This window comes from Chionomys nivalis, chromosome 9, assembly GCF_950005125.1.
Source record: "Chionomys nivalis chromosome 9, mChiNiv1.1, whole genome shotgun sequence".
Taxonomy (NCBI): Eukaryota; Metazoa; Chordata; class Mammalia; order Rodentia; family Cricetidae; genus Chionomys; species Chionomys nivalis.
In genome coordinates this window covers 87017-147964 of record NC_080094.1, presented here as the reverse complement: position 1 = coordinate 147964, position 60948 = coordinate 87017, and the positions used below count along the sequence as shown (strand labels likewise).

At 40.2% G+C, this 60948-nt stretch overlaps 3 protein-coding genes across 5 annotated transcripts; all 3 read left to right on the top strand.

The window, feature by feature from the left end:
* The first annotated feature begins 2630 nt into the window (after positions 1-2630).
* Pcmtd2 (protein-L-isoaspartate (D-aspartate) O-methyltransferase domain containing 2) lies at positions 2631-18337 on the top strand. 3 transcript variants are annotated; one of them, XM_057780632.1, is made up of 7 exons: positions 2631-2743; positions 7146-7476; positions 8212-8314; positions 9702-9873; positions 14165-14288; positions 17301-17722; positions 18092-18337. In XM_057780632.1, exons 2-6 carry the CDS (start codon positions 7170-7172, stop codon positions 17672-17674), a joined length of 1080 nt encoding a protein of 359 aa, XP_057636615.1. In that variant the 5' UTR covers positions 2631-2743; positions 7146-7169; the 3' UTR covers positions 17675-17722; positions 18092-18337. The 3 variants fall into 3 exon arrangements, with proteins under 3 accessions (XP_057636615.1, XP_057636614.1, XP_057636617.1); XM_057780631.1 differs by having other exon boundaries at positions 17301-18337; XM_057780634.1 differs by lacking the exon at positions 18092-18337 and having other exon boundaries at positions 14161-14288; positions 17301-17574.
* A 4724-nt stretch (positions 18338-23061) lies between these two features.
* Positions 23062-28724, top strand: Polr3k (RNA polymerase III subunit K). The gene is made up of 3 exons (XM_057781056.1): positions 23062-23315; positions 25062-25149; positions 27220-28724. The coding sequence occupies exons 1-3, from the start codon at positions 23205-23207 to the stop codon at positions 27345-27347; spliced, it is 327 nt and encodes a 108-aa protein (XP_057637039.1). The 5' UTR covers positions 23062-23204; the 3' UTR covers positions 27348-28724.
* A 5623-nt stretch (positions 28725-34347) lies between these two features.
* LOC130881724 (zinc finger protein 431-like) lies at positions 34348-54315 on the top strand. Its single transcript, XM_057781479.1, has 5 exons — positions 34348-34424; positions 47660-47715; positions 49287-49413; positions 50116-50176; positions 51329-54315. The coding sequence occupies exons 3-5, from the start codon at positions 49380-49382 to the stop codon at positions 52536-52538; spliced, it is 1305 nt and encodes a 434-aa protein (XP_057637462.1). The 5' UTR covers positions 34348-34424; positions 47660-47715; positions 49287-49379; the 3' UTR covers positions 52539-54315.
* Positions 54316-60948: the final 6633 nt, after the last annotated feature.

Sequence of the window (60948 nt, the reverse complement as noted above, 5' to 3'; positions counted from 1 at the left end):
AAATAGTTCCATGGACCCCCCACCTTCTGTACAGATTCTTTTGATCTTAATAGCTTACATTATTATACAATGTTAAAATTGATATCAATATATACTACTATGAACTAAAGCCTATAGTTTACCCTCAGTTTCACTCTTGAGACTGAACATTATGTGTTTTTTGTGGTGCTGGGGCCTTGATTAAGTTAGGGAAGTACTTGCTCTACCACTGACATACATCCATAATCTCCTGGGTTTTGACAAATGCTAATTACATGTTCCTACTATTACAATATAATACAGCATCATTCACAGTCCTAAAAGTCTTTCATGCTCTACCGTGTCCCTTGCAATCACTGAACTTTGTAGTATTTTTACAATTTTTACCTTTTCACAGTGTCATATCATTGGGATCCTATAATACATAATATAGCTTTTCCATAAGGTTTTCTTTCATTTAGAAGTAAGTACTTGGGAGTTGGACATATAGCTCAGTTGGTAAAGTGCCTGCCATGCAAACATGAGGACCTCAGGTCAGATTTCCCAGCATTCACATAGAAAGTTTGGCATGGTACAGAGCTGGGAATTGAAGACAGGAGGATCCCTGGGGCTTGCTAGGTTATGCTCCACGTTTAAGGGGAAATACTTGTTTCAAAAAATAAGGTAGAGAGAAATAAAATAAGATATTAAACATTGACTTCTTGTCTCTACATGTATGTAGACATATGCTCATGTGTACCTATTTACATATATGTGGACACACACAAGCACATATACATGAAAACACAACACAACACACACACATACACACGCACCAAATTAAAAAAAAGTAAAAAAAAATTGGTTGCTTCCAACGTTTGGGGATTACACATGAGGCCGTTATACTTCCTACATGCTGTTTCTTGTGTACAGTAGTAAGTATCTAGGAACTTAAATGCTGATTTTTTTTAAGTCTTATGTAGCCTTGAATAGTCTTATATAGTTCTAGCTAGTCTTCAACTTATTACATAGCCAAAGTATGACCTTGAACTCCTCATCCTCCTTTCTCTACCGCCAAGTGCTGGAATTACAGTTGTGTGCCATCACATAAGACTTTGTTTAGTTCAGTAAGAAACTGTCAAAGTATTCTCCAAAGTTGCTTTATTATTGTTCATTCCCACCAGCAATGAAGGAGATGTGCTGTTGCTCTATGTCTTCACCGCAGCTGGTGAATTTAAGTTTTATAAAGTTTGGCTTTTCTAATAGGCGTGTATTGATATCACATTATTTTATAAGCCTGCAATTACAGAATTACACATGATGTCGAGCATCTATTCATAATGCTCATTTGTCATCTGTATATTTTCTTTGCTGTTCATAGTTTTCACCTATTTCTATTTGTGCTGTTTGTTTTCTTATTGTTGATTTTTAAGGATTCTTTAAAATCCTTTATCAGACATGTGTTTTGAGACTATTGTTTTTCAGTCTGTGTCTTATCTTCTTATTCCCTTAACAGTATATTTTACATAGAAATGATGCCAGTTTTTAAAATATTTACTTTTAAGTGTGTGTGTATGTGTGTGCACACCTGACTGCAGGTGACGGCAGAGGCCAGATGCATTAGATCCCTGTTGAGGTGGTGTTACAAGCTGACTTGGGTGCTGGCAGCCAAAGTAGGGTGAGATCTGTCTCTATTAGCTTTATATGTGGATGTGTAATAATTCCACCATCTTTTGTTGAAAAGACCTTTCTTCCTCCATTGAATTGTGTTTATTCTTTTATCAAGGGTGAGTTTACTAGATTTGTGTGGGTCTATCCTGGGCTTTGTATTTGATACCATTAATTTACTTTGGCCCCATATGACATTTGATTACTGTAATTTTAATAGTAAGTCATGAAACCAGACAGTGTCTGGTCTATGCTTTTGTTCTTTTCCCTTATTATTGTGTTATCTATTTTGGAACTTTTGTCTTTCTACACAAACTTTAAAAAATAGTATAATCATTTATTTTTCATTCATAACACAACCCATGGCAGATTGAGTGACTCTCTTACAGATGCTGACTTAAAAATCCATGCTCCTTCTGTCTTGACGCCACTTTCTTCAACATGTGCCCTCCAGGCTGTGCGGAGGAGGTGTGCAATCATGATGATACAGAACAGGTTTCTGCTTCTCACTCAAAACTGGAAGAACAAGACTCAGAACAACCTTGACAGGTAGCCTTCAAGGGTCACTTAGACTGTGGTCTATTTTGTATGTTTCTCTGAAGTGGTCAGGAGAACTGCTCAAGGATTGTAAAGTGCAAGTGTGCAGGTGGCCCCTTGGCTCAGTGGTCTGGCAGCAGCAGGGCTGACAGTCATTTGTGTTGTAATGCTTGCAGGCGTGGGCACCCAATCTATCACTGTTTCTTTACTCAGGCTTTTTCTGCTGTGTGGGAGGTGTCCTTGAGTGGTCATAGGCAGACAAAAGACTTTCCCCACCGCCAACACGCCTGCATCCCCTCATATCACTAGGCCAGGGACCTACTCTGAGACTACGTAGTAGCCACTGATTCAGGGACCCACTAAGGAATTCAAACCAGGGAGTGAGAAAAAGAAGTGTTCTGGGGCAGCGCTGTTACCCCTTTAAGAGCTCCTCCAACTGCACATGCTCAGTTCCGCTATAGCGCGCGCAGGCGCAGACGCAGCAGCGGATGTTTACAGCGGCCGAGGTTGGTGCGAAAGCGAACGAAGAGTCCAAAGAACTGCTGTCGGAGTCTAAACCCGAGAGCCGCTAAGCGCCGAGGTAGAGCTGTTGCTGCCCCTCGGCCCTTCCCTCTGTACTGGTTCTCCACCTTTGGTTACCGGTTCACTAGCGTCTGCGTCTCTTAGCATCTTCTGAGAGTTTCTAGCCCCAGCGCCTGCCTCCCCCCCCATCTCCCTCCAGCACCCCCCCACACACACACCAAATCTTCCTTCAGCACCTCCCCTCCAGCGTATCCCCCTCCCCCCCACTGCCTGTTGCTAACTCTAGGATATGTTTGCTCTAGATCTACAGCCTATTTCTGATTAAGTAGAAAACGTTTGCAATTAGCTCAAGGGCAAGTCGGGCATTGCCAAGGTTTGAAACAAATTCCACCTTGAATGGTTATTTGAAAGAAGGCAGAGTGTCCTGCAAAGGAGAAAAGAATGGACCCGACTAGGGAAAGGTCTAAAATAGCTGGAGAAAATTTGCAGGGGCCTGGTTCCTTTGTTTGGTTTTTATTAGGCCTGTGCCTCAGTCACCAACTCAGTCATCTGCCTGCACTGTTCTCTGTTCTCGTTAGCGAAGACATGGCTAAAGTAGGCTCCATTCCGGTGTTTGTAGGCTGTCTTTCTAGAACGAGGTGTTTAAAGAGGCGTAGCACTGATTGTATGTAGAGAGAATTGAAGTGGGCCCTCTGAAGTGGTGGGGTTTGGCCTCTCCCTTGGCCCTGGCTTTTCTCCATCCTCCACTGAGACCTTGCTGGTAGTTCCAAGGCTTTTTTATGCATAAAACAGTAGGAATTTCCCCCAGTCTATTCAAGCTTTCATTCAGAATTAGGCAGCAAATCGTATGCACTTAATACATACCCTCCAAGAGTTCTGGGTTTCAAGGTAAGAAGCCTCAGTTATTCCCATCATTCTCTTGTCACGGTGATGGTTTGGGACTCATTTGCTCAGCAAGATATCCGCTTAAGAAGTGACATCCTGCTAGGTGGTGGTGGTGCACGCCTTTAATCTTAGTACTGGGGCGGGGGGCAGCAGTGGCACAGAGGTAGGCGGATCTCTGTGAGTTTGAGGCCAGCCTGGTCTACAGAGTGAGTTCCAGGACAGCCAAGGCTACAGTGAGAAACCCTGTCTTGAAAAACAAAACAAAAAACAAAAACAAACAGCAAGTCGTAAAGTATGTAGTGTAGTGAGGGAAGGACAGCCTCCTAAAAATGATTCTTCACCTTCAATGTATTGCATTCTGTTGCAACAATACTATTTGGTTTGGTGAGGGTGCGTCAAAGTTGTTTTTTTTTTTTTTTTTTTTTTTTTTTTTTTTTTTTTGAAATCGATGCTTCTATGCAAAGCAACTTTAGATGGTCAGACAAAGATAATATTAAGTATCAGACATCAGACTCTATCATTGTTTACCTGCTCTCCAACAATAGCGACAGATAGGGCTACCTTGGTGTTCTGTGTAGTCTAGAGAATTATCTGATCTGGAACATGGTCTACAATAGCTCCAGACAGCTTTCTGTTTTAAATGAGTAAATTTAATAAGTATATAGCAAGCAAAAGTAAGAGAAATAGTGAGTAGTGATAGAAGTAGAAGATAAATAACAAAACATCATCAGATTTAGTACACACATTTAATACAGATGACTCGAGTAGCCACTGAGGGAACAAACAAGAGATAATGGCAGAAATCATCTGGAAATTTCCTAATTGAAGCAGCCATTTGGAATTCTTGATTGAGAGACCCAGGTGAGGCTTTCCAGGTTTTTTTTGTTTGTTTTTTGTTTTTTTTTTTTTTAAAAAAGAATAGCAAGAAGCAGATGACTGGAGAAGTTGAAGCAGCCATCTGGATTCTCAAGCCAACTTTCGCTCTGTGGGTGAGGTTTCCATGGCTGAATTTCTGGCTTCCTGTTCCTACTGAGGTGTTTTTATACCATCTGATAAACAATAGTCTTGGAAATGGTTAGCGTTTTAGTCATTATCAAGGACACAGTATTTTATTCCTGGGCTGTTTTGCTCTTTCTTTCCTCCATTCATAGAATTAGGTGCCCACCCAGCCCCAGAAAAAGGTATTTTGGAGAACATTTGGAGACCTGGAAACAAATATGCTAGAGTTGGTACAAGAGAGACCTTGCTTTCATCATCCATTTTGAACAAGCTTAAACAGCACAGAACAGTTTACTCCACCTTTAGATGTTCAGTGTAGTGCTGACTGGATGGTGGTAACTGTTAGAAAGATGGCTGCTGTTCTTACTGAAATTGTTTGTTTATTTTGTTTGTTTGTTTTTTGTTTTTTTGAGACAGTTTCTCTGTAACTTTGGAGTCTGTCCTAGAATTCACTCTGTTGACCAGACTGGTCTCTGCCTCCCAAGTGCTGGGATTAAAGGCATGCACCACCACCGCCTGGCGAAATTCTGTTCTTTTAATATGGAATAAGCTTTCATGTGAGGAAAAGTTCAGTAAGATAAACATCTAGTACTAAATGAAACATATCTAACATGGTTTGTGGTACCTGCTAGAAACTGTTAAATATTGGAACTGTGGCAGAGTGACATATTCAGGGTGAAGAGGATGGCTTTCTTGATTCAGTAGTCTATGTGGTTTTTAAAGGTTCTCTCCTAGATTGGCTTGTAAGCATATAAACACGTTACTCTTATTTTCAACTGGTGTCCCAATTTTAAGGTGGCCCTGTTAGATTGATAGTGTAGCAGTAGAACTAAGTGACTTATCCAAGATTAAACCCAGCCGTATTAGCATTAAGGACTAGTTACAGCTGGGGGAAAGAGCTCCGAATCTACTTTGGAAGTAGATGAAATTTCAATAGTTGAATCATGATTTGAAAAATATTATTTGTCTTGATTATGAAGATGGACTATTTTGTCATAAAATAGAAACAAATATGTATCAAGACATAGTTTTTCACCTGTTTTAAGATGTCAGAGTGGTATCTTCATTCCTAGGCTTAGTTTTCCAGGCAGCGCTGTTACCAGTTGTGCACATGGATGTGTATAGTGGTTATCTCTAATGTTCCAGAAAGAAGACTGAGAGGGGAGGGGAACCATAGTAGTTTTGTTGTTATTGAGGTTCTTCTTTTTTTTTCTTTTCCTTTTTCTTTTTTTAGACAGGGCTTCTCTGTGTAGCCTTGGCTGTCCTGGAACTCACTCTGTAGACCAGACTGGCCTCAAACTCACAGAGCGCCTCCTGTCTCTGCCTCTTGAGTGCTGTGATTAAAGGCATGTGCCACCACCTGGTCTGAGACAGGTTCTTATGTAGTCCATGCTGGCCTGGAACTCACTGAAGATGACCTTGAACTCCTGAACAGGAGGCTGTTTTGATTCATAAAGTCTACAGATCTTCCTGTGACTCCATAGTCTTCAGCAGTTTATACCAGCATTACCACCTTGTAAGAAATAAAGTCATTAGTTTGGAAAAGTCACCCAAGGTCAGTATAAAACTGGGGAGGATATTATTTTTCTATGAAGAAAAAGACTTCTTCAGGGTAAAAAATATTCTCTGTGTACTTACCAGGGCATATTGTATTTTAGTAATTGGACCTAAAAGGAATGCTTTCTTTAGCAAGACACTGTGGGAAAAGATAAGAGGTATATTTTTTAGAGGCGAGGGGAAGCTGTGTTAGGGATGTAGGACACACAGTGCTGGCAGGGACAACTTCTCTGCTAAACGTTAGCCTTGAAACTGATTTTATGTTTGTTACAATAAGGTATTTGTCACAGTGTGTTCTATTTGGGAAGAAAGTTTTGTGGATATTTTTACCTACAGTTTAAACATCAGAGTAACCAAGTCAGATTGGATGGATTGCTTGTTGTGGATGAGTTTGTGTGTACGTTGAGATGTAATGCCCTAGTTAACATTGGGATACCATTAAATTTGAATTTCAGGATGACTCAAAGGGTAAAGGTACCCTAGGATCCCTAGAGATCACTCCTGCAAATTGTTCTCTGACCTCCACTTGTGTTTTGTGGTGCACATAGACTACTATACATATCCTCCAAATAATAAATGTAATTTTTTTAAAAAAAATTGAGTCAGTCAAACATCAAATGGCTTATTTGCTGTTGACTTAACTTTCTAGTGGTACTAGGATTTTTTTCCTAATTAAAAAAATTATGGTGTGTGTGGGCTCTCACATGCCATTGTCTGGGTGAGGAGATCAGAGGACAACCCAGTGGTGTTGGATTCTTTCCTTTCATCTTTATGTATGTTCTGGGGAATGCACTAATGTTATTGGCTCTGTGTCAAGTACTTTACCCACTGAACCATTCCTTTGGCCCTGTAATCCCCGCTCCCAATACCAGCATCCTTAGAGGATGAAGCAGTTATTGACAAAAGATACTTCTGTCTTTATTACATTCATACTTATTACTATATTCATGAAAATAATATGTGTTTAGAGGTTTTGCTCTTGACTTTAATGTAAATAGTTATTAATGTTTTAATTGTAGTCTTGCTTGATTGTAATCTTGAACATGGGCGGTGCTGTGAGTGCTGGTGAGGACAACGATGAGCTCATTGACAATTTGAAGGAAGCCCAGTACATCCGGACGGACTTAGTAGAGCAGGCTTTCCGAGCTATCGATCGAGCAGATTATTACCTTGAAGAATTTAAAGAAAATGCGTACAAAGACTTGGCATGGAAGCATGGAAACATTCACCTCTCAGCCCCTTGCATCTACTCAGAGGTGATGGAGGCTCTGGATCTGCAGCCTGGGCTCTCATTTCTCAATTTGGGCAGTGGTACTGGCTACCTCAGCTCCATGGTGGGCCTCATTCTAGGTGAGTGTGGATACGGAGCTTGAGTCCTCTCTGCATTAGAACAATGTCTATCGTTTGAGATAGAAAATGTAGTGGGCTGGTTGCATCCCCTGGTGAAGACCATGAACCTCCTATCAGTTGCCTGAAGCTTAGCTACTAGGTGGTGGATGACTGAATGAGTCGTAAGTGGGGGGTTTCCATATCTTTGTCTCTTCTTACCTGTGCTGCTGCATTCTGCTATGAATGATGGAAAAAAGCAAAAGTGTATAAATCTTGACTTTATGTGATTTCTTAATTCACACACACGTACGCACGCACGCACGCAGTGCGCCTTAATACCTATGAAGAGAGTAAGTCTGGAGACACTGCCACTCGATACCGCCAATAGTGATAATGAAAGTGCTGTGAGATTTAGATAAAGCCTAATATAAGTTTTATTTGTAAATATAGATTTCTTCTTAAATTTTTCAGTAAAATTCCTTTTTTCTTTTGCTTTTTTTTCAATTTGCAAATTTTTAAAAATTGTTCTTTTGATGTTTGAAAAGTCCAGGCATTAAAACAAATACTGTGTTAATGAATAGAAAGACTCCCTTGAGTGATTTAGAGCCACAAATGTGTTGAGACCTTAAAACCTCGTGAATTTCTGTAATTATACATTACATAATTATCTGTGTTGTAATTAGTAAAGTACAGAAAAACAAATGAACAAGGGTTCTTTTCCTATTCTAAGAGCTTTGTTATTCTCAATATTTTCAGGTCCTTTTGGTGTGAACCATGGGGTGGAGCTTCATTCAGATGTGACTGAGTATGCCAAGCAGAAACTGGATGTCTTCATCAGAACAAGTGATAGTTTTGACAAGTATGGTCAGATGCAACCCATTGGTTCAACTAAGGGTGTTAATGACAGATAGAAAAAGCCTGTTTAATATGCATTGGTCAATAAACAAAGTATGATGAGATGATCCCAGGTTATATGTGTATCTACCCTAGTTACTGTACTGTTTTAATATTCTCTAGTCTTAAGGGCTTTATGGTTTTTATTTTATTTTATTTCTTTGTTTCTTGAGACAAAGTATCCTCACATAGCCTTGGCTATCTTGGAACTCACTATGTAGACCAGGCTGGCCTTAAATTTATATAAACCCTCCTGCCTCTGTCTCTTGAGTTCTGGGATTAAAGGCATGCACCACCACACCTAGGCAGCTTTTTGTTTATTTGTTTTTTTTTTTTTTTTTATTTTTTGAGACATGGTTTTTCTGTTTGACAGCTCTGATACACTGGAAATCAGACCAGGCTGTCTTTGGATTTACAGAGATCCTCCTGCCTCTACCTCCCAAGTGCTGGGATTAAAGGTGTAGGCCACCATCTTCCAGCCAGCTTTGTGTTTTATAACTTATGACACTTATATTAATTTTTCATCAGTATAGTAAGAGAGGAAAACAAAAACTTTATTCAGTTTTCATGTTCCAGTATAGAAAACTTTTATCACCTAATGGTTTCTACAATAGAATAGTTACGTTTGTTTTTGAACAGTTTATGTAAGTAGCTCTTGGTGTTTAAAACATGCACTAAACTTCTTAAAGAATGGGAGTTTTATAGAATAAAAAGTGCTTTTTTTTTTGCTGATAGTTGTGGACAGAGGCAGGCAGATCTTTGTGTGTTTGAGCAAGTTGGTCTACGTGTCAATTTCTAGGCTAGACAGTAGAGAGTGCCTGTCCAAAAAGAGAAAGTGCTCTTTAAAACTTCCTGTTGGGATTAGCAAAATGGTCAGGGTAGGTAAAGGAACTTGCTGCCCAGAGTGATGATCTGAATTTGATCTCTGGGAACCACCTGGTGAAAGGAGAACTGACTTCTACAAGTTGTCCTCTGAAGTTTTCATGCATGCATGCGGTACATGCGTGCGCGCACACACACACACACACACACTGAAATAATCAAAATCTGGTAAAATCTCCAGTTGCTTGTCATGCAACTGAATGTGGTGTTGCACATTGTAAAAACAGTGAAAACTGATGGCTGGTGTTGCTTTATATTTAGATCATGTTGGAACATTCACTTTCATTTTATTTTGTTTGTAATTTCTAAGGATCTATTTATATAGTAATACAGCTTCTAGCTCCTGGATTCAGAAAGTGTTTCCTTGTCTGTGATTTTGTAATTAAAACATAACCTATGGTAAGCACAAGTTTGTTTTATGCACTTGTTGCAATGACATATATAGTTACAGAAAACTTCTTTCTTCGCAGATTTGACTTCTGTGAACCTTTGTTTGTAACTGGCAATTGCCTAGAGATTGCTCCAGATTGTTGTCAGTATGATCGTGTGTATTGTGGAGCAGGTGTGCAGAAAGAACACGAAGAGTACATGAAGAATCTTCTTAAAGTTGGAGGGATCCTTGTCATGCCCTTGGAAGAGAAGGTCAGATTCTCTACACAGCTGATATTGTGTATACTCTCCTTCACAGTCAGTTTATCTGTACTACTTTTGCAATAGCTTCTGCCGTTTTATTAATGGAGGGCAGGATGGATATGCCTAGGTCTTCCAAACCCTAGGTGCTATGTCTGAAACTTCCCTTACCTCCTTTTTCTCTTAGATTTGTTCTCTTTGTTCTTTTTTCCTTCTCACCACTAATTTTCTTCCTTCCCTCCTCTTCTTCCTTCTCTTCATCTTCATCCTAGCTCCCTTTGTTGTTTTTGTTCTTATAATGGTCTACTTGCTCAATACTTGATGGAAAGTATTTTACACATTTTCCCTTTTCCAAAATTTTCTTGTATAGATTGTCTTGTAACTTACAATGCTTTACTTAAAAGAGGTCATGAATGTAATTTTAAGTCATTTAATTTTGAATCTATATCATTTTGGTATTTAAAAGTTGCATTTGGTTGATGCATGTCTTAGGTGTGTGTGTTTATGTATGGGTATTCACATGTGTGTGGCCACGTATATCTGCCAGTGTGCAGGTATGCATGTCATGTTCATGTGGAGGCCAGAGAATTGACATCTGGTATTTTCTTTGATTGCTTTCCACCTTATGTATGGAGGCAGGATTTCTCACTTGAAACCAGAGTTCACCAGTTTGCCTAATCTAGCTAGCCAGCTTGCTCTGTGGATTCCTTGTCTCCACCTTTTGACTGTTGGGATTACAGGTGAACCACACCATCTGCCTAATGTTTAATTGAGTGCTGGGGTTTGGAACTCTGGTTCTCCTGTTTGCATGTCAAACACTTTACCAACTGAGCTATTTTCCTAGCTCAGTTTTCCTAGCTATTTTCCTTCTTATTTTTTAATCTATTGGTTTTCTTTTTCATATTTTCTTTTCAACTGATTTATTCAGGAGAGTAGGTTATTGGTCTCATAGTGTTTTCCTACACTCTGGACTTTTCAGTCCATAGATGCATGTTCTTTTGTCCTTTGTATTTTCTAAATATTGGTAATTATATCTAGAGGCTTGGTAGAGTTTACCTTTGTCATATTTTGATGGAGGAGAACAAAAGAATATAATCCATGTATTAAAAATAAACATTTGCCCTCAGTATACAAAGGATTCATTCTGAGATCACTTTCTTCCACTCATGATCACAAAATATGGAGATACCTCAGATCCTTTTATAAAATCATGTCATGTGATAGTGACATATGACCTACACACATCCTCCTGTGTGCTTCAGAATCCCTCTAGATTACTTGTAATGTCTGATAGAGTATCAGTTGTAACATGGGGGGCCAGGCTGCTTGTTTGTTGGGGTTTTTGTCCCGCCCAGTATCCCACAACTGTTTAGCCCCAAAGAAAGTCACACATAGGTCTCCATAAATTATAAGCTGATTGGCCCATTAGCTTTAGCCTCTCACTGGCTTACTGTCACATCTTGATTAACCCATTTTTCTGATCTATGTTAGCCATGTGGCTCAATACTTTTTTTCAGTGGGGCAGATCACATCCTGCTGCTTCAGTGGTCTAGGCAGGAGTGGGAGGAATCAATTTCCTCCTTCCCAGAATTCTCTTGTTCTCATTACATCATTTTTACTTCCTGTCTGGTTTTTCTGCCTATATTTCCTGCCTGGCCAATCAGCGTTTATTTATAACATGATTGACAGAATATAGACAATTCTCCCACACCAATCAGTACTATATAAATAGTTATTGTGTTGCCGGAATAATGACAAGCAGAAAATCTGTACATGTTCAGAAGTAGACAATTATTTCTGAATATTTTTATTTTTATTTTTTTTGGTTTTTTGAGACAGGGTTTCTCTGTGGTTTTGGAGCCTGTCCTGGAACTAGCTTTTGTAGACCAGGCTGGTCTCGAACTCACAGAGATCCGCCTGCCTCTTTTCTGAATATTTTTAGTATACAATTGCTTGGATGTTAAAAACCTTGGATCTCAAGGATAAATTCTACTTAAGTATGTAGGCACAAGCAGCTTCTCTGTTTACTCATCCTTGTAGAATGATAGTAGCCTGATCCATTGTTTCATTAAGAACTATAGAATAATACATTTAAATTCCTTCATTTTTTCTGTATTTAGGTGCTGGTTAACTTTGATAAAGAGAAAACTGCTTATTACTGATTTGGTCCCCCGAAGTATACATTATGTAAGACATACAGGATAAATTTTGGTTCTTAATGTTTGCTTATTAATTTTCTAAGTAATTTGCCTTTTTTTAATCAAAGGGAGGTGACTAATAAGGCTTTGTTTGTCTTTTAGTATCACTAATTTTGATTGAGATCATTTTAGCTCTAGTTAATTTGAAAAGGATGGGCGTCCTCATACTATCTCCATCTGTTTATCTAGATTATGAAATACAGGCTTATCGTTTTATTTAAGGTCTTACATATCATTTATGCATTATGTTTAAATGTTTGATGTTCATTCTAGCTAGAAACTATCCTTTAAAAATAAAGTTTTTGGGTAGTTGGGTGGTGGTGGTGCATGCCTTTTATCAGGTGGAACTCTGAGTTGGAGGCCAGCCTCATCTACAGAGCGAGTTCCAGGATAGCCACGGCAATACAAAAACAAAAACAAAAACAAAAAAACCCTCTGTCTTAAACAAACAAAACAAAAAAGATTCTAGGTGATGAAGAGATGGCCCAGCGTTTAAGAACATATTGTTCTTACAAAGGAACTGAGCTCACGAAGGTCTGTAACTCCAGCTTTAGGGATTCTGATGATCTGTACTGGACTCTGAGAGCACTGGCACTCATACACAGACCTTTGCACACACACACACACACACACACGCTTTTTTAATCTTCAAAGTTTTCTGAAAGAATGTTTTTGCTGTTATCCCTGAATATGATTAATCTTTAGATATTTCCCTATATATTGTGCTGCTTAATCCTTTTAGAGAATCTTAATTGTGGATGATTTTCTGAGTTAGATGTTTTTAGAAAAGATAAGCATATAAACTTATAAGTTCTATGACTTACTTGGCTCCTTACAGACTGTCCTAGTCATGTTATACAAATGTGACTTTGTTGTTAAATTGGATTCTTAGGTACTAATTGTATAATATAAAGTGTTTTGATGATCTACATTGCTGTGTATCCACTAACATATCCCACTGCACCTCTGAAGTGCAGTTAGTGAGAGTAAGGACAATTGCTTAGGTATCCAGAATGACACATTTATGTTGAATAAAGTCACATCAACATGGTGGTAGTGTCTGACCTCTCCTGCTCCCTTCCTGTTACAGGTGCAGATGACTTGCACCTTAGATGTTTTGTGCCTCAGATGCTATTGTAGCTATATTCCTGAAAGCAGCACACTGAAAGCAGAGACTGTACCTTTATAATCACACAGAAACTATATTAATTATAACACTCTTTGGCCAGTAGCTTAGGTGTATTCCTAGCTAGCTCTTACATCTTAAATTAACCCATTCCTATTCCTCTATGTATTACCACGAGGCTGTAGCCTACCCGTAAGGTTCTGGCGTCTGTCTCCTATATGGTGTCTCCTTGACTCTGCCTACTCTCTTTCAATATCTCTGTTTGAATATCCTCCCTGGCTTTACTCTGCTAAGCCATTGGTCCAAACAGCTTTATTCATTATCCAGTAAAAGTAACACATACACATAAGGACATCCCGTATCAGCACACAGAATTCAGGTTTTTTTATGGTTGAAATATTGTGGCCATGTGCATCTTTGATTATTTTTACTGAGGACAGACCCTTCCCAACTTATCCCCGATCACTCTTTTGAAGAACCCTAGAAAATTGTTTGGTAAAAATTTTTCTTCCTTGGGCTGGAGAGATGGCTCAGAGGTTAAGAGCATTGCCTGCTCTTCCAAAGGTCCTGAGTTCAATTCCCAGCAACCACATGGTGGCTCACAACCATCTGTAATGGGGTCTGGTGCCCTCTTCTGGCCTGCAGACATACACACAGACAGAATATTGTATACATAATAAATAAATAAAATTTTTTAAAAAAAAAGAATTTTTCTTCCTTATCTCATTCTCTTCTAGCCCTTTAACTGGCTTATCATTTGTATTTCTTGTAAACAGAAGGTAGGTTAAGGAGCTTGAGTATGTTCATACTAAGCATTTGCATAATAATATATTCCTGTTAGTTGTAATTCATATCACATTAGGTGTTAAATAGACAGGCTATTTCATATTTAGATTTCATATATTGAAACGATTATACTTAAATGTAAGTTGTCTAGTAGCCAAATCCTTTGGATATTCTTGTTTTGTCTTTGAGATAGTTGACCAAGATAACACGCACAGGCCCCTCTGCTTGGGAAACAAAAAAGATTCTGGCTGTTTCCTTCGCCCCTCTGGTCCAACCCTGCCGTTCGGAGTCAGGACAACCCAGACTTGTTCAGCTACGTGAGTATAAGCATCTACCTGTCTTTTATGTCTGATTAAAATCAGAATAGAAAAAAAGTACAAAAAAAACCCTTTGATATTAAAGAGTGTTAACCTCCCTTATTTCAGCCCACAAATTATACAAGATACTTTAGGCATTTAAAAAGTCTCTTTATTTAACCCATCTTAGATGATTTTAGTCTTCTTTTAAATCTATACAATGTTGTTGCTGATCATGCTTTTGAAAGTAGCAGACTCACAAAAGAGCTAATTTTGCCATGTGGGAATCTCAGGCAGTTTGCTTTGCCTGCTGGGAATGTGTAGTGGCACCTGCACACAGTTTTCTCTTCCTCACAGTACCTGTCTCATGCTGCTTTAAGCAATATGGATGAGGAGCCTGTTCTACTGTGCGACTGGGAAATTTGGTGTAGCTTTCTATGCTCTAAACCTTTGTGTTTTTATCTCTAAGATGTAGACTCAGCATGGAGCTAAAATAGGGTGATATTCATCCTGATGTTTTATATTTTAAACAGCTCTCACAGAAATAGGATTTCAAAGTTTTGAAGATTTAGGATTTCCAAGTGAAGACTATTCATCATGCTTTCTGATCACTTAAAACATTTAGAAAATGTGTGTGTGTGTGTGTGTGTATGTGTGTGTGCAAGAAAGAGAGGGAGAAAAATATAATAGAAATGTGAATTATTATAGATTGAAAACAAATACATTTTCGTGAATTTTTTACAAAACATTTCAATTTGAAATAGTCATTTAACAAATTGTCCTACTTTGTGTGTCATATGAAATTCAGTTAACAATTAACAGTGAAACATACCAAGGAGTTTATAAGGACTAGGGAAGGCATGTACAAGATGTTGTTATGTTGTGCTTGATTTTGAGGGTGAGAAGGAATTCGCTTAGGAGGAGTAAAAAGAGAACCAGGAGAACCAAGGCAATAGAGACACACACTCTGTGGTGTAGTCGTGGGATGTGTTGGAAAAACTTGACTTATGTGTAGTTTGGGTTTTAGTTCATTGTATGGCTGTGGAGAGCCTCAGATGTTATTGAAGATGCTGCAATGCCATCATTTGGAGGGTGAATTTGTCAAATTGGTGCTCTGAAATTTTATTCTTTCAACAAATGTGGCCTATGATCTTCTGGCATAGTGGCTGGATTTGGTGGAAGACAAGGACTCATGAGAGCATTTGGAAGACTTTGAAGATCTGTTTAGAAATGAGTGTTTCTGTATGAGGACTTGTCAAGCCTGGATATGTGTTGCCTTCTGAAATGCTCACTGTGAATGTTTAGTGATAAACATTCATGCGATTTGGTTAGCATTAACCAAAGTTGGGTAGGGTATTTGCAGTTTCTGTCTTCCCAGATTTTCCTAGATCACTGATTTTTATGAGACCAAGGAAGTAAGAGAAACCGTATAGCAAAGGCAGCCCACAATGATACTGAACAACTTGGACATGCACTGCCTGGGACCATCCTCCTAAGTGGCCTGTATGCAGGTTGGAGGCAGGCATCAGGCAGGAAGTTGATGGGGTTTTCCCCATCAGGCAAGAGACAAAGATTGAGACTACACTAGCCTCAGCAGGAAGGGTTCAGGGATACATGACCTTTCTGAGGAGGAACAGGAGAGGCCAAGGTATTGATATTATTGTCTATGCTAAGTGTGGGGTAGGATTGTCTTGACTGGTATGAAATTTCAGCTTAGGGAAATGGTCTGTTTTACTTAAAGTCATAGAATAGATATAAAACCAAGGATCATACTGAGAGAGAAACGGAGTGGATACTGGAGCCTTTGGGGGTGTCACAAGGCCCAAGGAAGAGAAGTCATAGAGAAGGGATATGAACTGAACCAGCTATTCCTGGTAGTCCTTAGAGAAAGCTCAGTAGGCCAGAGTTGATGCTTGGGAGCCCAGTAGCCAGTGAGGGACTGTTTTTAGTATCTCGGGGAAACAGCTGAATTGCAGAGGTTCTAGAACTAATCTTTCTTGAATTGAGTTAGTGAGAGCAGGATATACCACAGGTCATTTGTTGAGCTACATTGGAGGATGCGGGAAAGATACTGCAGAACCATCCCAAAGAGAGAGCACAGCCCCATGTTCTCAGGGACAGAGGAAAAGAGAGAAAGGTTGGTGCCTCTGAAAGAGGGAGGAGGTACTGTTTGCTGTTAGAACCTGGTCTACAGACTTGCATTTCTGCAGGGCAGAGGATACTGGTGGTCTGTAGGTTTATGATTTAGGTAGCAAATGCTGCAGGTTACACGAGAGTTCTCTCTATAGGGTTGCATCTTGTTTGGAGAAGGTTATGTGTACTGGAGGGTAAAAGGGTTTTAGATTTTCTGTTTAATATATTTAAACCCTTGGTCTCTAATTCCTTTTACTTTGAGAAAAACCCTTATTACTGCTATGTGTTTATTGTTAGCTTAAAGTTGTGTTTGGTTTCCATTTTTTTTTTCCTTTGGTGTGATTTGGAAATTTTGTTTTTTCTTAAAATGGTTTTAGATTTTCATTTGTCTACTTTAGCAGAAAAATAATATATAAATTACTATGAAACTATTAAAATAGATAAAAGGATGTTTGAAATATAGATTACTGTATTGTTGAGTGGATGTTATCATGTCATTGAGCAGAGTAAATTGAGTTATAAACTAGTCTGCAAGAACAAACCCTAAGGTTCCAAATTCTGCTGCTGACTGATGGATGGCTAGACAGTATTTCTTTCCTTTTCAGAGTTAAGAATTAGTATATGTGGATATGTCCTTGAGAAACACGCATGGTGCAGAGTAGACCACTAGTTCCTATTTTGTTAGAATTAGTATATGTGGATATGTCCTTGAGAAACACACATGCAGAGTAGACCACTAGTTAAGAATTAGTATATGTGGATATGTCTGAGAAACACGCGTGTAGAGTAGACCACTAGTTCCTATTTTGTTAGAATGTTCCCCTTCTTTGAAGTTCTTCCAGCAACTTAGGTGTAGGGTTGACCTTGCCCATGCCCATAGGCTCTACCCCTGTCCCACAGCACCACTGGCTGTGCGCAGCCTGCAGGACCTGGCCAGGCTTGCTATCCGTGGCAGCATCAAGAGGGCTATGCGCCAGGAAGCCACCAAAGGAGGTGGACTGAAGAGCACACCTATGTTTAAAAGAAGGCGACTTCGTCGCCGGCGAATGGAGACCATTGTCTTTTTGGACAAAGAAGTCTTTGCCAGTCGAATTTCCAACCCCTCTGATGACACCAGCTGTGAGGATGCAGAGGAGGATCGGCGGGAAGTGGCAGAGAGGACCTTACGGGAGGCCAAGCCTGAGCCACCAGTAAACTTCCTTCGCCAGAGGGTATTGCGCCTCCCATTGCCCGACCCCCTGAAGTACTACCTGCTGTATTACAGGGAAAAGTGAGCTTGTGGGAGAGTGGGACCAGGATACCCAGAACAAACCGCTGGCCAGGTACACTTGTCTTTTCCCTTCATTGGTTCCTGACTATCCTCTAAAGCTTTCATGCAATGTTGTGATTTATTTAAGCACAATCCAACAAGAAACTTCATTGAATTATTTTCCTCAGTGGTGGGGGTGGGGTGGGGTGCGCATCTTGTTGGCTTTGCTGTAATTTGAACTCATTGGGACCTGCATGATGTCTGCTCCTTATGCAGGCAAACCTATACATTGAGGCTGGAACTGAATTGTATTGGATCCTGTGTGAAGCAAGGGACATGTTTGTGAGGACATCTTTCGGTGTGACATACCACTATTCAGCTTGAATTTATGTCGTGATTCTATTGCTGGCACTGAGTTCATCTGACTTTTGTTGTTTTCTAGGTTGGGAAATGTTGGAAAGCCTCTCTTATTTTAATCAAATCTTATGTGAATATCAACTTGAAATTTTTAAAAGGAAAAGAAAATGAGATGCAGGAGGAAGAGGAATAAAATATAAAACTGCCAGACGTCTTTCTGGAATTTCCAAAGGCTTCTAAGTAGTTGACCCTCTCTCCCTTATGCCCTCTGTTACTTGATAGGAACCACCATCAAGTAATCTCTTACAGGATAGTCTAAAAAGAAAACAAATTTTCCTTACTTAAAAAAAAAAATGTGTGAGTGATAAGCTAGTCACTGAATTGCAAAGACCAGAACAGGTTTCTAAGGTATTTAAATGGGAATTTTCAGAGCAGGTAGAGAGACTGCAGGGTGTTACAGACAGCCCCCTCCCTGCATACTTCTTGACTTTAGTTTGCTATCTTTCTGTGATCATACTAGAGTATCAATTCATAGATTTTTATCTTTTATAATTCTGGAGGAAAAATTGTTAGTTTTGTAAATTTTCTTAAGAACAGATATATGTATTTTACTAGCTCCATTGCATTAGAGCAGTTTAACCCAGTGAGTTGTGAAATTTATTATCTCCAGGCTGTTGGTGTTGAGAACTATCAATATTTTTTTTTTAAAGCAACCTTTCTGGCTATCAGAGGGCAGGACTTGAAGTTACATTGCTGATTCCAAAAGCTGGCTCTTAAAAAAAAAAAAATCTTTTTTAACCCAAAGAAAAGAATAGTGTAAATTGTTAACAATAAACCCAAATTAGAGTGTTAATTTAGGATTTAAGTACTGAGATTTTATGATTTATTTTCAGATTAGCCTCACATGACTTGCAGGGAGAGGTTTTATTTGTGATTTCTCCAGTTTAAATGGATATTTTGGATCTTTTTTCTTTTTCTTTTTTAAGTTGTTGAATCATTTTACCACACAGTATAGTCTGCATGTATAGTTGGTAAAACATATATTGCCCTATATTATAAATATAATGTACACTTACATTACTTTAAATATAAGCTATTTAAAGAAAGTTCATAGTTGTTTTTACCTGCCTTTTAACTCCAAGTCAGGCTTATTTTCTTTCAGAGAGAAATGCATGCTCTAACTTGGCTTGCAAATGTTTGCAGATCTTAGTTGATGTTAACTCTAATTGTTAGTTAGACTTTTCTTACTGGAATTTTGAACATAAATTTAAATAAATCTGTAAAGTCTGTGTATTAGGTGGCTTGACTGAATTTTTTCCTGTGATTGAATGTGGGCTGCATTTTGAAAAACCACATTTGCCTTTATGCTGGATTAAAAAAATTATAATGCATGAAACATTTTCCTTTATATGTTAAACTTTTCTTAGCATTTTGTATTTATATGTTATCACTCTGCATTTTAAATCATAATTCAGTTGAATAGAGTTATAACATGTGAGAAATAGATTGTTCTTTATAAAACCAGGGAAGAATTGGAATTTTCTTGTGAGTAAACACACTTTGTTGCCAGAATTTAGTATAAAGTACCGCATTCTTTTTCAGACTTCTAAATCTTAATGTAATCAAATGTCTTCAGGATCTGTATTGTAAACAACATTGACAACTGCTTTTGTTTAAGGAGTGGTTATTTTTAAACATGTGACTTCTGTTTTAATGTAAGAATCAAAGGTATACATAAAAATAGATTTGCCAATGTGCAACTTAAGTCGAAAATCCAAGAACTTTAGAAACACTTTTTTTTTTCAATGAGATGAAACACATGGGGAACTCAAGTGAATCAATAAAAAAGTAGTTAAGACATTTTATTCTCAGCATTGCTTCTGTGTTGAGTATGGAATTGGATACATTTACGTCTTGCTAAAATTCCATTCTGTTCAGTGGGATTGCAGTTTGTATACGTTTCAAATGTCAGTTCCTTTTTTTTTTTTTTACATTGTGTAATTATTCCACACCTGCAAACACCCTAGTGTTGGCATATCCAGCACATGTAGAAGTGAGTTTATCAGATGCCATCCCAAAGCTAGACTCAAATTGGCCATCAAAATCCATCACCCATCAGATTACCTTCAAAACAGTACATAATTCTAAGAGTCTGTGAAAGAGCCTGTTTTCATTTAATTAACAAAAAACAATATTAAGAGCCTTTAAAATATCCAGACTGATGGAAAAATCAAGTTGACACTCTGACCACTCCATAATATTTAAAAACATTTAATGATTAATATGGATCCTTTTTATATAGATATTTGTTATTTTTGCTCGATTCAGAGTAAATATTATTATTTATGTGGTGATTCTCTTAAAGCATCTCAGCAGGCTGATATCTGTCATCCAAAGAGATTTCTTCTTAACCCTGTTTTCACACTTCTACTGTCGGTAAGAATCCTTGCATGAGATAATGAAGGGTTTCCCACCTGACTGAGCTGCTTCTCAGTTCCTAGTAGCATAAAGAACAGGAAATGATATCACTAGTGGGAGAAGTCCAGCAGGCATTAGAGCTTTGTTCTAGACCCTGTCCTTACTGTCAAGGTAATGAACAGATCTATGATTTGACTCTTCCAATCTGTTACTGGGAGCAAGCCAGCTATCCCACTATGAAATCACATCATTGCCTATATTTTCCACATGCAGACTTGATCAGAACCCACAAATTCATCATCCCATCAAGAATCCCTCAAAGAAACAGTTACCAGTAGAGACCTTCTCTGGAAGCTCCACTCTTTAGCCCCTCTCATCTGTAAGGACTTGGGTACAAGGACGATACTTGTGCAGGTGCTGAGCACTGGCCCCCAGCGTCTACATGGTAGATTTCACCTGATGCTGCCCGGGCTATCACTGTATGTAACTCTCTACCATCCAGCCGTATTTTAGGTCAGTTCTTCATAACTAAAGTTGGAAGCGAGATGGTAGAATTTCAGGTTCATGACAGCTCCTCACTCTGTCTTTATGAAAATCCATCATGCCCATGTCAGTTTCCAACCTGTCAAAGAATCTGAGCGACACTTTTTTTTTGTGTCCTAGAGAATGTGAATTGGAGCTCACCATTGGGCTGATGAGAGAACATATACAGCTATGTCTGATGAATCATTCTTTCCCAGCTCTGACATGCAAATGGAAGGCAATCGGGATAATATTAGGAGTAGGCTCAGAGACACTACTATAACTATGCAATTTTTAACATTTAGATTCATCTTTATTAAAATAATAAAATAAGAGCTCTGTCTGCTCTTATATTTAGAGTACCTAGGTTCCATTTCTAGCACCTGCATAGTAGTTCACAATTGACTAACTCCAGTTCCAGGATATCTGATGCCCTTGTCTGGCCTCTGCATTCACTGTGTGCACAAGGTACATAGACATACATGCAGGCAAAATAAAAATAAAACATCAAAAAATAAAATAATTAGTTGTAAAATTTAACCTTTATATATTTAAGACAGTGCATTTCATACACACCTAGTAAGATGATTTTCACAATTGCCATGATTGTGCCATATCAGAAACATAGACAAGCATATTTATGTCTTTACAATGTCAAGAGTTTATTTAATAACAGTAAATTCACAAGATATAACAGTTTCAGTGAAAGCAACTGTGAAGTATTCCTGTTTTCCTTGGTAATCGTGGCTGACAAGAAGCTTTTAAAAATATTAAATAACTTATTCTTAAATCACACATTAAAAGCTACACAGTATGCATATTTGTTTAGGTTTCTATTACTGTAATAAAACACCATGAACAAAAAGCTACTTGGGGAAGAAAGGGTTTGTTTGGCTTACAGATGACAGTTCATTGTTTATTGAAGCCAGTGCAGAAACTGAAACAGTGACCATGGAGAAATGCTGCTTGCTTGCTTGCTCATGGCTTGCTTATATTGCTTTCTTTTTTTTTTCATTTTGTTTTGAAATTTGTTTATGTGTACAGGTGTTTTTCTCGAGTGTATGTTTTTGTACCACAGGCATGCATGTAGGTCAGAAGGGGCTTTGGATCCTGTGGTACTGGAGTTTTTAATGGACATTTATGATGCCACCCTATGGGTTCTGGGAATCGAATCTCTGTCCTCTGCAAGAACAAGTTCTCCACCCCACAACCCCCAAAAGGATTTCTCTGTGTATCCCTGGCTGTCCTGGAACTCACTCTGTAGACCAGGCTGGCCTCAAGAGATCCACCTGCCTCTGCCTCCCAAGTGCTGGGATTAAAAGCGCGTGCCATTACCGCAGGGCAGAACAAGTGCTCTTAAAGGCTAAACCATCCAGCCCTATCATCTTGTCTTCCTATTTCTCTCATGAACACTGGTTTAGTGGTAACACTGCCCACAGTGGGCTAGGACCTCTTCTATCAATTTGCGTTCAAGAAAATGCCCACATACTTACCTACTGGTCAGTCTGATAGAGACATTTTCCCAGTTGGGGTTCCTCTTCCCAGATAACTAACTTGTGTAAAGTTAACAAAAAACAACAAAACAAAGCAACTAGGACTCCCCCCCCCCCCCCCCCCGTGTAGGTTGACTGCAGAGGATTAACGAGGAAAGGCATTTATTTCAAAGAGGTCTGAGAAACGAGAGCTGGGAAATGTAAAGAAGTCTATAGGAACGAGTAAAAGAACCAGCTGGAGGTCTGTGGAGAGGAACTGCTGGTATTGTAGGTCACAGTTGATCTGTAGTGCTGAATCTAGCTAAGTGAAATGACAGAATTGAGACCAAGTGAACAAAAAGTTAAACGGATCCATACGTTAGGCAGACAGCAGTTGAGAGGTAGTATCAAGTCCCTGAGACATTTGGGTAGACTCTGCCTGTCAGTCCCGGCTCAGAGACCCTCCTGGAACCTTTCCACGGCTCAGAGTGTGGCAGTTTCTTCTCATCACCCGGTACCTCCCTCCGATCCTCAGTCCCAGGGTACTTCAGGGCCGCCCGCCTCCAGCCTTCTCCTGTCAACAGCCTGTGTTCCGGGCAGAGAGCCCCGTGCGCACGCGCAGGCCCTGTACGGAAAGCTGGGGAAGGATTATCTGCGTTGACCAATGGCGTGTGCGAGGCTGCCCGCCGCAGTGCCTCCTGGGAACGTACCGAGGACCGCTTCCAATGGGCGTCTGCGGCCGCGGAAGCTCCAGACAGTAAGAACCTTTACGTTGAAGCAGGAGCAATGCTGCTCTTCTGTCCGAGCTGCGGAAACGGACTGATTGTGGAGGAAGGACAGCGTTGCCATCGCTTCGCCTGCAACACTTGCCCCTACGTGCATAATATCACACGCAAGGTGAGTACCAGAGGCGAGCGCCTCCTCGGCAGTCTGCGCTCAGACCTTCCTGCGGGCGGTAGGTTTTTTGTCTCTCGCAGCGGCGGTTCCCCAAGTCCAGCAGTTGCTAATCCAGTGGCGTCGCTTCGACCAAAGCCGTTCTTTTGTACTTACAGAGATTTCTGCCTCCGGCTCTGTGTTGCTCGTTTTGTGACACTCAAAAAAGTTGCGAGAATTTCCGTTCATACCTCCAGGCTGAACCACGCTTTTAAAACTTTCAGTCCCGGGTGGTGGTGGCGCACGCCTTTAATCCCAGCACTTGGGAGGCAGAGGCAGTCGGATCTCTGTGAGTTCGAGGCCAGCCTGGTCTACAAGAGCTAGTTCCAGGACAGGAACCAAAAGCTACAGAGAAACCCTGTCTCGAAAAAATCCAAAACAAACAAACAAACAAACAAACAAAAATTAATAAAACTTTCAGTCCCTAATGCTGTTTCCGGCGTGTCAGACTCCAGTCCGCTCATTACCTCTCATCTCAAATCTTCATGTTCTTTTCTTTTTGTAGCTCTTTTTGCTCCCAGACCCTGTTGCTTTTCAGGAGCTCTCTCTCTCTCTCTCTCTCTCTCTCTCTCTCTCTCTCTCTCTCTCTCTCTCTCTCTCTCTCGCCCCTTTCTCTCTTTGTGGGTGTGTGTATGTCTCTCTGTTTCTCTCTTCCTTTTCCTTTATCTCTCTCCTTATCTTTTTTTTAAAAAATATTTATTTATTTATTATGTATACAATATTCTGTCTGTGTGTATGCCTGAATGCCAGAAGAAGGCACCGGACCTCAATACAGATGTTGTGAGCCACCATGTGGTTGCTGGGAATTGAACTCAGGACCTTTGGAAGAGCAGGCAATGCTCTTAACCTCTGAGCCATCTCTTCAGCCTGTCTCCTTATCTTTTAAAATAATGAGTACCCTATTTAAATTCCAGCCTTTTTGGCTGTTGGTACGTGCCTATAATTCTATCACTTGGGGAGGCTGCGGCTGGAGAATAAGTTCAAGGTTCATCTGGGCTGCATGGTATATATATATATGAAAATTAAGTAAACAAACCACAATCCAGTTCTCTCAGTTTATCCTCATTCCTGTCATCTTTTCCCAGGATTCACTGTCATCTAATATATGTCATTGTTGCTGCTTTGTGTGTGTGGTGCTTGTGTCGGAACCCAGAAAGCTGCGTTTTCAGCTCTTGGTGTTTTGTTTACCTTTCATCTTTTGTTCCTCCTTACCTTGGTGTCCTGAGTTCTGTGATTGCAGATGGCATCACCAGGCCTTGGTGACACCTCATTTTTAATGTTTGCACTTTAGAGCTGTATGGAGTTTAGAGTCTGGATTTGTGATAAGATGAATGGTGACATAGTTTTGAATTTTGAGAGATTGACTGCTAAATTTAGGAAAGCAGCCAAATGTGTCCCTTGGGTCTTTCATATTGGATTATTAGGTGTTTATGGGTATGAGAAAAGAGTAGGGTTTAACTCAACTCTTCTTCCTGCTCTGTCTGGTGTTTCCTCCAGTCTCTAGAGGTCTCTGACATTGAACCTCTGGGTTGTTTTGGGAACAACCCAGTCATAAAACCCCAACATTTTAATTGCTTTTGGTGCTCTTTGAAGAAGATAAATTTTGTATCCATTTACCAAGTAGAGGAAATGCTGGAGAGGGGTTATGTTTTGGTGTCCCACCTTTTAAGCTGTATGATTACTTGAAATCTGATGACTTGTTTTTGTTAGGTAACAAACCGAAAGTATCCAAAGCTGAAAGAGGTGGATGATGTGCTTGGTGGAGCAGCTGCCTGGGAGAACGTGGACTCCACTGCAGGTGGGGAGTTTTCCATTACAAAGCCAGTGACTCAACCCTGTTTATTATGACTTATTATATTTAATAATAATGCATTTATTATAATACAACCCTTTATATTATTAGGACCAATGACATGGTTTAGCAGGTAAAAGCTCTTGTTGCCAAACCTGTCAACCTGAGTTTGATCCTTGGAGCTCAGATAGCTGATTCATGAAAAGTTGTTTTCCACCCTCCCCCAGTAAGTATGAAAGAATTTAAGGAAATATAAATAATGACAAGTATCAGTAATTACAAATAGCTTGTGTTTGCCAATACAGGAAGTATTCTGATGATATGTTTTAGTTACAATGTTAGTCGTTCTTTAAACTCTAAGCAAGGCATTAAAACTTTTTTGTTTGTTTGATTTTTGTTTTTTGTGGGGTTTTTTTGAGACAGGATTTCTTTGTGTAGCCCTGTGTGTCCTGGACCTCCTCTGTAGACCATGATGGCCTCGAACTTAGAGATTCACCTGCCTTCCTGCCAAATTTTTTTTGTTTTTTTGTTTTTTTTTTTTTGTTTTTGTTTTTTCGAAACAGGGTTTCTCTGTAGCTTTGCAGCCTGTCCTGGAACTAGCTCTTGTAGACCAGGCTGGCCTCGAACTCACAGAGATCTGCCTGCCTCTGCCTCCCACATGCTGGGATAAAAGGCGTGCGCCACCACCGCCTGGCTCAAGTTCTAGGTTTAAAGGCATGTGTACCACCACCTGGCTGTATTAAAAAATTTAAAGCAAGCCGTGCGGTATGTGAGTTTGAGATTTAAAAGTTTTATAGCTAGGGGCTGGAGAGATGGCTCAGAGGTTAAGAGCATTGCCTGCTCTTCCAAAGGTCCTGAGTTCAATTCCCAGCAACCACATGGTGGCTCACAACCATCTATAATGAGATTTGGTGCCCTCTTCTGGCATGTATGTATACACAATAAATAAATAAAGTCTTTTAAAAAAAAAAAAAGTTTTATAGCTAGAAGTGAAGTATGGTGACTCAAGCTTGTAAGCCAGTACTCTCAACCCTATCTCAATCAATCTGTCAATCAGTAAATAGTTTTGTGGAAGCTGAGTGGTGCCAGCACTCAAGAGACAGAGACAAACAGATCTCTGTGGGTTTGAGGCCAGCCTGGTCTACAGGCTCCAAACTATATAGAGAAATCCTGTCTTGAAAAACAAACAAAAAAAGTAGGGCTGGAGAGATGACTCAGTGGTTTCCATGCCAGCACCCATGTGGCACCTCCGACCTTCTGTACTTCTAATTCAGGTGATCCAGTGTCCTCTACTGGCATCCATGGTTCATAGAATACTTAGTAACAAAACATACACATAAAGTAATTTTTAAAAATTAAAAGATTTATGTTTGATAGACTTAAGTGTGATAATGGAAAGAATAGGGCCCTAAATATTATCTGTTTGAGAAGGAAGGCACATGTGTAATTAGCAGTCTTTTTCTCTATAGAGGAAATATACAAATCTATGTTAAAAGTTAGAATTAGCTAGGTGTGCTAGTACAGCTTGAGAGATGGGGACAGGAAAATCAGGAGCTGAAGGTCATCTTGGCTACCTAGTGACCTTGAGGCCAACTCCAAGAACTTGTTTTATAAAAGCAAACAACAAAAACCTTGAAAATGGAAAATGAGTAGGGTCTTAATTTTTTTTTTTTAATCTATTTGTTTATTTTTGAGATAGACTCTTGTTATGTAGCCCAGGCTGGCCTTATAGCAAGCCTCTTGTCTCAGTCTCTTAAATGCTGGGATTATAGCTGTGTGCTACCACACTGGGCAGGTATTTTTGTTATAGCCCCACAAAACAGACTATAAAAGACCCTTCCCATGCTATCCTTCCAGCCAGTCTTCAATAAAATTTGAGAAAGAAAGTGATACTAGGGAGGTGCTTTCAAAGTCACAGTCTCTCCAGTCCCCCTAGTATTGGTGTGCTGTGGGTAGGATGTTGCTATTGGCAAATTTACCATTGGCAAAGTAGTCTGGATGAACGTGGGGATTAGATATTTACCCATACTTAACAGTATTTGTGTAATGTGGATGATTTGTTTTTCTCTTTGTCAGAGCCATGTCCAAAATGTGAACATCCCCGTGCCTATTTCATGCAGCTTCAGACCCGTTCTGCAGATGAGCCAATGACCACCTTCTACAAGTGCTGCAATGCTCAGTGCGGACATCGCTGGAGAGACTAAGGGCAGGACTTACCCAGCTGTAGCTCTGAATTTTGTGTGCTGAAGGTCTTTGCTGTGTGATAGGAAGCTAACTCTTCAGTGGTGGAGGACCAGGGTGAAACAGGTCATCTGCAGGTCAGCAGATAAAGACCTTAATGCACAGGGGCCTCAGGTCCTTGGGAAATACACATGAGGATATTCACTTGGCTTCAGGTTCTATTTCTTCATCCTTTGTGTTTATATAGTGGGTAGTTGATATTTCCTTACTACCATTAGAACTAGAAACTTGGTTTATAGCCAAGGATAATCTTGAACCTCCTGTTCTTCTTGCCGCTGTCACAAAAGTATTAGGATGATAGGCATGTGAACTATGTTCATTCTGTGCAGTGCTGGGGATTGAACTCTGAGTCTCATGCATGCAGACAAGTACAGACAAGTAACTCAGTCAACTGAGCTATATCTCCAGCCATTTAATTTTTAAGATAATTTTTACTTTTTCTCTCTAGAACGCTTATAAAAATATCCATAAAATCATTGAAAAGCACTTTTAAATTCAGGACTGACATGATACAGCTTGTATGATTAATAACTAAACAAACTTCTGTTATTTGGATTTTCTGAATGATGTTGATAGGATTTTAAAAGTAACCAAAAAAAAGGGCTGGAGAGATGGCTCAGAGGTTAAGAGCATTGACTGTTCTTCCAAAGGTCCTGAGTTCAATTCCCAGCAACCACATGGTGGCTCACCACCATCTGTAATGGGGTCTGGTGCCCTCTTCTGGCCTGCAGGCATACACACAGACAGAATATTGTGTACATAATAAATAAATAAATAAATATAAAAAAAAAAGAATTTAAAAAAAAAGTAACCAAAAATATTTTCTCTTTCAGCTAGGGAGAAAGGACAACAATAGAGCCTATGCCTAGCACTTACAAAAGTCTGTGTTTGAACCACATTCAAAAACCTATTAAGATCTCAATAAATTTAGAAAAGTTACTTATTTAATCCCAGCACTTGGGAGGCAGAGGCAGGCGGATCTCTTGAGTTCGAGGCCAGCCTGGTCTACAAGAGCTAGTTCCGGGACAGGCACCAAAGCTACAGAGAAACCCTGCCTCGAAAAACCAAAAAAAAAAAAAAAAGTTACTTATTTGCTAGAATTACTAGTGAGATTACTCTATATAGTGGACATATTTTTCTATGATGGAAGCTCTGGTCCCTTCCATGCAACTGGACAGTCATATACATGATAAAGAATGCAGATAGTAAGGAAATCTAAAATAACAGTATCCTCCTATGAACATAACACATCTAATGTTTTCAAAGTCCTTAAATAGTGGTGTGGATGAATAATTCACAAATAAAAGCTGACTTTGAAATCTTTGATCTGTGGTTATTTTCAAGCCTTTAGAACTTTGTTGATTATCTCCTTTCACTAACTCTGTTACAAAGGAGAGAGCCACATAGTCTTCTTTGAATGAAGATGTATTTGGATATTAGATCACTTGCCTAGCATATGACAAGTTCTGGGCTCAGTTCTTGGTACTGAAGGACAGAGGTGTGGTGGAGAGTAATCATTTTTACTGTTGGTAAGGGTTAAGACATTCTCACATTGCTGGTGAGAATAGAAGTCAGTACAACAGTTTCTCAGGACAATGAGGCAATATCTAGCAGTAATTTAAAATGCTGCCCAAGGGTGACAGACATGCAGTGTTACCACTTGAGAGGCCAAAGCAGGAGTATTGGGAGGTCCAGGCTATCCTGTCAGTGGCAGCAGGAGTTGGAAGACTGTGTGCTGCTGCCTGTCTCAGCCCCAGTTCTTTCAGTGAATTTTTGTCACTGATGCTGGGATTCTGAACCATGCCACAAAAGATTCTCAGGACAACTAGGTATAAAGTAAGTCAAGTGTCTTAATAATAGCCATGTTTATGATTTGGGTGATTTTTTTTCTTTTTTCTTTTATTTATTTATTAAAATTTTCCATCTCCTCCCATTTCCCTCTCACTTACCCCACTCCTCCTCCCCCTCCCTCTCCAGTCCTAAGAGCAGTCAGGGTTCCCTGCCCTGTGGGAAGTCCAAGGTCCTCCCCCCTCCATCCAGGTCTAGGAAGGTGATCATCCAAACAGACTAGGCTCCTACAAAGCCAGTCCATGCAGTAGAATCAAAACCCAGTGTCATTGTCCTTGGCTTCTCAGTCAGCCCTCATTGTTAGACACATTCAGAGAGACTGGTTTGATCACATGCTCCATCAGTCCCAGTCCAGCTGGCCTTGGTGAGCTCCCATTAGATCAGTCCCACTGTCACAGTGGGTGGATGCACCCCTCGCGGTCCTGACTTCCTTGCTCATGTTCTCCCTCCTTCTGCTCCTCATTTGGACCTTGTGAGCTCAGTCCAGTGCTCCAATGTGGGTCTCTGTCTCTATCTCCATCCATCGCCTGATGAAGGTTCTATGGTGATATGCAAGATATTCATCACTGTGGCTATGGGATAAGGCCAGTTCAGGTACCCTCTCCTCTGCTGCCCATGGAATAAGCTGGGGACATCTCCTTGGGCACCTGGGAACCCCTCTAGAGTCAAGTCTCTTGCCAACCCTAAAATGGCTCCCATAATTAAGATATCTACTTCCCTGCTACCATATCCACCCTTCCTCCATCCCAACCATCCCATTCCCCCAAGCTCTCCCCAATCCTCCCTTTCTCCCTTCTCTCTCCCCATCTCCCCTTCCCCCCACCCCACCCCACCCCCATGCTCCCAACTTTTGCCTGGCAATCTTGTCTACTTCCAATATCCAGGAGGATAACTATATATATATATATATATATATATATATATATATATATATATATATATATGTTTTTCTTTGGGTTCACCACCTTATTTAGCTTCTCTAGGATCACAAATTATAGGTTCAATGTCCTTTATTTATGGCTAGAATCCACTTATGAGTGAGTACATACCATATTCATCTTTTTGGGTCTGGGTTATCTTACTAAGTAAAGTGTTTTTTATTTAATTTGGGTGGCTTTTTAAGAGAATTGTTCAGTGAAGTTTCACCCCTATTTATCCTTTTTTGTATTTGTTAAGTGAGATCATTGGATGAGTTCATAGATGACAAGGGTTCAAGCTGTTCTTAATATACCAGATTACAAGGGGTTAAGACATAACTTTTGAATGTCAACAAAGAAACCTTACTATCTCTTTGAGTTTTAGGTTTACAACTGGGAAAAGTCAAATTAAGGTCATCTGGTTAGTGTGGTTCATCAGTGTTAACATTCTCAATTGAAATCTCTATATAAGATGATTATAGACTGTGTACTCCACCTTTATTGCTTTAGAATTCATAGCTCTTAGCTGGAGTTTTCACAACCAGACGTAATTTGCCTATTTTAAAAAAGTTGTTATTGCATAGGTATATGGTAGAGGGTGGTGGATACATATCACAACATTCACATGGAGGACAGAAGGCGACTTTGTGAAGTTGGCTATCTCTTTATTTTTATATTGGTTCTGCCCCACTTATTTCATTTTCCAAGCGCTCCCCTGACTTTTTAATCTATCTTAAGCCTTGGCTACATTATGAGATCTTGTCTCAAAAATCAAAACTAACAAGAATTTTGTCTATACATCAAATTATCACCAAAGAATAATATTGGAAACAGAAAAGAAAAATGACCTTTTATCATACAAGGATCCATAATAAAGACTACCAACAGATTTTATAGAAGAAAATCTTTGGACACTAAAAGTCAGTGAGCTGGCCGGTCGGTGGTGGCGCACGCCTTTAATCCCAGCACTTGGGAGGCAGAGGCAGGCGGATCTCTGTGAGTTCGAGACCAGCCTGGTCTACAAGAGCTAGTTTCAGGACAGGCTCCAACCACAGAGAAACCCTGTCTTGAAAAACCAAAAAAAAAAAAAAAATAAATAAATAAATAAAAATAAAAAAATAAAATAAAAGTCAGTGAGCTGCCACATTGAAAGTGCTGACTGAAAACAAGCTGGAAATCCCCACAAGTGAGAGAGATAATATAAAACAACATTGAAGCTGGAGAGATGATCCAGTGGGCAATAGCAGCATACTTCTCTCATACAGGATCTGGATTCAGTTCGCAGCATCCACAGGGAATCTTGCTACTTTATATCACTCCAGTTTAAAGGGATCCGGTCCCTTCTTTTGACTTCCATAGGCACTAGGTATGTAATTAAATCCAAGAAAAACACATGTAAGGAGAAATTTCTTTTTAAGAAAATCTATTAGAACAGTAAATGCTCTTATGAGACATCTCTCCAGCACCTGCATTTGACTTTTGTCCTTACAGTACCATGTGCTGTATTGGTTGAACTGGACCAATACCAACCAGAAAGAGAGGTTTCTGGAGGTTTGTAGGGACAGGTACATGAGGTAGGCATGCTAACTCTTTAGATACCAGGTATCTATACAGGGATCCAGTGTACCCACTTCTCTCTGTGAGGTGGGATTCCCCTCTGTATGCTGTGAATATCATTGGTTAATGAAGGAACTGCTTTGGGCCTATAGCAGAGCTATAGGGGAACAGAGCTAGGCAGGGAAAACTAAGCAGAATTCTGGGAGAAAGGAGGTGGAGTCAGGGAGAAGCCATGTAGCCCTGCTGCAGCTAGATGGAACTTTACCTAGTAAGCTGCTGCCACATGACAATATACAGATTAATGGAGATGGGTTAAATTAATATGTAAAAGCCAATAAGAAGCTAGAGCTAATGGGCTAAGCAGTGATTTAAATAATATAGTTTCTGTGTGATTATTTCAGGGCCCTTCTTATTACATCTCTGTGGGTTCAGGATCATGTCCCAGCTTCATTTATTATCAGAGTTGGAGCAGATCTGTCACCTCTCTTCGAGGATGTTAGTGTAGATTAGGCCCACCTGATGATGGGACTGGGAGTGGAGTAAGAAATGCTTCTTGATACTAAGAAAAAGCTCCAGCTAAGCAGTGTAAGTAGGAAGCCCCAGAGGAGCCAGAGTGGATGGAGTCTGCAGCTGAGCCCACATGCTTTCGGTGAAGACTTCCTGTGGAATCCTGGACATAAGAGGGACAGTTGAAGCTGCCCTTTTACCATGGCAGGTCTCAAGTATATTAGGGAAGTGATTTCATCCAATAACTGACTGTTTTATTATTGTAAAGCTCTCCCTGGAACTTAGACTGGAGGTGAGTCAGATAATACAAGTGTAGAGGAAGTAATTCTGTGGGTTCACAGACAGGTGCTGACAAACCAGGGCTTCTAAAAGCTCAGCAGCCAGAGATGTAGGGTAGAGGCTTTGATTACTCTCTGCTGTAAGTAATTTTCTCTTTCTGAGATGACCCTGACACAGAAAGACCATCTGTAGACTGTAGATAGAGACTGCACTTTAGTTTCCTGGTCACCCAGACCCAGATAATTTCACAGAAACTATATTAAGTACAACACTGACCAATGGCTTAGGCATATTCCTAGCTAGATCTTAGATGAACCCATTTCTATTAATCTATGTATCGCCATGAGTCTATGACTTACTTGTAATGTTCTGGCATCTTTCTCCTTCAGTGGCTACATGGTGTCCCTTGACTCTGCCTATTCTCTCTATCTCTGTTCAATTTCCCGCCTGCCTTTACTCTGCTAAGCCATTGGCCGAAACAGCTTTATTCATCAACTAATAAAAGCAACATATGTACAGAAGGACACCCCACATCAGTAGACACACTGAAAACTGGACAAGAATTTGTAATGGTTTAAGTAAAATGCTACAGGTCCCCAAGTGACAGCAGTGGACAGTGGGTCCTGAGACCACAGCAGGCCACTAAGGCAGCCAGGTCCCAGGCAGGAAGCCATGTGGGTGAGAGACAGACATGGAAAGGCACGCTATGCAGAATAAAGCTGGATAATTATTTAGTGGGTTATGGAAGGGAAGGAGAAATGGGGGGAGAAGTGGGGAGAAGTGAGAGACAGAAGCTGCGAGAGAGAGAGAGAGAGAGAGAGAGAGAGAGAGAGAGAGAGAGAGAGAGAGAGGAAAGGAAGGGACCCAGGTTGGAAGCTGAAGATCAGCTTTCCACAGCAGATGGGGGTGGGGGAGGGGAGTGGCTTGTCTCTTAAAAGGGACAGGACAGACCATTACATACCCATCTCTTTTCAATAAAAATGCAGGAGGGTAGGCACAACAGGTTAAAGGAATTGGGGCGGTAGATTCTCAAGAGTGCTTCCTGCTTATTTGTGTGTGTTGTCTTGTGGGGGGGGGGGCTAAGAAAGCTGGGTGCTGGTCACATCCCGGGTAGCTAGTCTCTTAATACTTGTTTAAGGTATTGGCAGAACAAAGAACAAAGTTAAGTTTAGGAAAAAAATTAGGATCAGCAAATTGAGAGTGGTGTATCTGTCCTGTTTAAGGTGGATACTTCAATTTTGCTTCCTGGAACTCACAAGAATTCTTTGGGTTTGTGAAAACAGAAGAATTTTACATCTAAATGTCAAATTTGAAGTGGAGAACTTCTAGAAGACACTTGAAACTAGGTCCCTTTGAGTTTGGCAACCTATGTAGTCCTTGGAATTTTTATCTAAGGTCCGGATGTATTGAGAAAGTAAGAGAACACCTTCTCTAAAACAGGGAAATTGCATGGTAGGGTTTTTGGCAGAGGGGTGGCATCAGATCCTGAGAATCCACGTTTTTCTACAGTTGGGGCTGTGGTTATCCATCCCAAGGCCACTGTGGACTTTGTTTATAATGCCCTTGAGTTACCCTGTGTTCCTCTTGTGCAAAATTGTCTGAGTAGCCTCCTTCTGAATTTGTAAAACTGAACCCATTGCTGTTGAATTTGGCACAAATCTCCAGCCAACCTGGATAGGTCTATCCTAAGATTGGAAGCCAGGGCTAGGAACTACTGTGCATTGTGCCTTCAGCTCACCGGTCCTGTCATTCATGCCTCACTCTCCAATCAGAGCCTCTTGCGGACCCACCAGTCAGATAGATGGGAGGGTACTTCTGGGAGCCAGGCTTCTGGCTCAGCTTGTTTCCTGTGGAAGTCGGAAGTTGCCCTGTGTGTTGTGCCTTGGGCTCCACCGTGGGAAGAAAGCGGGTTAGCTTGGCAACTGCACCATGGTGAGTAAAAGAGCCTGTTCTCCACAGATAGGGAGAAGTGGCTGGCCTTGGTGAGAAAGAGGCTGCTGTCTCTAGACTGTGTGGCGCAGCTGACTGAGCTGCGAGAGGTGGTGTGGTGAGTCCTCCCCTGGTTTGGTGGGAGTCTGGGGGCTAGACACAGAGTTCGGCGTGTTCCTGCTGGTTCTGTGTGGTCCTCCGTGATCCTTGCAACTCCCTGGCCCAGGGAGGCAGCCCCTGAATAACCTCACTCCGCCGGCTGCATCTGCACATAGCATTGGGAGCAGGACTCTACTTAGAAATATCCTTGTTGTTGATGTCACTATGAAAGGCGCGCTGTAGTCCTTGTATTGTCAGTGTGGAAGGCAAATTTGCCAAGCTCGGAGAACCCTGGTCTCTAGCATCTTCCAAAAGTTCTGCAGTTTTAACATTTAACATTTAGGTTTCGGATCCGCCTGGAGTTAATTTTGTGGGGCTTGTAAACGATTATCTCCTGTGTAAGACGAGCAGCTCCGCCGGCGCAAAGAAATCCAATCAGGTCAAATCAAACCAAATTAAAACGCCCGTGTTTTATTAAATGCACACTCTCTGGTGGCCGAGAGCACGGCAGGAGAGAAAGAAAACCGAGCAGCACGTGTAAAATCCGGGACCCACGTGTTTTTCCTCTGGGCTCCCTTGTAAATACCCGGTGGGAGTGGTCCTGAACCCTCCCTGGAATGCTGGGATTTGGAGTCCAGACCAACGCAACTCCTAGGCCAGGGGGCTGGGATGGATATCAAGGGCGGGGATGACGCTCCCAACTTAACATCACATAGAGTAGCACTCCACGGCTAGACTGTGATGTAGAAGAGTAGAATTAATTGTAATAGAATTGATGGTATAAGGATTTACCAGTTCTTAGGAGAATTTAAGTCACAAAGTAGGATTTAGGTAAGGGCGGGCTCCATCCCAAATACCCCTAAGATAAGTAGTACACTAACCATGCCTGTTAGAGAATGGTATGGGAAGATGGAAAGTTTGTTAAACAGTATTAATCACCTTTAGAACTGAATTCCCATAACAAGGGAGACAACCCTGATTTACAGCCCGCAGAAAAGCCCATCCCTTTGTTAAAAGACAGGCCTCTAAATGCTGTCAAGGGGCCATTCCAGGTACAGTCAACATTAAGTCCTGGTGTGCCATGAAGGTATATTAATTCTAGAACAGCTGCATCTCTAGTTTTTTTGAAAATCATTTAGAGTCAAGGTCTTCCATATTGATTGAGGTGGACTTGAACCCTGTCTGTAGCCCCACAGGGCATTGCCCTTGGCTCTCCTCCCAACTGACTACCCTCAATTCTTAGTTTACAGGTCTGCAGCACCACAGTTCTAAAGTTACCAGTTTGAGTCACATAGTGGGCTATCCATTGCAGTAACAGGAAAAGGATTTGCCTGTGGAGCATGGCTTCTCCCTGTAGAATGAAAGATCAGTGTACTGTGTACACTGCAGGGGGAAACGGCCTAGACAATAGCTCGATCATAGACTGAAGCTGCAGGGGTCTTCATCATAAAGAATGACCTGAAAGGGCAGGGTGAACAACATTCTGTGTAATTCCCCAGCATGCATTAATTTCTTCCATGTGAATGAAGACAGACAGAATTGATGGGTGTACAATTTAGGGAGGGTAGCTTGAACTATTGAGTGTTCAGTTTCCAATTGTGGAGCTCTCCTATGCATATGTGTGCAATCCTGGTTGACATAGTAAGTAAGCTCAGAGGTTTGAGACACAGGCCATTGGCTGGAAATCTGTGCCAGTTTACAGCACTCAGCAGCTAACATTTTACACGGGACAAAGTCATACAGTCTCTTATTAATGGCATTCATTAATGCCGGGAACCATATGACTTCACTGTGGGACAAGGCCTGAGAATAACATGAATAAGTTTTCCTTTTGGCAAGGCCTAGGAGAATTTAAAACATTTTTGGTAAGGCCAATAGATAGTTTGCTGTATAATTCTGAGCATGACTCCAGGAGCATATTGCTACCTGCTCTCCTTGCTTTCCTTACAAAAATTATTGTTGATTGCCTTTGGTTTTACTTTCTTAGAGCGATAGATGAAATGAGTATTTTATTAGGAAAACTTTCTCCTGATGATTCTTCTCTGGGTGAGCCAGAGGGGATGTTGTTAAAAATATACAGTGGATCTGATTCAGCTCTTAAATAAATCCTTTGTTGTTTTAAGTGTTACCTTGAATTCAGGATTCTCAAGAACAGGACGCTGCCTTTCCAAAGCACCTTGTGAGTAGTCTGAAAGAGTCACAGTAGTTCAAGACATGACATATTTGCATGATTGTCCTCGAGAGAATGATTCTAACCACAGGAGTCTAAGAGTAATGCAAAAGAATAGATGATATCAAGAGTTAATAGGAAGAATTTAAGACTAGGGAATGAAGTAGAATCATAGAAACCCACAATGCCCTCATTTCTCCTACTGTGTCAATACTGCAGAGCCAGTGTTGTAGGAAGCTGAGAGGAAGGGGATATGTGAACGAGGAATACCAGCAGTGCCAACTATTAAGAGCAAACTTTTTAGTTATGTAGCTAGCAGGATGATAGGAAGAAGCCTGGTATGTCCCCTATAGGAGACAGAGTAGTATAAAATATAGACTGAGGTTATTCAGCCTTGACTGAGTTGATTTTAGATTTGACTAGAGCGGAAATTCTCTTTTACTTTGCATCATGATGTAACTGCAAATGTTGCCAACTGAACACACTAGGTGTGCCTAGTTAGTAAATACCTATACTCCTCAAGGTGTTCCACATAATATAAACAGAAGGAACATTGCCAAACTCCTTTTATGAGATTAGTTACCCAGATACTGAAACTACACAAAGACTCAACCAAGAAAGAGAATTACAGATCAATCTCCTTCATGAACATAGATGCAAATGTATTCAATAAAATACTGGCAAACTGAATCCAAGAACACATCATTCGTGGTCTCTATGTCTATATAACACTTGACCAGGACCTTCTAGCTTTCATTGTTTCCACTGAGAAGTCAGGTGTAATTCTAATAGGTTTGCCTTTATATGCTACTTGGACATTTTCCTTTTCAGTTCTTAATATTCTTTATTATGTATGTTTATTGTTTTGATTATTATGTGACAAGGGGACATTATTTTGGTTCAGTCTGTTTGGTGTTCTGTAAGCTTCTTTTACCTTCATAGGCATATCCTTCTTTAGGTTGGGAAAGTTTTCTTCTATGATTTTGTTGAGTATATTTTCTGGGCCTTTAAGTTGGACTTTTTCTCCTTTTATCCCTGTTATTCTTAAGTTTGGAACACCAAACTTAAGACCTATAAATCTGTTTCCTCTATTGTGTCTTCAGTATCTTAGATTCTTTCTTCCATCTCTTGTATTCTGCTGTTTATGCTTGCATTTGTGGTTCCTGATCATTTACCCATAATTTCCATTTCCAGAATTCCCTCGGTTTGTGTTTTCTTTATTGTTTCTATTTTGGTTTTCAAGTCTTGAATCATTTTTTTCATCTGTTTGATTGCTTTTTCTTTGTTTTCTCTAAGGATTTTGTTGATTTCTTCCAATTTTTTGTTTGTCTTTCCCCCCACTTCTTTGAGGGAATTTTTCATTTCCTCTTTAAGGGCCTGAAACATTTTCCTAAAGTTATTTTTCGGGCATCTTCTGCTTCATCTGTGTTGAGGTCTTCAAGTCTTGCTGCTGTAGAGCCACTGATTTTTTTCATGGTGCTTTGTGTTGTTCAGTGTGTTCTTACCTTGTTGTCTACCCATCTTTTCCTCCAATTGGTGTAGTTGGGGTTGTGTCTCAGGTGGTCTGTCCTCCACGTGCCAGTGAATTCTAGGCTCAGATGGTCTCTCCTTTTGGTGGAGTTAGGGCCATGGTTCCAGTCACAACAGATGTTGCTCAATGGCAGAGCAGAGGTTAGGGGCAGGTAGGTGGGCCTTCCTTGTCTACTAGCTTCAGTGGAAGTTGGGCGTGGGTGGGCAGGCCTTCTTTGTGTGCTGGCTTTGGTGGAGGTCAGGAGCGGGTGGGCCTTCCTTACCAGCTAACTCTAGCAGTGGTTGGGTATGGGCGGGCCTTCCTTGTCTCCTGGCACTGTGGAGGTCGGGTGTGGGCAGGCTGCTGGGCCATCTTTGTTTGCTGGCTCCAGCAGAGGTCAGAAATGGGCGGGCCTCTCTTGCTAGCTGGCTCAGGTGGTGGTTAGTCATGGGCAACCAGGCTTTCCTTGCCTGCTAGATCTGGCTAAGGTTGGACATGGCAGGAGGGCCTTCCTTGTCTGCTGACTCTACCAGAGGTCGGGTGTGGACAGGCTAGTGGGACTTTCCTTGCCTAGTGTATCTGGCAGAGGTCCCCAATGTAGTCTTGACCTCCAAAAATAGCAATCCTGCCTCCAGAAATCTCAGAATGGGACTCCAAATCTGTCTTTATAAAGCTCTCATAAGCCCCTTTGTCTGCCTTTCCTCTGGGGTTTCCCTATTATTTCTCAGCAGCCACAATGAGTTCAGCCAATCTCTTACCTTTAAAACCTTCTAGTCTTTGCAACTTATGGTGGATATCTGGTGCTGACTGGTTGACAAAAGCCAGGCTGACTACAGACCAATTCTCTGGTGCTTCCAGATCCAAGGGTGTATAGGTCTTATAAACTTCTGTCCACCTCTCAAGGAATGCTCCTGGTGTTTCTTCCGGCCCCTGGCATACCTTACTAACTTTGGACAGAAACCCCCATTAGAGTCTGGAGGTGGACTTTTATCCTCTCCCTACATTTTTCTGTGTAGAATCCCAACTGAGTCACATCACAGAAAACCTAACATTTATGAGATCTGATTTGGTGGCCAGTCTTCCATCTGGGCCTGGAACCAATTTCTAAGTTTCTGTTCTAATCCTATCCCTCTCCTCAGTAGTGAAGAGGACTTGGAGCAGTTGAAAACAATCATCCCAAGTTGGTTGGTGAGTGAAAAGAACTGAACGCAACAGGTTCAGTGAGCCTTGCTGGCTTCTCAGAAAACTTAAGATTTTATAATTTCCAGTTATAAAGGTTGCTGGTGACAAAGGGCCAGTAGACTAGATGTTGCCTGCCCCCAGCATCAGGTTGGTCCACAGCATGCAATGTAAGGGCCATGGAATTCTCCCCAGCTGGTCACTCCTCCCTTTCCTCCCTTTGAGAATGGGTGTGTATGTGGGGAGCTCCTCCATCCCACCCCCTCTGCCTTCCCATACCTCTCATCCTGGGGTACCTGGGGGTAAAGTGGTGGGATAGAAAAGCACCCTTTCTCCCTGTTGCCTGGAGAAAGAAAGAAAGTGTACAGGGGCGCGGTAGGCAGTGGTCTGTCCCCCTCTCTTCTTTAAAGAGAATGACCCCATTCCTAATACAAACATTTTGTAGTGAATCATCAGCTTTTTTTTTTTTTTTTTTTTTTAAATAAAACAAACGAGAATTAACATAACATGGCCAAATCTCATACCTCCTCTGGCCTTTTACAACTTACTATACATCCTCAGGTTCCTATCTCTACTCAGACAGCCTTCTCTTTTATTTCTCTTCTCCTTATTATTTTAGTCTCTTGCCTTTTCTCTTACTTTCTAGACATGAAAACTTTTTATCAAAGTCCTTCTTGTGGTTTCCTTTAGTAGTCTAGAATATTGTATGCCTTTAATATTTAAACAAGAACAGAAACATACATATACAAAAGCAGAAATAACTCTAAATTTGCATCATCACAGTAAAACTTGTACCATGAGAAACATCTAAGACTAGCAGTAGGGTTTTCTTTTTCACCCTAACCAATGATAATCAGCTTCCCCAGCCACCACAGTGATCAACCATTGGTTCTCTGTTAGGCACCCAAAGTCCTGCCATGTCCTTATCAAGAATGCCTTCGCCCCCTCCGGATAATGAGCCTCAAGTCACTGACTTGGGTTTGAAAGTCCTTGGAGCGGTCCAAAATAAGACTCCAGGGAAGAAGTTGAGTTTGACTGACCCACTCCTAAGATAAGTAAATGAGGTAACATTACAAACAACAGGAAAACACAAAAATAACACTCGCAGAAATATATCATCACAGCACTTAAAAAAGAAACCAGGAACCAAAGCAGGCTGATGGCATGTCTCCCTGGGGAGTTCCGTTTTGCAACATGTGTGACCTGTGTTTCCTGTTCAACCAAAGGGACCCTCTGTCCCATCCAGGTGGGCCCAGGACATCTCCCAGCCCACATGGCCTCTAATGCATCCATCAGTCAAAACCCCAGCCTACAGATTCAGTTAGTTTGAGCCACCCAGATTGGGAAAAAAAAAAAAAAAACCACAAACCACAGAACAAGGAACAGAACAGACCCAGACACAGAGGGCTCACTTCACTTACCAGCCAGCCAGGTTATCAGACGCTCATCATGGTGGGATTCTTTGGGGAACTTTATGGACAATGCACCAATTGTTAGGGTCTGAGAGAAGCCTCCAAGGAAAGAAAGACCAACAGCCATGTATGTGATAACAAGAGTGCTTTATTGGTTCCAATGTTTGGGGTAGCACTTGGCGACCACTAAAAAAGGTCACAAGCTCCTTTAAGCAGAGTTTGTGAAATTCCAGGGAGGAGATACTAATCTGTGACTGATTGGTGGAGGAAAGATTAGTCTGGGGTCTGATTGGTTAGAGGGAGGTCCTAGTGCTTAGGGACCTTCTAGCAGCAGGGTAGGGAAAGCTATCTTTAGTTATCAGAGACTGGGGGTCATGTGCTGAGCCAGCAGAAGGGACCATGGGGTGACTGCTGAGCTAGCCGAAGACTGGGATGCCTGCTCCCAAGTTGTGGTTTTTCTGATGACTGTCTGTTTAGCTCTGTCCCATTTTAGTGAACCGAAACTAAGGCCTGATCTCTATTAGGGCTACTAGGAGAGCCTGTCTTGGCTCTGGTCTAACCCCCCCCCCCAAGCTTTCTCACTGGTAATGATCTGGGGCCAGGGCTTTGTGGGAGGGGTTGATTCAGATCCTGAAAATCCAATTCTTCCCATCATGTGTAGCTATGGTTATCATTCCCAAGCCCTCTGTGGACTTGGTCAGTAATGTTCTTTCTTTATTTATTTTTTATTTATTTTTTTTATTTTTGGTTTTTTCGAGACAGGGTTTCTCTGTAGCTTTGGAACCTGTCCTGGAACTCCCTTTGTAGACCAGGCTGGCCTCGAACTCACAGAGATCCACCTGCCTTTGCCTCCCGAGTGCTGGGATTAAAGGCGTGCGCCACCAACGCCCGGCTAGTAATGTTCTTAAGATACACTGTGTTCCCCTTGTACAGCATTATTTTATTAGTCCTCCCTGAATTTGTTCCATTGTATGGTAGTTTCTTTTGCAGCCTGGAAGAGTTCAGCTCTCAGGGCTGCACCCAGGGTCACTAAGAAAATGCTTTTTAGAGTAGCAGGGCTTAAAACGATTTCCTATTTAAGAAGATTCATACAATCTGAGGATCATTCCCTTTTATTCTTCTCCAGCTCTAGTTCTCTTCATTGTTTTATTCTCCTTGTTCTCTTTATTCCATTCTGCTCCAATTCTCCACAGCTTATTTCAACAACAAACTTTCTGCAATAAAAAAATTACAAAAACTGAGGGGAGTGAGTAACCATGGCAGTGCCTGAGCTCAAGGTCCCTAGTTTCCCATCCTGAACCTGGGGCCACATTGCCTTGTGAGACACGCTGCTGAGGACTTTATACAGGGAGTGATTGTGGTCTTTATCAGCTAGACTTTTAGTAAGCAAAGAATTGTCATAGTACTTTAGGTTGCTTTGTATTAATAGCCTTGGTTAGACATCTACAAATGTCCTTTTTCATATCTGTAAAGTTTTAAATTATGATGTGTATACAAACCCATTCAGTCTAGTTTGAAATTGCTCTGAGGTTTCAGATCAGCTAAGTGTGTGTAGCCTGTCTGATACTGGGGTAAATTGTTGTTTTCTTATGTTATTCTGAGTGAAAAAAAAAACAGTCCTTATGGGACAATAGATCAGTTATGAAGCATATCCTAGCATATTTCTGTTCTTCAAAATTACACAGATTAATGAGAAGTCATCTTCCTGACTATCCATGGATATATGTGTTCACAAGATTAAGATATAATCATGAGATTACATATACACATCACATGAGATGCATTATAGTGCAGATATTGGGGAGATACCACAGTTGTTTCTGCACATGTGGAATTACAGAGAGAAGCAACAGTTTCCAGAGTCAGTAGTTCTATGAGCCTTGCTTGAAGAAGGTTCTCCTCCATCAGAGAATTATTCATCTGGTGGATTATCAATTGCTATCTGCTGCATTTGCATCCTGGCCCGCAAAAGCTCATGACAGTTTCTGCTGACTTCATAAAAATCTCCCATTTTTTTCCTCTCCCCCCCCCTCCCCCCCAGAAGTAGTATACACGATGTTATTCTTTTTAGGAAGCTTACTTGGTAAGAGGCATAGCTTGTACAGGACCACTTCACCCCAGCCTTTATCTTTTCTACCTTCTGCATTTCCTGTCTTTCTCATCTTCTGGCACCTCCACCTCAGGACCCTGTCCCTGGAGAATAACCTGTTATTTTATGTCACTGTTATACTTAAGAAATAATTCTGGGAATATCTTTGCTGTGTAAATCTCCCATGTGCCTAAGTTCCTGTCCCTATTTAAATTGTTCAAAGTGTAACCTGGAGCCTGAACCTAAAATAAGAATGACAGGAAGTGTGTAATGCAAAGTCTGTTCTAAGCTGGCTCCTCTTTGAGCATTAGAGTAAGGTGAAGCATACTAGTTCTAAAGCAGTTTTCTTTATTAAACTCTTAAGTGTGTAGAGTGATTTTTTCCTGGGAAGGCATATTAATTCTAGAACATCTGCACTTCCAGCCTTTTAGAAAAATATTTCTGAAACAAGCTCTCCTATGTTGTTGACTCCAGTAGCCTTGATCCCAGTCTGTTGCTCTCCAGGTCACTGACCTTGCTATCCTCTATAGTACACTTTCTAAATTCTTAAATGACTGTACAACCTTGGAATTTTCAAATTTTTAAATTATCAACTACCTATTGCAGTCACAGGAAAAGATTTCCACGAGGAGTGTGGCTTCTGCCTTCACACTAGAATAGGAGAAATAGTTCCTGGTGTACACTGCAGAGGGGAAACAAGGTCAACAATTAGCTCCTGGAGTCACAATTATGAAAAAGGACTTGATTGTGGCTGGGGGAGTAGTTTTGTAATTTCCAAGCGTGTATTAATTCATGTCCTGTGAATGAAGGCAGACCAAGTTGGTAATTTTTCCACATTGAGAATGTTAGCTTGAGCCAAATAAAGATCTCCCAATTAGGGAACTTTTCTGTGCAAATATGTTCAGTCCTGCTTGACACAAAGATTGGTAACAGAATCTTTGACTGTTACTCTGTCAGGTTTCAGATTTCAGCACTCAACATCTATCAGTCTCTTATTAATGGCATTCCCTCTACTAGGCAAGGGACTACTCTTTTTCTAAGTCAATATAGCTAAGTTTTTTTATCTTAAAAATGAATCATTTTCACCATTTAAAAATGCCGATTACTGGTATCATGTTTGAAAATTTCATTTTCTTTAATTGCATTACTGTGCTAATCTCTATTTGTTTCTGTTCTCCATTGTTTCTCAGTTGTTAGGAATTTCATTTCTTTTTCTCAAGTACTATTGATTTATTTCTGTTTAGAGCAATGCCTTCTCAATCCCAGGCTTGCACCACACTGTCAAGTTGATAATTGACTTGAATACTTACTCCTTCCTCTGCTGTCCAGTGCTGGGAAGATAGTTCTGCAGCACCTTCTAGGCTGGGCCCTGACTGGTAAGTAAGAAAGAAACATAGACCAGTTAATGAGTGTCCTGCAACTTCTCTGGCTTTTATTTGGGAAAATGAAGAGTGACCTGTTCAAGAATGGAGTTCAATGACCAACTTTGAAGCTGATGTAGTCACAGTGCAGAAAGGGAGGGATAGGATGGAGGTTGAAAGCTTTCCTGCTTTGCAGTAGTTGAGGTTAGCAATGTGGATCAGGTAGTCAGGTTTAGATAATCAATAAATATCCTGACTGACCATTTACTGGTGTTCACAGATGAGGGCAATCAAGAATCAGGATAAAATCTGACCCTATCAAATTACTATAGTTACACTTGTTCAAGTAGACTAGAAGATCTGGCTAAATTATGTGGCTATGATTTGAGATGCACATCCTGGGAGCAAAGGTTGAGTAACCCATCATGTGCTCTCATTCAAATCCCTAGTCTCTGGAGAACATGGTCATGAAGCCTGTTTCAACTTTTCAAAATAATTCTTTGAGATTATAACTACATCATATATAGTTTCTTTCCTGCCTCTAAGCCCTACCATGACTCTCTTTGTTTTCTAATTCATGGCCTCTTTTTGCTTTAACAATAGTTACACAGTAACAACAGTTACTGTTAGAGGGTGACTTGTGTTTGGCTGCACTGGACATTGAGTGTGTAATGGAAGGTGTACAAGACTGGAAGAATTTCTACTAAATTACAAATTTCCTAGACCATGGCCCTGTCTGCGTCTAGGAAGGGGAGAAAAGGAGTTTCTGAGCTGGAGAGATTTTTCTGTTATGCTTGGTGTTAGTTGGGTGGATAAAATAGATTCCACAACTTGTGCCATAATCTATGTTGCAGGAAATAGACATTAGATTATTCTTTGACATTGTTTAGTGTGTAGGGCATCTTTGAGACTGAGTTTATCTGAAACCTCAAGGGGGCATGAGAGTTTTCAGAGCCATAGCAGGAGATTACCTCCATTTGTAGAGTGGGCTCTAGAACATGGGCTTCTCTTTGGAAGAAATATCTGTAGCTGGAGGGTCAGAAACATAACAAACTTAGTGTCTGTTTGAGTTAATTTTGTAGGTGTTATAAAGTCTGTTTATTTAGTTTTTATATGCATAGAATCGTAGGTAGTTGGATAACATTGGTCAACATCACACTTTTTCTGGCTGAGCTTCCTTTAGTCTTTTGATTAAAAGTTGACCATATCTTTCTGCTTTTATTCTTGGCTTTTCCTCACCATCCTTTTATTCTTTCACAAATATTGTACACATTCTTAATTGTTGTAACTTTGTTGTAAGTATAGAAGTCACATTGTGTCAATGTGTGTAGTATTTTTCATTGAGGATTCTTTGTGTTTCCACTTTGCATGTAGCTTTGTAATCAGCTTTCCTGTTATAAATTGTTGGGAATCTTCCTTGGATCATATACAATTCATCTTAATATTGTTACAATGTATTTCCAAGGGCCATTAATTTTCTTATTGATTTATTTAGGTTTTTTATTATTGATAATTTATGAAAGACATTTAGTTTATTGGGTAAAAATACTATGGTGCTGAGCAGGTTGCTCAGCAAAAATTCTTCTTGGGGATGACCTGAGTTCATATCCCAACACCTAAGTTGGGAGGCTTATAACCACCTGCTACTCCAAATCCAGGGGATCTGACACCCTCTCTTTAGTGGTTACCTGCAGGCACATGAAAAATTGGTCTCTCACATACAAACAGACACAAAAAATGGGGATAAATTTATTTTCAAAATTTCTTGTGACTTACAAAACAATTAGAAAAAAACAAGTTGCTTTGGGTATACAATACAAATCATACACTGTTTCTTTAAAAATCTGTTATTGTGCTTTTGGTTTGGAAGACTTTCCATTTCCTCATCTGATACAGACTTACATCCATTCATCTATCTTGGGAAACAAAATGGTTTTCAAGTGATCCTAACAAAAATACTTAAAAAAATGAGGTCCTTTTAGTACACAAATCTATTTTCTACAAAGTTAAAACATCAGACAACTTCGATTGAATTTTTCTAGTTTTGGTTGAACATCCCTCTTTGAACAACCCATTTTCTACTATTAGCAAAAGAGAGAACTGGAGTTCACTAGATGAGTGCTAGCCAGTGATTTCTTGGATTTGGATTTTAAGTAGAATCTTGCAGTTATTGGTTAAAGGACCATGGTATGTATTTGCAGGTGTGGCTTTGTGTTTTTGTAGTGCCATTTATGTCGCTGATTTTATTAGTTATCATCTAATCATATTGTTGTTTCTCTGGAAAATGATGGGCCTTCACCAGCTTTTGTATTCAGAAAATTTGCTACATTATATTTTGAGTTCCTTGAGTTTTTGTTAGTTTGGGAACTTTCTGTGGAGAGATAGTTTTAGTTTTCTTGATCTTAGAGGCTTGCCTTTCCTCATTTCTTGGCATATATTTGTTTTCAAGTTGTTGCTCTTCTATGTTTGGGTATTTGCTGCTTAAATGATTGGCATGGTTAATACATTGGTTTGGGTTTTTTTAAAAATATTTGTTTATTATGTATGCAGTATCCTTCCTGCAGGCCTCATTACAGATGGTTGTGAGCCACCATATGGTTGCTGGGAATTGAACTCAGGACCTTTGGAAGAGCAGGCAATGTTCTTAACCGCTGAGCCATCTCTCCAGCCCTGGTTTTGGGTTTTTAAAACCATCTCATGTTATTGTCTCTTCATATTAATTAGCTTTATGTGTCAGTATGACATCATATGAAGTAACATCAATTGAAGTCTTGCTTGCTGTCATAGGATAGCGAGAATCTGGTAGTGACGTATTGCCCTGGCTGTTGTTGATTGTGCTCTTACTCTGGTGTCTAGGTATCTGGGTTTGAGGTGCTTATGGGTCTAGGTGCTGATTTCTCAATTTGTCTTTGTTGGTTGAGTGTTTTGTTCCTCGGTTTCTATCTGCTCTCTGATCTTCTGGTTTGTGTGGCCTATGGTTAGACATGCATTCCCCCCTCCCAAGATAGGGGCTGGAAATCTGGCAATAGGCGTGGCTATAGCTCCATCAGAGAGTCTCTGTCCAAGTTATGGGTTGAAAAAAGCAAAGAGGGGTGGGTCTTGAGGATAGTGTTGAAGGGGCACTGAGAGAGTGTGGGAGTTCTGCAGGAGGGTGGCCTACATGAACTTCTGGCAGACGGTGTGTCCTTTGTTCAAGCAGGGGTCTGTGTCCAAGTTGGGGGCTAACACACAATAATGAGGAGGGATAGTGTCTGGGGGTTCTGATGAAATGCTACAGCAAGCGAAAGCCCTTAAGGTATCTGAGGGTGAACAAGCTGTTCCAAACATGTCTCTATTCTTCTGCCTCTATTCCAATTCTTTCATAATTCTAATACCTCCTTGCTTCTTCTCCGCTAGCCTAAAACTTCCTCTCTTTCAGGAGGCTTGAAGCTAAAGAAAAAGTTACCTCTCATTGGTCAAAAGCACATTCCTAGGGTAAGTGATAAGGAATTGAGCCAATGACCATGGCAACAAGGTTTCAGGAGTAAGGCTGTGATCAGAGAAAGCAGGAACACAGTGCACAGTGACAAACTTTGAGACATAGGTGTCTATTTCCAGCTAGACTTAGCAAGTGAAGAATTGGCAAGCTTTTCTTAGGGTGTTTTGTGTTAGCAACCTTGGTTTGGACACCTGCAACTCTGACCTTGTTGCTCTGGAGTGGAAACCTATCAAGGTGCCCTAAGGGTGAGACTCCTTTTAATTTATGTAAGGAATAAGCATAGTGTTTCCTACTCCCAGGAAGCAATTTCATACAAAACCTGCTGCACCTGTGGTCTAAGTATGTTAGTGTCCATCCCAATTAAGAAGTCAAATTTTGCAAGATCACCCTTGATGTGGCAGCAAGAAAGAATCAAAATTTAAGGTTATGTATTCTTAGTCTGTGGTTTCAGTTCGGCATTGATGCAGGCATCTATGTTTAGGAGTGACAGAAACCCAGTATGGATACTGTGAGAGTCCATTGCATGAAGCTGTGAGGACAAAGCCTGGGTTGCATTTTGAGACCACAAGATGTTGAAATACCAAAGCTGTAAGATACCTGCCATGGAGAGGTAGCTGCATATATGGAATAGCAGTACACAGAGAGATATGTATGAGAAGTTTTAGGGATAGGGCTATCTAAGCCCTTGGAAACTGAAGACCCATGCATCTCAGACAGAGCTGCAGGATTTGATGTTCTGTCCTGTTGTGCTTCCGTCTTGCCTTCACTATGTTCCCATTCCTCTCTTTTGGAGTGCAAATGGATATTCTGTGCCATTGTTGTATATTGGAAAGATGCAACTTTTTTATGATTTTACAAGATCTCACAGACAAGAGATTGTCTTGAGTGTTTGAAGATACTTTGGACATTTCAACAGTGTAGGGGCTGTTGCAGAATATGAAAATCATTGAAGTGACTAAGTGCAGGTTCTTCATGGATGACATGGGTCAGAATCCCTAACACTTTGCAAGAATTTTAGCATAAATAAACAAACAAACAAACAAATAAATAAATGTGGGCTCTGAGATCTATCTTTTTTGTTTCTTTGAATGATTTTTACCCACGAGTCCAGGTCTTAATATGTACTTCTGAACTGTTGCATAGACTAGGTTGGCATACAACTCTGGGGCAGATAAACCTGCCTCTGCCTTCTGAGTCCTGGGGCTAAAGGCATGAGTCAGTATCCCTAGATTGCCCATATTATTTTTCATTTTTTGTAGTTAGTAATTGTTTAAATAATTTCTCTAATATGTACTTTGTACTGTTGATTGTTTACTTGTCTCTTTATGTTTGTTTATAGTCATTTCTCTTGCAAGGTGATTTCCCATTCAAACAGTACAGAAATGTCAGAGGTGAACCTCCTATTCAGTTTCCTTCTAAACTAACTTGGTAAACACATTATAATATCCTTGTCATAGAATAAGTATTGGGAGCACCAGAATTATATGACTATGTTGTCAAAGAATTATACATTTACAATGTTGTCAGTATCACAGTTTTTGTTGTCTACACGTGTGGGGTATTTTAGAATACAGTGACCTATGATGATTTACATATCGACTTCACTTGGAAAGAATGGGCTTTGCTGGATCCTTCCCAGAAAAATCTCTACAAAGATGTGATGCTGGAGACCTACAGGAATCTCACTACTATAGGTAAGACTGAATTTTCCTTTATGTTTTCAAATAAGGGGACAACTGTTCCTTGGTTATTAATGTTCTTCTGTAATTTGATTGAGGAAGAGGACGAATGAGGTATGTAACAGGAATTCTAATTGTTCTTAATAAAAACCCAGAGACATATTGGGGTTAATGGTGAATATCAGAGAAGGAGCTAGAGAGTTCTCACCTCTATCAATACTCAGACTAAATGGACAATCCTGTCCTCAGAATGACTGCAGACTCCATTGAGCTCCTGTCTCCTCCCCCTTTATATTCATCTCTAGTGCTGGGATTAAAGGCATGGGATCCCAGGTGCTGAGATCATCTTTTATGAGCTCTGTTTCCCTTTTTGACTGGATCAGTTTTGTGTAGCTCAGGATGGCCTTGAACTATCAGAGCTCCATCTGCCTCTGTCTCCCAAGTGCTGGGATTAAAGGTGTGTACCACCACTGCCTGGCCTCTTTGGCTAACTAATATGGCTATTGATATTAACGGTGTGTAACACCACTGACTGACCTCTATGACTGTGTCTAGCTTTGCGCTCTGATCGTCAGGCAAACTTTGTTAGATCATAAACAAAATATTACCACAGAGGTGAATAAATCAGGCATGAATCTAGGGTTCACTGAAGATGGTAACTTAAGTGTTACACAATTTTCAATAATATACCATACACTTTCTTGTACTATATTTTAGGATACAATTGGGAAGACCATAGAATTGAGGAATATTATCAGAATTCTAGAAGACAAAAAAGGTAATTTTTATGTGCAAGATGATACAAATGTGCCTCTGAAGAAATTGTAATGTGTCCTTGAAGTTTTAAAGAAAAGCAAGCATGTAAATAAACACAACTTAAAAGTGTATGGATATTTACAAAATTCTCACAAAACCATATACTTCAATTTCAGAAAGATGAATTGAGTTTGCCAGACATTCCACTCAGGAAGAAGACAAAGAAACAATGCCTTAACAGATATCACCATTTGATCAAAGCCTCATTATAGCTATGGTGTAGAACTGCCAATCCATTTAGTTTTGTACCACTCATGTTACAGAAGGCACACACGTTGAAGAGGTGATGATATGTATATGTCCAAACCTTCTAATAAGCAAATGGTCCTTGGTAAAGCAATGTTACTCATATACTTGTTTTAACTTTACTAAGTTAAATGAGAAGAGCAGTTAGAGTCAAGAGTCAAGGGGTGTTTGTTGTGGAGAAACCTTAAACACTATATCACATTTATGAGGAACAGAAAGTAAAACTATAAATTCGGTGTGCAAACCATTTATTTGTTATTCTTCCTTTACTAGGTATATCATATGTCGCTCTGGATACAAGACATATGAGCATAGGGACATGGAAATATGTAACATAACCCCTCTCAGAATGATTAGAAGATTTGTAGTAGTCCCCACTTTTGAGTAGATTTGTTGAATTTGATTCAGGTATACAAGTGGTTGGGTTTGCAACTTTACTGTTAATACATCAACAAAAATCACACTGCAGAAAAGCCCTATGAGTGCTAGGAATGTGTAAATAATTCTTTTTGTCTTAGTTCACTTAGCTATCACTCACAGCATAGGAAAAATTTTGAATGCAAGAAGTGTGGTAAAGATCTGAGTTTTTCCAGTTCTTTTCAAATATGTAAAAAAAATCCCATTTAGAAAGAAAGATTCTATAAATGTGAGCCATGTAATAAAGGCTTTTACTATTACAGTTATCTTCAAAGATGCAAAACAGCCCTTAATGAAGTGGAAAGACATGAGTGTAAATAAAGTGATAAAACCTTAAGATCTCATTCCTCTTTACAATGAGACTAAATTGATGAAATTAATTCATACAAATATGAAGATTCAACAGTGTAATGAATGTGGTAAAACTTACATGTGCCAATTATTCTTGCAGGTATGAAAGAAGTCATACTGGAGGGAAAACATCTAAATATACTCTATGTGTTAAAGGCTTTGCAAATCATAGTCATCTTCAAAGGCTTGAAAGAATTCAGACTGGAAAGAAACCCTATAAATGTAATCAATGTGGTAAAGCATTTGCACATCGCGGTAGTTTCCGAGTCCATAAAAGAACGCATACAGGAGAGAAACCCTATAAATGTAATCAGTGTGGCAAATCCTTTGCATGCCCCAGTAATCAACGATTACATGAAAGAATACATACTGGAGACAAACCCTATAAATGTGATCAATGTGGTAAAACCTTTGCACGTTCTTCTACTCTCCATATACATAAAAGAACACATACTGCAGAGAAACCCTATGGATGTAATCAATGTGGCAAAGCCTTTGCACGTCGGAGTCATCTTCAATGCCATGAAAGAACGCATACTGGAGAGAAACCCTATGAATGTAACCAGTGTGGTAAAGCCTTTGCACGTCACTTTACTCTTCAGATACATAAAGGAACACATACTGGAGAGAAACCCTATGAATGTAATCTGTGTGGTAAATCCTTTGCTTGTCACCGTACTCTCAAATTACATAAAAGAACACATACTGGAGAGAAACCCTATGAATGTAACCAATGTGGTAAAGTCTTTACATATCGCTGTAATCTTCAGATGCATAAAAGACTACATACTGGAGAGAAACCCTATGAATGTAATCAGTGTGGTAAAACCTTTACACGTCACAGGCAACTTCAAAGTCATAATAGAACACATACTGGAGAGAAACCCTATGAATGTAATCAATGTGGCAAAACCTTTGCATATCCTAATGCTCTCCAAATACATAAAAGAATACATACTGGAGAGAAGCCATATGAATGTAGTCAATGTGGTAACACCTTTGCACATTACAGTACTTTTATAAGACATGAAAGTACACATACTGGAGAGAAGCCCTATGAATGTAATCAATGTGGTAAAGCCTTTGCACGTCAGAGTCATCTTCAAAGCCATAAAAGGACCCATACTGGAGAGAAACCCTATGAATGTAACCAGTGTGGTAAAGCCTTTGCACATCATCATAATTTTCAAATACATAAAAGAATACATACTGGTGAGAAACCCTATGAATGTAATCAGTGTGGTAAAGGTTTTGCATGTGTCAGTACACTTCGAAGTCATGAGAAAAAATACTGCAAAGAAACCCTATAAATGTAGTCTGTTTGGTAAAATTTTGCCCTTTATATAGAAGTAAACATTTTGTGTGCAATCAATCTGTTAAGGCCTTTGCATATTATATCAATATTTGTGTACCTAAAAAAAAACTAACAATGAAAGGGCTTCTTACTATAAAGTATTTGGTAAGATTTTTAGCCAACACACCTACATGCAATTACACAAGAGTATTCAGGAGAAAAACAATTGACAATGTCAGCAATCTGTTCAATCATTGTGGTGTCCATCTTTATTTTGTTTTTACCTGCAAATCCTTGTGGGGGGGAGACCCTTTGAATTTAAATGATAAGGTTAACCCTTTTGTATTTCATACTTCTCTTTAAGTACATGTAATAACTAATTCAGTTGTAAACCTTTATGGATTTGTGGTAGTGCCTTTTCTGTTGTGATAAAATCTGTCTGCATCAACTTATGAAAGAGTTTAATTTGGTCCTTGGTTCCAGAGAGATACAGGATCAACATGAAAGTGGCAACAAGTGTCAGATATATCAGGTAAATCAGGAGGCTAAGAACTCACATCCTTAGTTTGTAGCATGAAGCAGAGTGGGAACTGGAGGTGTGTGACTGTAAATTCTCAAAGCATACCCCCAGTGACAAATTTTCTCCAGCAGGGCAGCATTTCCTAAATCTTCCCGAATGATGCCACCAACTGAGAAGGACTAATTTCTCTGACTTCAAGCCTACATACTTGTTTTCTGTTATATGAACCAATTCATGATGAAGAAAAATTCTTTAAATAACCCTTTAGATGCCTCAACATCTGTGTCACAAGAATAAATGCTTATAAAATAAAAATTTTCATGAGTGAAATTTTGTTTAAAGATTTGTTTTAATTTTAATTATGTGATGTCACTGTGTATTTGTTTGAGTATATGCATTTGTATGCTGGTTCCTGAGATGGTTAGACCCTTGGATTGTCTTGTAGCAGTAATTACAGGAAGTTGTCAAAAACTAGACCTTAGTTTTGGGAATGAACTTTTCTTAATTGCTCAGCCATGTCTCTAGCTCTGTAATATTTTAAAGCCTATTTGTATAATTTTGAACTAAGGAAATAAGGAAGAGCTCATACATGGGAAAAAAAACTGTTCATGTAAATGATTTCATAAAGATTTTAGACCTCACAGTTGTTTTCTGGCTCAAGACAAAAAGTTTGTTTCATTTCTTATTCATATAACCTTCAGGGATTATGAACCTTATCATGTTCACTGAAGACAGATGGTGGAGATCACTGCATTGTGTTTTCTATTTTGAAACATTTGAGGGAGATTCTAGAGTGTGCTATATGTGTGGCAAGTCCACTTAGTGAAGTTTATTTTGTGGTCCTCGTATTTCTTCTGTGACTTTCATTCATCTTCTATTCTAGTTTTCTTAGCAGTATGTATTTTTCTGCTACAATGTATAGAATGGGATTGCCATCATGTAAGTGGCCCATTGTTTATTTAAACATCATGCAGTAGGTTATCATACTTTCCAATAACAGTGTCTGTGAAAGGATGATAGGTTGTTGTTCGTGGTTTTGTTTTTCATATTTTCACAAATTCCCTTGAGATTTTGTTGATTGTTTTTCAGCCTGCCTTGGCTATCAGTAATTATTCAGGGATACATTTGAACTCATGACCCACATTTGTCAACCTCCTGAGTACAAGTCCAAGGACAGATGATGTACCCCCAATGTATGCTGTTTTGTCAACATGTTTTAACAATGTTAAAACACTTAATAGCAGAGAAAATAAGAAACTAACTATCTCATGTGTAGCCAAACAAGTATTTTCATATATCTGGTAGGGAAGTAATAATGTAGAATAATCAGCAATAAATTGTATATTTCACAATATAGCTTGATGTGCTATGAATATGTATAATTTGAATTTACACGTGTGTTTATATTCCCTTCAGTTGTCCATTTGGCACTTCATCTTGAAGTACTGCATTCTAAGGAAATTATCCAGAGATGCCAGATAATGTAATGGCAAGATTTAAGCATAAAAATAGCAAGATTAAAGAAGCATTTCTGTGTGTGTGTGTGTGTGTGTTTGCGTGCACGCATGTGTGTGTAATATAATTATGTTCCTTTAGGTCATGACAGATACGTGGAGACCATAAGACAACTTTGTGGGGTCTACTTTTTTCTTTCTTCATATAGTGATCAAAGTGAGGTTACTAGCCTTGCACACCACATACATTTCCCACTGAGCCATCTTGCTGATGCTCAAGTATGATTAGCTGAAAATTTGCATCACAAAATAGTGTCTTACTTTCAGATTGTAAATGTATTTTCCTGCTCACCACACCTGGATGTTGGATCCCTTTCCTGTTTTCTCATTGTGATCTATGAGTTTCCCTTTTAACAAAGAAAAATAATACCCAGAGCTAGTGGGTATTATTTCGCATCTCCCCCATTTGATGCATTCAGCATCATCTGTCACCCAAAGTGGGGCCAAGTCCACACTTATCAGGACTCCCCTGCACCCCGCCATGCTACCTATTTGCCAGTCTGGGCACATTTCTCTCCCGCCTGTGGCCTACCTGCCACTGCTCAGGAACCTGACTTTCCCTGCTGCAGCCCGACATTTAGGGGACTTGTGACTGAGGGGAAGCTTTGGGTGTCCTTATCCTGTTCACCAACTGGTGGGGGCGGTTTTACATTAGCTAGAGACTTGCTGTTGAATTTTAATTAGCAGCCATTGCTGGGAACTCTGTGCTGTGAACCTTCTGTTCACCTGGTTCTGTCACTCAGACCTCATTAGCCAATCATAGCCTCCAGCAGACCCACCAGTCAAATGGGAGGGTTCTTTTGGGAGCCAGGCTTCCGGTTTCGCTCTTCCCGAAGAAATCATTCTTTCTCTCCTGCTCTGCGCTTTGGGCTCCCTTGTCGGGAGAGCATGTGAGCTTGGCAGCTGCACCGTGGTGAGTAAGGGGTTGCTCTCCACAGACAGGAGGAGCCAACGGCCACTAGGTGTGGAGGAGTAGCCGGCTTTGGTGCAGGGGGCTGTTTGCCCCACGTGTGGAGGAGTGGCTGGGCTTGGTGGGTGAGGGGCTGCTGTCCCCAAACAGGGTGGAGCGGCCTGCTGAGGCTCGTGTCTGATGTGGTGTGTCCTCCCCTGGCTGGGTGGGAGCCAGTGGACAGAGTTTAGTGTGTTCCTTCCTGGTCCTGCCTCATCCTAAGTAATTCTAAGTGATCCTTGCAACTCCCTGCTGGCAGCCTCTGAATAACTTCACGACCTGGGCTGTGTCTGCACAGAGCAGAGCTTTGGGAGCCACAAATGGTGGTGCCTATAGTGCTTATATTGTCACATGTGTAGAGATATCACCAAATATGCCAAACTCGGAGACTTGTCTCTCCTGGGTCTTCAGAACTTCTGCACTTTTATCATTTATGTTTAGGATTCGTCTGTAGTTAATTTTGTGAGGCTTGTAAAAGGTTTTTCCTGTGCAGAGTAGCACTCCGCTGCTAAACTGTGTTGTAGAGGAGTAGAATTGATAATAGAATTAATGGTATAAGGATTTACCAGTTCTTAGTAGACATTAAGTCACACAAAGTGTTAGGTTGGGAGCCTAGGCCCCAGTCCTTCACATCTATCCCAGCCATCAGGCCTTGTCTGGACTTCAAATCCCAGCATGCCAGGTCCTGACCCCTCCCTGGGGGTGGGGTCGAGACCCCTCCCCAGGGTACTTAAGTCATCCCCCAAAAGAGAAACACGTGGTCTCCCTTTCTTCCTCCCGGTGGTCACGTTCCTGCTGCTTCCTGTTTCCCCCTTAGGGCCACTCGAGAGCGCAGATCTCCCATTAAACCTGGATATTTCTTAATTTGGATTGTTTTGGCTTGAATGGGAATTTTTTGCGTTGTCAGAGAGCTCGCTTAGGAAATATTCCTAACATTTGGAGGTTCCCACCGAGCTAGGGCAGATCCTTTCCATGTGGCAGGCCTCGTGTTGAAAGGCCCCTAGTCTTCAGTTCCAGTTCTCTATGCCATGCTTAAAACCGGCTTCTGGGCTACAGCGGCTGCGTCTTGGTGAGTCCCTTTTCTTGTCTATGCTATAGGGTTTGGGGGGACCCATTCGTACTTATTTTTGTCGTTTTCGGATTTCTATTTGAAGTCGTGAGCTCACGCTGGGAATTCGAGTCAGGTTGCAGTCAATGTTAACTATAGTCTCATAAAAGAGTTTGGCAATGTTCCTTCTGGTTCTATTATGGTGAACACTTGATGAGAATAGGAAGTTGTGATAGAATTTTGCATTAAAACCATTTGTCCCTGGGATATTTTTATTTGTGAGGCTTTTGTTGAGAGCTTCTATTTCCTTACAGTTTATACATCTATTTAAATTGCTCACCTGTTCTTGATTTAATTTTGTTATATGGTACCTTACCAGAAAATTGTTCATTTCTTTTATGTTTTCTAATTTTGTGGAGTACAATTTTTTGTAGTATTATCTAAGGATTATCTGGATTTCCTTAGTGTATGTTGTTATGTCCCCCTTTTCATTGATGATTGTGTTAGTTTGGATGGTCTCTCATTGCTTTTTTATTAGTTTGGATAAGGGTTTGTCTATCTTGTTGATTTTTTTCAAAGAACCTGCTCTTTGTCTCATTGATTCTTTGTATTTTGTAAATTGTTTCTATTTAATTAATTTCAGTCCTCAATTTGATTATTTCCTGTCTTCTGCTCCTTCTGGGCATGTTTGCTTTTTTGTTCTATAGCTTTCATATGTGGTGTTAAGTCACTATGTGAGCTTTCTGTATGTGCTATGAGCTTTTCTCTTAGTACTGCTTTCATAGTGTTCCATAGGTTTGGGTACATTGTGCCTTCATTTTTATGGAATTTTAGGAAGTCTTTAATTTATTTCTATCTTTACCCATGGGTGGTTAAGTAGTTTACTGTTCAATTTCCACGAATTTGTAGGATTTCTGAGAGTATTGTTGTTTTAATTTCTAACTTTAAACCTTGGTGATCCACTAAGATACATAGGGTTACTCCAAGTTTTTTGTATCTGTGGATGTTTGCTTTGTTCAGTATGTGTTCGATTTTCGAGGATGTTCCATGAGGTGTTGAGAAGAAGGTATATTCTTTTGAGTTTAGGTGTAATGTTCTATACCTGTCTGTTAAGTCCATTTCATTTATGGCATCTATTAGTTTCCTTATTTCTCTGTTAAGTTTCTGTCTGGTGGACCTGTCCATTGTGGACAGTGGAGTGTAGAAGTCTCCTACGATTACTGTGTGGATTTGATGTGTGTTTTAAGCTTTAGTAATGTTTCTTTTACATATGTGAGTGCTCTTGTATTAGAGGCATAGATGTTAATGATTGAGATTTTATTTTGATAGATTCATCTTGCTATGAGTATAAAGTGTCCTCCTGCTAATTTTAGCTTGAAATCTAATGTTAGATATTAGGATAGCTACACCTGCTTGTCTCTTAGGTCCATTTGATTGGAAAACCTTTTCCCAACCCTTTACTCTGAAGTAATGTCTGTCTTTGAGGTTGAGGTGTGTTTATTGTATACAACAGAAGCCTGGATCTTGGTTTCCTATCAATTCTCTTAGCCTGTGTCTTTTATAGGTGGATTCAGTTCATTGATGTTAAGAGTTATGGTGAGAGGACTTTTTTTTGATCCAGTTTATTTTGTGTTCTGTAAGCTTCTTTTACCTTTGTAGGAATATCTTTCTTTAATTTGGGAAAGTTTTCTTTTATGATTTTGTTGAATATATTTTCTTTGCCTTTGAGCTGGAGTTGTTCTTCCATCCCTATTATTCTTAGTTTTGGTCTTTTATGTTTTTCCAGGTTTCCTGGATGTTTTATGTTAAGAATTTGTTACATTTAATGTTTTCTTTGACTGATGAATTTATTTTATCTAGCTTCCTTCAACCCCTGAGATTCTCTCTTCCATCTCTTCTATTCCGGTGGTTATACTTCCCTCTGTATAGTTTCTGTTCATTTGTCCAGATTTTCCATATCCAGAGTTTCCTTTTTTTTTTTAATTGCTTCTATTTTGGTCTTTAAGTCTTGAACCATTTTCTTCAACAGTTTGACTGTTTTTTCTTGGTTTTCTTGGGTTTCTTTGAGGGATTTATTAATTTTTCCCAATTTTTTGTTGGTTTTTTTTCTCCATTAATTAAGGGAGTTTTTCATTTCACTTTAATGGTCTTTATCCTCTTCATAAACTTATGTTTGAAATCATTTTCTCCTGCTTTTACTTGCTTAGGATGGTCAAGTCTCCCTGGTTTGTGATTACTACTTTCTGATGTTACCATGTGGCTTATTAGGTTGTTGGATAAATTCTTGCATTGGAGCCTACCCATCTCTTCAATTGATGTTGGCACTGTTGCTTCTTGCTTCTTGGTCCAATTCTTACAGTAGCTGTCTGAGTCTTTGGGAACTGTTCTTGGTCTGCTCTGTGTCTCAGGGAGCCACTGAGGTCTCCTTTAGCTTGCTCTCTTGCTCTGTTCTCCTGGGTTGCTCTCCCAGCTTGTGCTTTAGAGTTCCTTGAAGTGGTCAGTGAGAAGGAAAATAGATGAGTGTCCTCCAACTAATCTATATTTTATTGTGAACTTGCAAATAAAGAAAGAATCATGTAAGAATTGAGTTCACTGACAAACTGTACATCAGGCATAGTCCCAGCACAGAGAGGTGTGGGCAAGAAGGAGCATGAAAGCTTTCCCCCTTGAGACCATAGCTCACATAAGAAACAGGTAGTGATTCAATCAACTTTAGATGATTGCTAAATGTTCCGACTGGCCATTTCTTGCATCCACAGAGTAAGTAATCAAGAAGTGGGATAAAGAACCAAACCTGTGAAACCAAATTACAGTGGTTGCACTAGTCTGACCAAAATAGAACTGGATAAAATGTTGTGGCACTGCCTGAAAGCCTGTCCTTAGTGTTACTAATTCTTGGTGTGCTCTAATATAAATTAGTAAACTATGGAGCACATGACCATAAACCTGTTTCACCTTTTTAGATTAATTTTTGTGGATTTTAATTACATCATTTATGTCATCACTTTCTTGCCTCTAAGACTTTCCTGAAATGAGAAAAATCATGAATTTTGCTTTATCAAACATTGCTGTTTGAATGTGACCTAGTTTTGTCTTCAGAATATCTGAGTTATGAGGGAAAGGGTTGATTACACTGTTAGTCATGGTAATCCATGACACTGTAATGGAACACACAAACACTAGTGACACCATATTTTGGAAGAGGAACAGGAAGTGCTCTAAGAGACTGTAAGAGTTTCTACTAAAATACCAATTTTCCAGACTAGAGCTCTGTGTTCCCCTAGGGTGGAACTGGGGAGGGCTGTGCTGGCTTAGTCATTTGATTTCTGCTCATCTAGTAGGGGAACTGCTACTGTCTTGAGGCTCAGCTGGGCAATTCTAGCTCCTGAGGGACTCTGGGCAAGCCTAGCAATCAGGAGCACCAGTGGGAAGTAGATTGTGAGCCATGAGGGAGCCAATAGGGAGCCAATATGTAGTAGTAGCTGTGGGCTGCTTTCCTGCCACCCAGTTCCTGGCCGCCTGGCTAGCTTATGTCCCGAAATAACAACACACAAACTGTATTCATTTAAACACTGCTTGGCCCATTAGCTTGAGCCTCTTACTGGCTAACTCTCACATCTTGACTAACCCATTTTACCAGGAAGATTCTAGCATATGTCCATCTTGGGCATCGCGTCTGCCCCAGAGATGAGAGGCATGGCAATTAACTAACTTCCCTTCTTTCCAGCATTCTGTTTTGTCTACTCCAACCAATCTAAATCCTGCCCTATCAAAAAGCCAAGGCAGTTTCTTTATTAACAAATGACAGTCCTCCATCAGCAATAGGGAGCCATGAGTTTTTTTTTTTTTCTAAATTGTATAGTTGATTTCTACCTCCAGTTCTTATTCCACCTTCCTCTGAAGAGGTAACACTAACTACCATTATGGGATTGGGGCAATGACTGATCTTGTTTATTTCAGCTGAATTTGGGGCATCAGGTGGTAGTATTAAGATACCCTTCCATAGAGCCTCTCAGAAAGACCAAACTCTCAGATGTAGACAGAGTTCTCTGGGAAGATGTACTGTTGTCTGGGAAGCACTAACATAACCAAAGTCCATAAGACATTCTTGATGGGCTCACAATAGCTTCCATCTGTGAGAGGTTTCCATGTAACTTCTACAGTTGGTCTCCAGAGTGATGAGCCCACAACCAACTGTCACACCCTTTTATACCTGTTTCATCGTCCAAAAGTCAGCATGATGCCCTTCCCATGTGGCTTCTGGATAGGAAGAGGATAGGTATTTAGCATCCTTTAATTTGGATTTTAAAACAATCCTGGGCCTGTCCTTCTTTGTTGTGTGCAGGTGTTCTAGGAGCCAAGGTCTGATGTCTCACATCTGTACTGAATCTTTTT

Bases quoted from the DNA above. Each gene is read 5' to 3' on its own strand.
- Pcmtd2 (XM_057780632.1), top strand. From the start codon at position 7,170: ATGGGCGGTGCTGTGAGTGCTGGTGAGGACAACGATGAGCTCATTGAC. The intron at 7,477-8,211 runs GTGAGTGTGGAT...CAATATTTTCAG, and splicing joins CATGGTGGGCCTCATTCTAG to GTCCTTTTGGTGTGAACCAT. The intron at 14,289-17,300 runs GTGAGTATAAGC...CCTGTCCCACAG, and splicing joins ACCCAGACTTGTTCAGCTAC to CACCACTGGCTGTGCGCAGC.
- Polr3k (XM_057781056.1), top strand. From the start codon at position 23,205: ATGCTGCTCTTCTGTCCGAGCTGCGGAAACGGACTGATTGTGGAGGAA. The intron at 23,316-25,061 runs GTGAGTACCAGA...TGTTTTTGTTAG, and splicing joins TGCATAATATCACACGCAAG to GTAACAAACCGAAAGTATCC. The intron at 25,150-27,219 runs GTGGGGAGTTTT...TCTCTTTGTCAG, and splicing joins GAACGTGGACTCCACTGCAG to AGCCATGTCCAAAATGTGAA.
- LOC130881724 (XM_057781479.1), top strand. From the start codon at position 49,380: ATGCTGGAGACCTACAGGAATCTCACTACTATAG. The intron at 49,414-50,115 runs GTAAGACTGAAT...ACTATATTTTAG, and splicing joins CAGGAATCTCACTACTATAG to GATACAATTGGGAAGACCAT. The intron at 50,177-51,328 runs GTAATTTTTATG...TTATTCTTGCAG, and splicing joins AATTCTAGAAGACAAAAAAG to GTATGAAAGAAGTCATACTG.